Raw genomic sequence first — 71739 nt, forward strand, 5'->3', positions numbered from 1 at the left:
AATTCCTCTTTTTATTTTTATTTGCCAATATACTCATATGTCGATTTGTAAATCAAATCAACATTAAGGGAATCATTTCTGTATTTAATGTTGCTAATAGTTGACATGGAAACTTGTGGTAATTAGCTAGACTTTAGTTATGTGCCTCTCTGAATGTAAATTGGCATGTGATCCATTTGTATCTCACTCACTCTAATCTTCAAAAAGATGATGTTTTAGACATCTACACGGTCTTCATAACATATCTTTAGCTATAACTTGATAAAAATTGTTATGTTACTAAAGTATTTTTATAATAATCCATTAATATAATTGGCATAAATCCAATGAAAATAATTTAAAAAATGGTGGTCGAAGTTTTAAAAGTTTGACAAAAATATGTTCTAAATGTCATGCTTTTATGGACTGGGAGGGTGTTTATAATATATGCCAATGTTCCAACCTGATCCATATCTCTGTATATTTCTGCAACCATTATCAACGGCCAAAGCTCGAAAACTCTGACGTCATATCTATAATACTCAACTGTGGAATAGTACTCCCTCCGTTTTTGTATAAAAGTCAACTACGTATTTTGGGGCAAACTTTGACTAGTAATCTAGCCAACAAAACATGAGTTGTATGCCATCAAAAGCACAACTGATTTCATATTTGAAACATGTTTCCAACAATATGATTTTGGTTACATATAACTCATATTTTGTTGATCAAATTATTAGTCAAAGTTTGTCTTGAAACACGAAGTGGCCATACAGGAGTACCAAGAACTTGGACTTCTTGGAATATGTTGATTTTGGTTGCCCTCCCAGTCCGCAAAAACATATGTCCAAAATGTCATGCTTTTGATACACAAAGTCATAACCATTTTGGTTGTTGTGTTTAGTCATCTCCTTATATGTTGATCAACTACTCTTCCAAACTAGTTCTTTATGAATATAACTGCCTCTGAGGATTTTAATTTGTTCAACTGGGTTTACTTGTTTCTGTTTTGTAAGCTTGATGGTGGTGGGGTTGCAAGTGGAGGTTTACGAGAACTAATACCGTGCATCGCAAGGACTGCTGTTGCAGTTGGTGTTGATGGTATTTTCATGGAGGTAGATGAAGCTATCATGCTGCTTTTCTTTCCTTTTATCTTCTATCCACAAAGGTATACTAGTTTATGGTTTTCTTTTTTTGATTCATAATCATGTGACAGGTACATGATGATCCCTTGAATTCACCATGCGATGGGCCAACTCAATGGGTAAACTTTCCATCACCGTTACATTTTCAATTGCGATATGTGATGTTATGCTCACTTATTACCTTCCTGCATTGTTTCTAGCCATTGCACAATTTGGAGGAGCTATTGGAAGAACTCATTGCAATTGCTGTAAGTTTTTTTTTTTACATCCTTACCTTAGTATAGTGAATCCTAAATTCCTAATCTCTCTAATCTCACAATTTCTGTTTCTTTGTGTGAAGCGAGTCACCAAGGGAAAGAAGCCATTGAAGATCGATCTAACACCATTCAAGGAATGATTTGGCATGGTTGGTAGAAATAGCAGCGAATACATAATTTTGGCTATGTAGTTTGTGATTCTGTTGTGCAATTGGATCGTGATAAACATCTGAAACATGTGCCTGTGTTTGTATTTTATTACCCCTGTCATTAGAATTTGAAAATGAAATGATTTGATTTCTGTTTTTTTTTTATCCCTTGGCTGCATATAGACTTGAATTCACATCGATCCCCTGCGCCGGGTAACTTATGTTGTTTTTCTATAGCTGTGACAACCACTCGCGTAAGAGGTGTGCCCAGATTTAAACTGATAACCACTTGCGCTTTAATAGTGCTTTTGCAACAGCTAACATCATCCAAATTTACATACACGGTATGTTTCCTCACAATACTCCATGCACATGAGTACATGATCCATCATCCACGTACAAGACAGTTGCTCTCTAATCTAAATTATTAGTGACTCCGGTTCTGCTACAAGCAGCAAGTACAATCTCCACGTTTCATCCTGGCTTCTTGCTATGAACATGATGATCAGACTGGGATACAGCTCTCCCAGTGGCTGTACCTGGAGCCGAACGTTCCTCCGGTGAGCCGGTACACAAACTGCAGGACAGCCCTCCGCGCGACAGAGTCCCACGCCCTGGCCATGCCCTCGATCGACCTGGGCTCCGGGAGTAGGCCGAGGGCGCGTCGAAATGCCATGTCCACCACACCTGGAAGCCCACTCCTCTGTTCTCCGTCGCTGTGAATCACCGGAGAGCTCCGGGGGTAATCACCGGGGACGAGCAGCTTCGTTGATATCTCAGACGCGCCGATGGCTGCCCTGAGCTTGAGGTCTGGTCCAAGCGACACCCCGTTGTAGCAGAGCTCGATCACCGTGCCGTCTGTGTGGTCCTCGCTGATGATGATGATGTGGGTCTCGACTAGCATGCTGCACGTGGCTCTGATATCGTCCAGCAGAGAGACCTCCTGCGTTTTCCGCCTCTTGCAGCTGCTTTCCCCGCTGGGTTCATCGTCAAACCACACGCAGCTGCTGCCGTCCGTGGTGCCCGACGTCGTCGTGTGGGGGAAGGCGCGCTTCAAGTTCACCCCCATATCACTGGCTAGTCTGCGAAGCGCCAACATTGATAAAGGCGTTTTTGCCGCTTCGACGGCTACCGGTGTTTCAGCTTCAGCCTTCACCGAGTCATCCTCTGCTTTCTGAGCCGGTGAAGTTCCAGCAGGATCAACGTTCTGAGTCAACTGCGAAGTTGCTTCTTGCTCTGTTGGATGCTCTTGTATCTCCTGGCAACACGTTCCACCTGCGAATGGTGGCGTATCGCTGGTAACAGGCGTAAGGCTGATGGCCACCGGTGCTTCAGCTACACGGTGCACCTCACTGTTCTCCGCTTCACCTGCCAACTGGCCGCTATGGTTTTGGTGATGTGCCAATGGACTTTCAGCCGGAACATTTTGTGAAGAAGACTGCGACAAGGCCTCTGCTGCGGGTTGCTCTTCATGTTTCTGCAGGGTAACATCTGTGGCACCAGCATCAGTGATATTGACGACTCGAGGCAGCTCGTGACAGTTCTGCGACTGAAGCTCGGCGTTCCTCCTCGCATTGCGGGCATTGCTTTTCCTGTAGAATTGCAGCAAACCATACAGGGAAGCTTGGCACATGTCGAAATGATCCTTGGCGTGCTCGGGTATGCTGCTTTTCTGGAGCTGCAGGAAGCCCAACACACAACTGATCCTTGTCATGACACTTGCCGCATTCTTGTATTGGTCCGCTTGCTCTTTAGGTAGTGACTTGAGCTCTTCGTCTGTCTTGCTCCGAGCGACACTTGCTCGCAGTGCTCGCTCGAACTCCATGAGCTCCGACAAGTGGGCATCCTTAAGGGAAGTGATCTTCTGAAAAAAGTCCTCCCTCCAATCCACTTGTACCGCAGACTGCTGGTTGATCTGTACCTGAGGATGGCCAAACTGCTGCGTGTTATGTCCTTCAGGATGCCCCATCTGCATAGTAGCAGCACTGGACTGCTGTCCTCCGTGAGTATGGTAGCTCTGCCTCAAATCTTGCTGATGATCCATCCTCATCAACTGCGGCCGTGGCTGCTGCGTGGAGTTATGCCTGGCCGGGCACTGAGTCTGAACCTGAGTTACCGCTGTCCGATGGCGAGGATGGAGCTGCTGGACAACCGGTGTCACTGGAGTGGTGGACGTGGTATTTCGAGGCGCATGGTGCCACTGGGCCGCTGCCACGGGGGTGGCGAATGATGGCTGTGCTTGAATGTGTTGCACATGAGATGGCCTTACAGCGAGAGGAACTGCTGACGCACTCCGCGGCATCGCGGCAGCGGAAGGATTAGCTGGAACTGCATTGAGAGGCCGCATCTGGTGCCCCATGTGTGTCTGCTGCTGATGGCCTGAAGCTGGCCGCTCAACCGGTTGCCGTTTCTGCTGAAAACACGCCATCTTCTTGCTTATTGTCCTGACGTAATCTTCCACGCTGCCCGACTGGCTGAATACCATGGCCTCATATCGGGAAGCAATGCCATGGATGTCGTCCACCTGGGGCAGATTCCTCACTCTGAAGAAACACGAGACACAGACGAAGGAATTAGAAGGATATCAAAGCTAGAGAATATTACAGCAAACATGATCAGAAAAATCTTCGCGAGAATCTAGCTACCCCCGGCTCGGGAATAGGGAAACATTGATTAATCATTCATCCAAACGTATAATGCAGGAAGTCAATCGGTTAAGCAAAATTATCATGTAATTGATGTGGCTGGACTCTGAAGTACTGTACATGAATTTAGGTAGACCGTTTCATTCTTTCTTGGAATCAAGAAAAATACACCAACCCTAGGCTACAAACCCATCCTTTTCACCCAATCAATCCATCAATTGGTTGCACACATAATTCTGCTCTACAACAAACAAACAAATCAGGGAGCAAATTTTGGGGAAGGGCGCATGCTCTGCGGGTATGGGTGAAAAGTACGAGCATACGTACATGTTCTGGACCACGCGTTCACGGAGGTTAGGAGGTGCCGCCGCTAGCCAGTGTCCGCCGGCGGCAGGCTGGGCACCGTTCTCCATCGGACCGACGGACGGACGAAGGGAAGCGAGTCGCCGGCTGGTGCCGGACACGCGAGGGCGATCGGGGAAGACTCGATCTGGGCGTGTAGTTCGACTTGGATTGTGGGTCGCGAATCGCAGATGGAGAAGGAAGCGTGGGAATTTATTTAGGGAGGAAGTGCGCGCGGCGAACCCAAAACCGAATCCCAGGAGAACTCGGACGAACGCGCTTCTAAATTTTCGTTTATTCATGTGAGCCCAAGCCAACGATGGAATAGGGCCAAGGCCCAAGTAGCCAAGCCCACAATTGGTTGTTACCCCTAAAAAAAAGTACTCCCTCTCTCACAGTTTATTAGGGTGTGCATGTACCCCTAAGTCGCAAATTTCATCAAGTAAGCATTAGTTATATATTATAAAAATCATATCATTAGAAAGTTTAGATGTTCTATTTTCTAATTATATAATTTTTGTATTATATAATTTAAATTATATAGGTCAAATTAGCGACCTTGGGATACAGGGAAGCCTAGTAAACTAAGACGGAGGGAGCACTCTTAAATTGGTTGGGGCACGTTTGGTTGCCAGCATCGAAATCGTGGCTCCCGCGCCAGCGAGATGGGCTCACCTGTGCGTCGCGAACGAGCCATGGGCCATGAAAGCCGGGTCGTTTGGTGGCCTGTGAGGCCTTTTGCGTGCTGGAGAAGGAACCCATGCCCCATCGTTTGGTTGCCCATTTACAGTACTTTCTTCTCAGCTCGTGCAACCAACAGCCTGTTTGGTTGCAGCAGTGTTGTGGTAACCCCTTCATTTAGAGTGGTGAGGTTACCCAGTACTGAATAACACCACACATCAGATTCAGTTCATCAAAAGGTGGTGGTAATACACATCAACTACTTAGTGGGCTATGCATCAGGAACGAAGCAACTACTTCGTGATGCATCACAGGTTCATCACGAGGGTTTAGTATATACCACCTCGAACAAGTTCATCATTATAGATAGGAAATCAGATTGTACCAAGTCCTAGCTAATGGAGGGATACAAGCTCACCTCCCAAAATCAGCGGATCATGACGAAGGAAGCAGAAGCACTAAGCAGGAAACTGGTTGCGGAGTCAGGTCCTAAGCTAGCTCCTCCTCTCCGGTGGCTAGCTGCAGCTTACGTTAGACGGCATATTCTACTCCATTGTCTGCAATGAAGTCGATAGCCCTGACCAGCAAGTTAGGATGGAACAGCCGCGCCTTGCACACAAACCGGGGAGTGAAGATCATCTTCATCTAAGCGTAGTTCGTGATCGGGGTGCCGACGTACTGAGGGTGCTTCGGGTAGCGCTGCAATCCACAAGGAACAGCTGTTAGTGCGGACGACATTCACATATATATACTTTCAGATCTATGCAGGAACTCAATGAGGCTTCGTACCTGGATGTACTCGTCCGTCGTCCCTTCATCACCGCCATAGAAGCAGCAACCATCTTCGCTCCAATCCAGAATGCGATCGGATTTCATCTTCATAATGACGCTCCACTTCGTCCTCCAGTTTCTAATGTGGTTGTACAGCTGAAGAGTGGTGACATGTACATCGGCGAATGCAAGAACATCCGCGGCTACCTTCCTCATCTGCTGCTCCTTGAATCCCATGTTGAAGCAGATGCCGCTACAGACGAGCTGAACCAACCGGTTCAGCACACACTCTGATAGCTCAGGTTTTCAAACCATGGCTGGTTTGCTTGCAATCAGACATGGTTGAGCATTCACAGTAGGCGCGGACAGATCAGGGGAGCCCAAAGGTATGTTTGCCTACATGACAAACACTAGCAGATCAAAGAACAAGCACTACCACATGAACATCCTTAAGCACTAGCAGATCAATGAACTACCACTACCACATCAATGAACAACGAGATAAGTAAGAGCGGCCTTACGGTCAAAGGAGCCACACGCAGCACCAAGGTCGGGGAAGCAGGGGACCCTAGCGAAGATGCATGCAGGCAGCACCACTGTCCCAGTGGAAGAGTCAACGGCGAGAACGGTCCCCGCTGTAGAGTCAGATGGAACCTGGAAAACTGAAAGATCGAGATGTCGCCTAGAGGGGGGGAGGGGTGAATAGGCAATTACAAACTCTTGCGGATTTATCTTGTAAGAATGTGGAATTAAACTAATGTTTAGTTTACAAGCACAAACCCTAAATATGCTAAGCTCAACTAAGTGTAACAATGGCAACTAGAGCTAAGCAAGATAGGCACAAGATATATGTAGCACAAGTGATAGCAAGATATATGTACTTCAAGCACGATGGCTATCACAAGAAAAGAGAGCTCGGGTATAGAAATAACCGAGCCACGCGGAGGCGAGGATGTATTCCCGTGTTCCCTTGCTTTGCAACAAGGTACGTCACGTTTGGAGGAGTGGAGGTCCCACGAAGGATTCCCCGTCCCACACCCTATTCTCCGAACCACGCCCACGAAGGATAATGGCCCTTTCCTTATGGTTAGCTTTTCCTCCGCTCCGGAGACGGCAAGCTCCACAACCACTTCACAAGCTCCACGAAGGAGAAGCCCGGGCCTCTTCACAATCTTCTTGAAGAGATCACCGGAGCACCAACCGCCAAGCCAACTAGGAGGTTTCCCTCCAAGAGTAACAAGCTCACGGTCTCTCACTCGAACTAATCGTGGTGGAGAGCTCAACACTATGCAATGATGCAAAGCAAGAACACTAGAGGTGTTCAAATCCTTCACTCTCAAATCCCACCCAAACAACAAATGCTAGGATGAGATTGGAGAGGAAGAACAATGGGGAAAGTCAACAAAAGACTCCAAGATCTAGATCCCAAGAGTTTCCCTCACTTAGAGAAGAAATGGATTGGTGGAAGTGTAGATCTAGATCTCCTCTCTTAGATCCCTCAAGAATTAGCAAGAACTATGGGAGGAATCAAAGGGGAGAGCAAGTTCTTCCAAGGCAACAATGGAGGTGAGAGAATAGAAGAACTGACCCAGCCCAAGGTGGAAGAAGGGCTATTTATAGCCCAAGAGCAAATATAACCGTTGGGGAAAAGTTGGGCTGAGTCAACCATCGGGGAGGCCGGTCAACCGGGCCTGAGGCCGGGCCGTCCGGTCCAGGGTCGGCCGTATCGGCACAGACCGGACCAGCCGGTCCAAACCGGTCGGCAGGCCGGACCCCGACCAGGGTCACTTTGTGTCGTCCAGGAGGTCATCCGGTTGGCGACCGGTCGACCGGACTGCGCGCCGGACTGGCCGGTTGGGAGGCCGGTCAAACCGGGCGAGAAACCGGGCCAGCAGGAAAAACATGTTTTACTAAAACTGTGATAACTTTTATGTCCGGACCCCGATTGACATGAAACCAATTTTGTTGGAAAGATAACGACGAATAGAACCCCAATATGGAGACTCCTCACAGGATATTTTTAAATGTTTTTAGGGAGGGAGTCTCCCACCGTCAAGAAACGGTGAAGACGTCCAAACTCGAAAACGCAATAGAAGATGCATGCGGATTCCGTTTTCGATGAACTTGGGCTTGTTGTAAAGCTAGCAACAAGCTCAAGAACCTCACACAGAGAAACACCAAGAAGCAATAATGATATGCAAAGTATGCAAAGGGTTGAGCTCCCTAAGACGATGTGATCAAGTTACCCAACCGAAAGCCCCTCTTAATAGTGCGGCTATCTATCCTATAATCCGGTCTCCCATCAACCACCTTGAGACCGGTAAAAGGAAAACCTATCAAGGTCATACCTTTGCCTTGCGCATCCCGCTTGATCTTGATGATAACTCTTCAAGCTCCACACAAGCCGGAATGCCTCACTTGATCAATGTTGCTTTGTGAAGACTCACAAATGCTCCCCCATACACTATGATGGGAAAGCTCCATTGATACACATCTTCACATGTCCATTATCACCAAATGGACGGCAAGCTTCAAGCATGTGATCCACTCAAGATGCTCATCTTGAACTTGCCCAACTCAACCTTGTATCTTCTCATACTCACTTAAGATAGAGCATGGCTAATATTGAGTTCCACATAAGAACTCCATCTTCATTTCTTCTTCTTGATCATATCACATATTTATCTTCAAACCGATGATCTTGATGCCAATCCACAAGGTATATCTTTATCTTCATGGCATCCATACTTGAATCCAACACATGGAGTACAAGTAGTACCTATGGAATATTTCTTCATATAAACTTAATGAAAACATTAGTCCGTAGGGGTTGTCATTAATTACCAAAACCACACATAGGGGCAATATACCCTTACAAAAACATCCACAACCTCCATCGGCGACGAAGGAATGTCCTACAATGGATTCGTTCAGACCCTGCTTGTGTACCCAAAAGATCTAGATCTAAGGCTAGGGTTTGAAGAAGCTTACCACAACCGAAGTCATCGACGCAGAGGAAGAAGATGACCATCCGCGGCCAGTAGCCGCCGCCACAGCCGCCGTCGCCGCCGCAAGCCTCGCCGACCGTGCGGGTGAGGTAGAGCTGGCCATGTCGCTAGATCGGGAACGGTGGATGAGCTCGCAATGGGGGGAAATGGGGGGTTTGGATTTGCCGGTGAGAGAGCCGCCCCTAGATACGGTGGCGAAAATTCAAGCGCGGTGACCGAATTCATCCCGCCGAGATTTCGCCGTCCCGCGCGAGCTCCCGCCATCTCCCGCGGTGGCTTTGCGAGGACGCTGCGTTCTCCACTTCTGCGGAAACGGGAGTGGCTAGCTAGAAACGGCCGAACCGGACGTTCCTCTAGGGTCTAGCCCGAGGGTGTTTTGAGAAAGGTTCCTGCAAGAACGCGGCCTCGGCCAGGTAACCAAAGGGCCGAAAAAAGCTGGGCCGATGCGAGCCAAGGGGCATGCAGACTACCAAACACGTCCTGTTGCATTCATGTGCATTCAAGCAAACCATACACGCAACTTCTTCAACTCAACCTCACTCCACAATAACCTTGCTGTCAAGTAAGATTAAACATATAGCATCTACAGCTACCATGTTTTTTTGCAAATAGCGGAGCTAAAATGCTAATGGAAAGATCTTTCAGAAAATAAGACGCTAATGTAATTGCATCAGTTTATCTGCTTATGCCTAATTGATTTGTATGATGGTCCTATTCCAAGTGCAACTTTGAAAATTCCTTCAAGGTTCAGGGGTAGATACTGCTCGTCTATTTTGTACATCTATTTCATAATACTTCAAAAGTGGTACCAAATAGCAAAAATCAGAGCTCTTATGAGAACACACAAATAAAACAGAGGTGGTTCATGTACTCCATCACAGCCTCGTCCTTTACATTTCAATCTCCAAACTTGCCCTTTTCTAGTTATCATGAACTAACAGAAAAAGAACATCAGATATGATAGCTCAAAACTAATCCTGGGAGAATGTTTAAAAGATATTTCAAAAAAATAAAAAATAGAAATTACTTTTTGCATGTAGAGGGACATGTGTGCACATAAAGCTTCACACAAAACCGACAATTTTTATGCCGTGCGTAAAAAAGAAAAAAAAAATGTCTCAAGAAATAGACTATTTTAGCTCCAAAAAGTTATCTTTTTTTACACAGGGCACAAAACATGTTGGTTTTTGCTGAAACAACTTTGCGAGCATGTAACATGTCAAGATATACACAAACCATTTTGTTTTACATGTTTAAATATGTTCAAAGTGCATTTCAAATAAAGGGTGCATATGCACCCAGGTGCAGAAACACCCTGTCCAGAGTAGGAAGCCTTAATAACTCCATTTCAAGGCAAATAAACATGACATAGAAATGCAGGGAATAAGTCTTCAGAAGGAATGCTAGAATCTGAATGACATTACGACCAATGGTTTGCTAATGTGTTGAATCAGCAATCCAGGTCCATACAAAATAATTTTACAAGTTACGTTAACTAAGGCTTATGTTACTGCTTTTGCCGTCTACTCCTTTTCCTCGTGGGTATTTGGCTTTGCTCCAATAGCTTTTTCTCCTTAAAAGCCTTCACCATGTTGTAAACCTGAAAGGAAACATCCAACTTATTTGTCAGTTCTGACAAGAATCAGGGCTTTTTATATTCAAGAGATTTGAATTGCAATTACCTTCCGAATTCCAGATGTCAAGCCCATGGAATCGATTGAATTTTCATCGACAAGTTTCAGTTTCATGCTATCTTGTCCCTTGTTGCACACTTGACCTACATCACCTACAACAGAAGAATTAGGCTGCAACATAGAAAGTGACTATTATGAGCTAACTCTAGTGAGGACAGCACATGATTCACCTTGGATCTTGAGAACCATCAGCTCCACATGCATCTTCAAGCGAATGTGGGAGAAAATGTGAACATGCTGACCAACATCCTCCCTGAGGACCACATCATATTTACGTTTAACGTCTAAATCAAGCCACTGCTTTAAATACTTATCCATCTCTTTTCTCCTGTTTAGCGAATCGGTCTTACTTTCATCAACAAGAACCGATGGGAACTCCCAGAGCCCAGCAAGCAGGCCCTCTTCTGGCCTCTTTATCAAGAGAAAGAGATTACAATGGCTTGCTGCCATTTCTTGCTCTAAACCTTGTGCAATTTGAACAACACAAACAGCAGCGAAATCATGACGTGGTTTGGCTTTGGGGACCACCCGTGGGTAGTCTGTAACTCCAACCAATGGATTTTCCTGGGAAAGCGCAAGCGCTTGGCAGTGGCTAGAGACAGGGCACTCTGAGCAACCAGGCTTGGTCTTGCTGCATAATGTTGCTCCTAATTCCATCATTGCTTGGTTGAAGTCTCCTGGCCTTGATGGATCAACCAGTTGACCAGCAAGCTCCCTGTCATCCAGCAACAGTGCCCAAAAGTTATGTCTATAAGGCTTTCAAATAAAAAGTTAGGTATTTGGGGATAATGTTGCAGAAGGATCAGATTAATATGGAACCAAAAGTGGATATGGCTTGCACTTAAGCTAGGTGGAAGTGTGGATATTGGCAACTTCGAATTAGGCTTAAATTGGCAGAGTTAATTGATGGTATAGCTCAGTACAATGCAGTAGCTGTTTGGTGTGGACGATAAATTACCATAATTTGATGGTATTTTGCACTAAGTGTTGAAATTGTTATTATTGCATATATGGCCATCTACTCCCTAATTAGTGCCTCAATCAGCTCTTCCATTGCTCTCCAGGGAATCAAAGAGGGTTGTGCTACTTACCAGAATCTCTTTATTGTTGACGATTCCTTTGGGTTATCAGCAATAGCAAAAAGTCTGCTGATAACACGTACAACATTTCCATCGACAAGTGGGGTGACCTATAGCAAACAAAAACACAGCAAAATCATTTGAATATGCATGGAAAAAAAAGGCATGGAGCTAGTCAGTTAAAGATGATATATATGGTACACAACCTCATTGAAGGCTATAGACGCGATAGCTCCTGCTGTGTAGTCTCCGATGCCGCGAACCTGACGAAGTGTTGATGCTGTGCTAGGGAATTCCCCCTTTTCCGCAATCTGCTTTGCTCCCTACTTCCAACAAAAGGAAACACGTCATATGAGCTAAAGAGTAAAGACATGATATGCTTACTTAACTGCAGCCCCTGCATTCATGTAAAAAACACCAGCCCAGCACTTCTCACAACCACTACTAACCTCCCTATCAATCGGCATTCATTGTGCACAGAGCTAAAGATGATACACACACTCATGTTGCCATTTAGTCTTCTAAGGAAGAAAAAAAAGGAATACTGCTTTCCATCTAGAGATGCTCGTGCAAAATAGATTAAGCAGAAATGTGTGTTCCATAAACCAGCCACTAGGAATCCATTATCCTTAATTCATTATGCTGCAAGATTATATGACCAAGAAGTACTAAAGATAATTTTAACACCAAAATAAATCAGAAGAAAAGTTTCACTAACTGAATACCTATGTCAAGGATCTCTTTCCTCCCAAACTACCGAAAATGTTATCCGATGAGCTGATTGTAATGCAACGCCTATCATGAGCTAGCACTAGAATCTCCCTCATATGAAGGGGAGCCGAGTCAAACCTCCAAGCTCTCCCTGGCAAAACGTCAAACAGAACATGTGCGCTGTGAAAGTTTACTAAACTAGTGCACTACGGCTACTCCTTTTCCTAGGGTTTCAGGCAAATCTGTCCAAATCTCACCTCCAGAAGAAACCGTGCCCTCCGGTAGTACCCGAGACCAGCCCACATCTCATTCACCTCCTGGAAAAAAGAATAATGAATCAGGAATTCGATTTCCACCGGCAAACTATGCATCAAGATTGAATCTTTCGTGCACAAGAGTGTCTCTATCACCCGGTTTCACCTCCTGCGTGGCGGCGGCGAGGGTCTCCACGGTGGGCCACTGCTCCATCCAGCGGGAGTAGTAGTCGATGACGACGGGCACCCTCGTCTGCTGCAGCATCACCTCCGACACCCACACCGCGTACGCCCTCTTTTCCCTGCCCTCGCGCCCCGGCGCCGCGGAGAATCGCCACGGAAGGTCGCGCCGGTGCGCGTCATACCACCGGAGCAACCCGGAACGCAGCGCGGCCGGCGCCGAGGCGGGGCCCACCAGGGCCGCGGACGTCGCCAGGTCCTCGATGTCCGCGGAAGGGGGCGCGGCGGCGGAGCCGGCCTGCAGTTTTCTGGCGGGCCGCCGACTGGTGGTGACCTTGCCCTTAGGGCTCTTGGCCATGGAAGCGACGCGACGGAGCGGGATTTTGAAATGTCTCCAAGTCTTGGCGCTAGTAGAGATTTGGGAGACGGAGAGCGAAGGGGAAGAGTACTCCCTTCCATTCCAATAAATAAGTTCTTCTAGTTTTTATGTGTTTTTTATTTTGATTAAAAGTTACTTTACATATATAAAGATTTTCCATGTAAAATCAGCATCATTACAAATTGAATTTCAATACGAATTCAACGATATTAATTACGTACAATATAATTGATATTTTGTTGCTTAACTTTTTTTTGTCAAAGTTCGGCTTAAAATACGCGTACATCTTATTCATTAAATTGGAGGTAGTATTATATAAGTCAAAGTTTATTTAGCCATTTTTTTGAAACATAGTACAAACAAACAGTCACACATTTTTTTTTTTTTGAGAAACACAGTACAAACGCAGACGCTCACATACACGCGTATACACTCACCCCTATGAACGCACACACGCACACCCTACCCCTATGAGCACCTCCGGAAGACTGAGCCGGCGGATTGGATCTTGAAATTGACGAAGTCACCACAGGCGCCTCGCTGTCGACGGGAACGTCGCCTCCCACTGAATGAATATTCCGCCTTTATAAGACACACAGATGTCAAATCTGGGATTTGAACTCTGGTGGGCTGGGGGTACAACCACCCTTCTAACCACCCAACCTCAGGTTGGTTCTCAAACGGTCACACATTTTTATAAACACACATATCACGTTCTATCCTGCCCCAGATCGAAGAACTTGCACTTAAATACTAAGAGACGGAAAAAATATGCCGAAGCATATGTGGTGGAAATGTTTGAGTCTCTAATGACATTAGTCTAAATTACTTCTCAGTACGACCAGCCCAACAACCCATAGTAGGAGTAACATATAGATCTTCATTTTATCTCGGAAAACACTACTTTATGGTAACATAACTATAGTTCAACAAGTATTCGTCTCCTTAATTATTTATTTATTTGAAAAGGAAAAGTACATCGACATATGCAAACGAAGTGATGCATACAATCTCCATTCCATTGTTTTGTCCACAAAGAGCCTTACAACGAACATCCAACCCGTGAGGGCTGCCTACGTTGTTGTGCTATAAACAATGTGACAACGCATCATCTCCAGATAACACAACAATAGGGAGAAACGAGGCCCAGTTCCCTGGCCATAGCTTTCGTTGTCTCACCATCAAAACTAAAGATATTGTCTCATGCCCACGCTCTTGAAGGTACCTCCGCCGTCTGCCGCGAACCCATCCCCAGGGCGCAGGTCGAATCAAAGAACCTCGAGCCGCCAGATAGCATCACCGCCCTATGTGTGTACATCACTACCTATCCTCCCCCGAGACTCCATGACGCCATGCAGCCAAGACCCGCCATCGTTGATGGGGGTAGATGCCATGCTTATCCACATCTGGCCCCCTCCAACCAGCATCTGATACATAAACGATGCCCACTAGAGGGAGAGTGGTGCCAAAGCCATTATTGCCTGATTCAGGAACCTAGATCTGGGGTTTTCCCATGGAGCAAACGACCTTCCCGTCGATCCTAGCTACGCAGTGTCCCAACGTCGCCACACCTCCAAGATCACTCTGGCGGATATGAGCTCCAAAATCAGTGCCTCCAAGGAGGTAGGTGAAGCCACACGCCGCCGTTATCTGGTATGTGAGGCCAAACCTGAGGTTTTCCACGGAACTCGATGAAAGCGCCACCGTGACACAATGCGCTCTAAGAAGGTTGGCGACGCATGTAGACGTCGCCGCATCATTCACGACGGCAGAGCCAAGCAAATGATTTATCCCCAATGGTGATCCCACGAACCATGAGAGCTAGAGGTGTAAGACGCTTGTCGTAGGTGCACACCAACGCAGTCAGAAAGGCTATGCCAAACAAATCAGGGCACAAGACAATTTTGGCACGGGAAAGTATCTTGTGCACAGTGCACCTATAGCTCTTCTGCAGTTAGTATAACTAACGTGACAAATCTATGATATTAGTCCACAAAAATTTCTGTAAAAATGAGTACATAGACACCGTGTATATCTACCATGTCACAAAATTCTGGTTATGGATTCAGCTTAAAGCTCAAGAAACAAAAAAAAGAAAGACAAATCATTCTACAAACAATAGTTAATTCAAATTTGGTCTAATTGGGCACATTAACAATAGCATGAACTAACTTAGATATTTCTCTTTCATGGGCTGCGAAGTTTAATTTTTTAAATGCTATATGATATGTCTATGTACTCTTTAACATTCAGCATATATTTTTGGACATTGAGTGCACTGGTTGCACGCACATGATGTGTGTTCTCACAGTGATACAACCGACCCTGTCCTCTGCAACTTCTCTTGGCGGCTGAAATATTTGAACATCATGTTGACAGTTTGACACCAACCAATTGCGTGTCCAAAGTCTTCTCCCTCCGATCCTATTTAAACAACAAATATCAAAAGCTAGCAGCAAACACTACCTGCTTCAGGATGATCAGAGATGCCTTCTCATTTCTCAAAGCAAGCCTTACGATCTTTCTAAATGCAACAACAACATACTGCACCGACTACCACCAAGGGTTTCAAATTACCGAGAAAGCCATTACTCCACGAGTCCACATTCACCGGGCAGCCAAAAGCATATGGACAATGACCAATTCAAAGTCGCATTTCAGTTCAACATAGAAAGGATAACCAGCGATGGAGATCATATAATACTAGCATTGTTAAATACAGCTAATCCTTAACTTGAAAATTCGCAGCTTCCTGATATGAATCAACAGCCACTCCCTCCTCATATCCGTAGAAAGTGCCATCAGCGACCTGAACTTTCTATCCTTAGAAGAAAACATCTCATGAGCAGTTGACAACTCGTCTTGATCTATATCCAGGTCTCGTTCAAAAATATCTATGACTTCATCACATATCACATTCTCTGGACCTAGCTCACGATCGATCCGAGTTTTCAACACTTTCAAGCAATCTAAGGAAAACTCGAGGAGATCGGAATCAAGATGCACATCGTCATCATCTTCTTCTTTTTCTATGTCAGCACACACATTATCATTTTTTTCTTCTTCCTTGTCAGTAGGTATATCATCATTTTTCTCCTCTTCTTTGCCAGTAGTCACTTTATCACGTTTCTCTTCTTCCTCTTCGGTAGGCACACCTTCTCCTCTGCCCTCATAAGCAAACGCGTATATGGCCATACAAAAAATCGTAGTAAACATTAACGAGAACATGACCATTCGTGTCTTCAGAATTCTATCCTTTTCATATTCAAATGAAAAAACATCCAAGGTCCTTCTTCTCTTCCTCCAGGCCCTACCGTTGTGCTCATTCGTACACGAGCACGCGTCCGAAGGTTCATCCGCCACATACTGAAAAAAAAAATGACAGGAAGCATTAGCATTTACCTGATGATGCTAATTGCACTTTGTCCCTCTTATGCAAGATCATTGAAAACTTTGTACCTCTTATGCAGATATATACGAAATGTTCCAGAATACAGAAAAGCAATTCAAGAGAAGAACCTTGAAATAGAAAATCTAGGATTATGTACAAGATATACTATAACATATCAGCAGAAGTCACAGCTTATTTATTTTCGTAAGTAGCCCGTGTATTTATCCTGATTGAACAAGACACCCGGGATATTTTAGTGAAGAAGTAAACTGCAGGGAACACCAGATACTTGACACCAACACAAACTCACTAATTCACAAGGTTTTGTAATCTTTTTCACTAGCCCACATGTTAGTCCACCTACAAAATTCAGTTGTCTTTTATCGAGCTCGCAATCTACTTGCCGCAGAGCATCAATAAAATGCTCATATTTGACACTATGGCTTGGTTTATTTTTCGATAAGGATGGCTTGGTTTATATTATTTCACATCTGAGTTATGTAATCCAGTCTGCAGAGTTCATATATGAGTAGAACTCACAATGCCACTCTTAGCGTCCTCGCACAGATGGACATGACAAAGTGACTGTTCTGCAGGTCACAACAAGGCCATAAACTATTTTCGAGGCTTCGGAAGCCCTGTCTACGTTTATTCTGTATGCACGGCAGCACAAGCACAAACGCACACATTCCGTTCTCCTGCGACATGGCAATCTGCACGGCTGCGTCTGAAACTGAAAATCCCCATTTCACGGGTACAAACATAATCCCAAACCTTGTCTGCACAACCTTAGTTTCAAACATAATCGAAAGATTACTCTGAACCCTAACCCCCAAATCTTCCCAAACCAAACACTTAATTTTTTTTCCTCCAACACAAATCTTCCATCCCATGTTAGGTAGAGGTGCCGCGAGGCCTGGTTGTCGTAGAAGAACCGATGTAGGCGAGTCCATGTGGAGAGGACGCGGCCGTCGGTGCTTTGAACAAGCCGCTGGAGGTCATCGCTGAGGGTGGCCATGATCCAGAGGGAGAGATGGATATCAACGGCGAGCCAGTCGTCGGAGGGGTTGGCCGGAGCGGCCCCTTCGGTTACGTGATCAGCGACTTTGTACATGGTGATGAGGAGGGTGAAGATCTGACGCCACTTTGAGAAATTTGCACCGTTGGATTGAACTTGGAACTTGACATAGGTGGAGATGTGCATAGAGAGAATTGGGTGGGAGTGGATGGGAAAGGAGATTGGTGCGGGTAGGGTTGTGTTTGTGGCTGCCATGGTTTGGGTGATCATCGGCAGATCGGCGTTGAGAGAGCCGAGGTTGAGACTGTTGTGTTCAGAGGGAGTTGGGGGGGGCACGGGGTATAGAGGAGGTAGGAGGAGGAGTATGGGGATCTTCAGAAGGGGTGGGCAGCGGAATGGTGGTGGTGGTGGCCGGAGCGTGAGAGAGAGGGAGGTCGTCGGCCATGGGGAAGGCTCTGATACCAAGAAGACGAATAGAGTTGGAATTGTTGTGTTGGATTAACTGACCCAAAGGTCTTATACAGTACAGAGGGGATCGTGTGCCATGCGCAGAGGCCCACGCAGAGGCGTGCGAGGCGTGGGACTAGGTCCAAGCTAGAGAGAAGGAGGGGAAGTTACAACAGTAGCAGCAGTGCGTTCAACACCCCTGTAGCCACAAAGGGAGCACCTACCTCGTCCACAGTGAGGGTTCGGCGAGCTCCAGCCCTCGTCGTCGGCGGCGTCCCTGGGGTTCACTTCCGCCAAAATTTCTGGCGCGCGAGAGGCTGCGGGAGGCGCGGAAAATCTCTGGGTGAAATGCTGATTTTTTTAGACAGAGTGAAATGCAGATGACTTGTGAGAGAAACCGCGCTCACGGAACAGGCTCAGGGCTCATATAGCCCAGAAAGTTGGGCGTTATCTGGAATCACAGTCCCAAGCCCAGACTCGAGAAGCGGCCCATCTCACAGCGTGACGTGAGGTCCGGACTCGTCGTCAACGAGCAGCCACCAACTGACGACCAACCGCGGACCAAAACGAGCTGCAAGCTCTCTTGGTGTGCTCAGCTCAGCTGTGCTCTGCTCCCTCCAAGAATTCCTCCTTCTATCTCAGTCCAGCGTCGTCTTCTTCCAATTGTTATCCCTCACCACTCTCCCCCCCAGCCGGAACGGTGGTTGAAGAGAGCGCCGTCTATCCACTAATGGCGGAGGAGACCGAGACAAAGCAGCTCTTCTCTCCGTCAGATGTCTCGCTCCACACATCCAGGAAGGAATGCTGGGTCGTCATCCATGGAAAGGTTCGTCAGGGTCTCAGAGGCAGGGCAGAAAACTTTGTTCTCCTGTTTTAGCTTCAGGAGATCTGGTTTGGTTGCTTGATTTGCTTAATGGTCTGATCCTCTCTCCTTTTTTTCCTTTGACTTCGTTGCTTTTCAGGTGTACGATGTGACCAAGTTCTTGGAGGACCACCCCGGTGGAGAGGACGTGCTGCTCCATGTATCCGGTATAGTATCCATTCATTCAATGCTGATCTAAAAAAATCCATTATCTGCCTCTTCTGTTTGAATTCTGGATTTTAACTCTTAATGTTGCCTCCTGCAATCTATTGACACTACACTACACTACTATTGCAACTTCTTCTTCATTTCTAATCACTTGAAACATTTATCAATAGCTCCATGCAATATTTTTAGAAAAAAAAACTTAGTATTAGTAGTAATAGCACAATGCTGAGTTGCTGCATCAGAATCATGATGTAGCTGTTTTCTCCAGAGCAACCGTGCCACATGAAATGAATTTATCTGCAAGCTAAATATCCATTGACTGATTTTGAGTGGATTATATTTTGGAAACACATCATTTAGGAAAGCTTTTTTAAAATAATATCATTTAGGAAGGTTGGAGATGCAACGATGCACTAAAAGTGACCACTTATGCATTGTGTTATTACACCTATCACTTTGATCTAAAAATACTTAGCACACTCATGTTGCGTTAAATCTTACTTTTCTATTGAAGAAAGGGAGTGTTCCCCGATCTCATTAACAAAATCACGGTAGAAGTCTGTTAGAGGAAATAAAATGCAGGAAAATAAAAACCGAGTCACCTAGATCCTAGGTTTTTTTTTAATTATTTTAATAAAATATAAAAATATGCAGTGAGGAAACTCACTGTTCAGCTTCAAAAAAAAAAAGATCCTAGGTTTTTATTACAAGGACTCTACTTCCTGACTAAGGTTTTTGACAACTGAAATACAGGCACAAAATCTTTTTTTAACAGAATAGACGGAAACTTTATTTTCTGTCAGCGATAGAATGGGCTATACTTTTGTTCTAGCTCTGTTGCAGAATATTCATCGCCCCACCATTTTCATATTACTGATGTTTTTCTTAGGAACCAATATTGGTTCACTTCAGTAGTTGGAAATTCGAACCACGATATTTGGAAATATAGGGAGACCAACTTATGAAAGTTAGCACATTTTGTTTTCTTGTGGCAAATGATGTATTCCACTAAATTTTCAAGCCTCATTGGTCACACTAACATTTTATTCTTGTAATCGCCACACTGATTCCATGACAACTTATCGCCTTTCAACTGCACGTGTTATTAAAAAAAAAATAACTAATGGACAAACACAGTAATATTTACACTTCCAACATAGCTTTCAATGCGATCCATCTGAAAATGGACATACCAAAAGTTACTGATGAGTTGCTAAACTGTATTTCTTCTGTCTTTGATCAATTCTTGAAGCCTCTGGGGACGCCACAGAGGCATTTGAAGATGTCGGCCACAGTACATCAGCCATCAGCATGATGAGCAGTTACCTGATTGGAAGCATTGAGGGCTATATGCCTCCCAAAGCATCTGAGCATACGACAGTAGGTGGCAGTGATGAGCCGCCAAATTCGAGAACAACGCAAAGGAATAAAGGCTCTCCTGCTCCAAACACATTTCTGGACTTCGTGCTCCCTTTATTTATGCTTGGCCTGGCCATTGCAGCTTGGTACTACCTAACCTTCGTGGCCAAGAGTTAGTAAATTTGGTGAAGATTCATATAATTGCGCATTGTGTATGTTACTATTGTCGCTGCTGCAGCGATATGTTTCAAGGAGATAAACCTGGTCATATAATCATTTTGACCTGATGGAGGTTTCTTGATGTGGCTTGAAAGGACTAGGCAAATTTCTCCCGATATATTGTGTTGTTGTTGGGTCTGCTTGGAGGCTAGCCAACCTGTAGCACTGAAATGTATGAATGGGGGCATTTGCGTTTCGTTTCGCTTCCAATCGATTGTGCAAAGAGTTTACCGTAGTTATGTGCTAGATGTTCCAAGTGACCTAGTATTTGTTCACTTGACACATAAACAGAACACACAGATCCACTGAGCAATTATCTAGAACTCTATGAAATCATAGTGACGCGGTTTAGTACATAGAAGAATCTATTAATGTAAGCTACAGATAGTAATATGCTAGCCCTGCTCGCCTGTACATACTGAAACATAGAAGAACAAACCAGATACTTGTTTATGAGTGGACCATGCTTATATCAGCCATCTCTAGGCTAGAATCAAGCATGCTATGTTACAATGATGCCCTTAAGTGGCAACTGGCAACTAAAATCCTAAAAAAATGGTTCATAGTGTAAGTCGTGAGTTAATGAACCATTTAGTTTCAGATTTAAAACGTTTGTGTTCTCTAAACAGAGTTTGGTACCTTTACAAAGGTGGAACGTAGCCAGGTTAGGGTTAGCCACCATCTAGCGAATCCGCTAGGCTGGAACGCCGCTCTGAGACTTTGTTTAGTTCCGAGCCTGATGACCTTCTTCAGGTGCTCGAGCTCGATCGTTGTGTAACCCTGTCTGATTAATAAAGTTCCTATTTTACCAGCAAAAAAATGAACCATGATCCAGTGACAATTGCAGTTATGATGGAATTCAGACTGATTGTAACTTAATTTTTTCAGAAGTTCATATTTATCAACATTAGAAAAGAAACTATGAACATAGATAACCCCGAAGAAATCAAAGATGATGTGAAATCTAGTACTCCCTCCGATCCACAATAAGTGTCGGGTTCTAATTCAAATTCTAAAATCAATTAATGTTTCGAATTGTAAGTTATTAATTAATGGACCATGAATTCCAGTGACAACTGTCAATGTTATTTATGATGAAGTTCAGACTGATTGTAACTTAATTTATTCAGAAGTTCATATTAATCAACATTACAGATGAAAAGACTATAGGGAAACTATATGAGCATAGATTTGCTCGGATATCCCTGAAGAAATCAAAGATGCTATGAAATCTATTACTCCGTAGTCCGATTGGCCTTGACATGCGTTAAACCTTTCTTTGTCCTTTTACTTGACAAATGTTGCTGCTTATCCCTAATAGTATAATTAAATACTGCTTGCATTTCTTTTTCAAGAGCAGCTGGATCACAGGTAAGGATATTTGACAAACCTCGTTCTCTATAAATATTCTAATACCTTGAGCAATCAGTAGTCCGTCCGACCTTCCCTCTATGCCACTACCATGGCAGTATGGCACATGAGAAAAAACATTGACACCCCAAGAGAATATGACCTGGTACAGAGTTGGGGACATGCAAGATCTTTAGTTGAAAAAAGAGGAAATGTAACTGATAGAAAATAATACAACCATATAAACAGTTTGACACAGTTTTCCATGCAATTGCAGTTGTTTACGTTAGTTCGATAGGCTGTATGCGAGCTGTGATTGCCATTACATAATAGCGTGTTATCAGTAATATGAAAACTTGCAGGTATTTGGATAGTATTAAATCATGTGTAACAAAGCAATCGCTGACCTAATTTTGTCGGCAAGAACACCCAAAATTCTGAGGAACATTCTTTGACCGGTCGTAAGTCAAACTTTTTGATACATCATGCACGGCATACCTTGTTGTGGGTGCCTATGAAGAGCGACCGCTTCTCGGGCTTGCAATAGTTGCATCAGAATGGATGGCCTCATCCCCTTGGTCCTGAAGGTTCTCAAGAAGAAGAAGAAGGCCATGGTCTACTACAGGTCCGTCTCCTCAGGTTCGGCGCGCATCGACATCGCCATGCTCGCCGGGCAGGACCTCTTCATGACTCCTCAGGCTCAGCTGGGCCCCAGGTGGCAGCATGGAGGCGACCGTGCTGCTGCACCCATAGCCATGAACATTGCAGCACCACTCAGGGAGAGAGGCAACGCGCAGGCATGGCGAACCGCTGTCATGGAGCCAATGCCACGGGAGACATTCTCGCCGCGCAGGCACAAGGCGGCTGCCTTGTACCGGGGCACAGGTAGAAGCTGTCTTGGTGAGAAATGACGATGATTCTGTGCAATGTTTTGTTTGTTAATTTATACTTTGTAACGCGAGGTCCCCTAAGGTGGCGATCGTACTATTCATTCGTGATAATAAGGATTACTCCATATTAAAAAAAGGGAAACGCTTTCGATCCGGCGACCGATCGCTCGCCAGCGATCGGTCGTCTCGCTCGCCAGCAATCGGTCGTCTCGCTCGCTCCCATGCGGCCCCTATATGGGCCTGATTTTTCGGCCCAAAACTGAAGTGTTGCTTCTTTATAAAGAAATCTACAATATTGTTTCCAGATTGTAACAATTAGATAAAAAATTATTGTAAATTTACACTGACATAATTTGTAAGATATTTCTAAGTGATATGTTACGAAATGTGTGTTTCTTGATATGTTGTAAACACATGACTTTTTTGTTGGAATTATTTGTGATTTTTGGTGTAATTGTTTTAGTCATGGATACTTTTTTTTCGTAGAGATATTGTAAATGTTCGTTAGTTTTGTAACAATTGCGTATAAAAGTTATAGAGAAAGCATATCAGAGATGTTGTAATGTTTACCTGGACGTTTGCCATAAATTATTTTGTTGTAATCGCCAATATTTTTTGTAAAAATATGATGAGGACATGATTACCTCCGATTTGAAGGCATATCTTGGTGAAAAAGATGAGACTACGTCGAGGACGACTTCAATTCAAGTAGGGGAGGATGATGAGGACATCTCTATGATAGATACAACCAATACTCCTACAGCCACATTTCAGGTACAGTCGTTACGAGGAATCCTTCATGATATATATGAGAATATGATGCTGCCTAAATCAAATGTATTTATATTATTTAGGAATGGATCTAGCATGGACGCCAAGCATTGGATTAGGAACGTGCATGGAGATGGCAGCAGACCTGCAAGGATTCAGGATGGCGTTGCAAGCGAGGATTTCAGAACATTGAAGCCACCATAGTGAAGCAACGATGCTTGGATGAATTATACAAGTTACTCCATCATAAAATTCGTCCAAAGAGTTAGTTTTGGTGCTGCGTCACCTTATTTAATGGGCCAGGCCCATGTATTTTCGGATTAGGTATTTTAGGGGATTTTAAGAGGCCATATAAGTGGAGGAAGGCCCATTTAGGGGTGTTTTTGGCCAACCCTAGCTGGTTGGACGAAAATCCCTTCACTTCCCCCATATATATCCCTCCATAGCCGTCATTAGAACTTGGATTTTGATTAGATTAAAAGTTAGCCAATTGCTGCAACTACGTGTACTTCTTTTGAGGCCAACGCCCAGAACAAGACCGACTATTCAGAATCCCACCATTATCAATCAAGTTTTCATCTCTATTCGCAATATTCTGATTGCATCTTTAGTTCTTACTTGTTCTCGATTTCAGGTAGGAATTAAGACCCTCGCTGGTCAGGCTGATCGTGCTCCCGCAAGATCAGTAACTCCCGGAGATTGTCCTAGCGATTGCATTGGCGCACGAGCTTTGCACGTGTAGTCGGATCGTCAAGCACGAACTCCACCAACAAATCGAATTATCCTCGTCTCATCGAAAGATCGGACACCTTTGCCCTATCAAGTGGTATCAGATTTCAGGTTGCTCGGTGAGATTTTACTGTTTTCCTAGTGTAGATTTGTTTTACCTATAACCCAGAAAAAGCCCCACAAAAAGAAGCTAGATTAGATCATCCGTCCCATAGCCCCTGCCAAGCCATTGCATGATCTTTTCAGTTTTTGCTTTTTGAGTCTTCGTCTGCAATCGTCGTGTCGCGTGCTGGTCTTAGCGTCTAGAGTCGTTAGAGTTTCGAGTTCTGGTCATAGTAGTCACGTCGCCGCCGCACCATCTCCACTTGCAGTCCTCGCCATATCACCGCCACCATACACTTCCGCCACATCTGCCATCAACTCCTTGTTGTGCCCCTTTTCTTCCCATCATAGTAGGGTCTTTCTTGATCTTCGTTTCTGAGTTTTTTCGGGTTTTAGATCCGTTTTCTTGATCAATTTCGCGTTTTCCGTCGGAATCCTGATAGCAGTCTAGCTGAAAAAAAAAAAAAAAATTCTGGGCGCCCGACCATAGAGACCTCTATGGTCTAGCGCCAAGAGGTAGATTCTGAAAAAAAAAAAGAAAAAAAAAACGAAAAAAAAAAAAATTTCTGGTCGCCCGACCACAGAGGCCTCTATGGTCTAGCGCCAAGGGTAGATTCCGCAAAAAAAAAAAAAATCCGTAAAAAAAAAAAAAAATCTGGGCGCCCTACCATAGAGACCTCTAGGGTCAAGCGCCAAGATTGAGTCCAAAAAAAAAAAAAAAAAAAAAAAAAAACTGAGCGCCTTACCATAGGTGCCTCTATCCTCCAGTGCCAGTTTCGCTGCCTCTTGTATCTTGTACCGCGTCGTGATCTCGTTGGTGATTTAGGCTCGCGTCTCTACTACGATCTAGCCTAGGACCAGCACAGTACCGTCGTTGAGCGTTTACTCAATTTGCATCGCTGAGTTGATTACTGTGCCACCATATCACTATACTTTGCCTTCCCAGAGCTCCACAGATATCTCCACGTGCACTGTGTCGACCCCGGGTAATCGCTTTGGCAATCTTTGGAGAAGCTGATCTTTGCTGGTTGCCATATCGCCTTCCTCCTGTTTGGTAAGAACTTGTAAGAGCTTTGTATTTTGCTTGACGAATTGCGCGTGAACCACCATATTCCGTAGTTTGTAGGCATATACATTTGTGCTTTTTGGGTACTAACCATGACAGGAATTGAAGACCAAGCCATCGACCCGAGTACCATGACGACTACGGAGCCGCATGTGCAACCATTTACAGGAGATCATGATCAGGTTATATCTTTACCAGTTTATGAGGGTAGATATAATACGGATGCTTATTTTGATTGGGAGTTTGAGGTTGACAATATTTTTGGATGCCATGATTTTAATGAACATGAGAAAGTAAGAATGGCCGCCCAAACTTTTGTTGATCTTGCTTCCATTTGGTGGGACTGGAATTTTAAAGAAAATGTTGATAATAAACCTACTACTTGGATAGATTTAAAATCTGTTTTGAGACGTAGGTTTGTGCCTCTTTATCATCAACGTGAACTGCTCCGCAAACTTAAACGGTTAGAACAAGGTAGTAACACCGTGCATGTTTACTATCAGGAATTTAAATTTTACATGTACCGTTGTGATATAAAGAAAATTGAGGAAAGTACTACAGACATGTTTTTCAACGGCTTGAATCCTGATATTAAGGTTATGTTTAAGTATATTTCTGGTTCTACTATTGGTATATATGTTCGCGCTTGTGCTTTTGAGAAACACATACAGGAGAAAACTTTGGACCATTTCGACCCCTTCAGTTCATGCACACTAGCACCAGTTGTTTCTTCCAACGTTCCACGCATGAATATTGTTGTGCGAGTCTCCCAGCCACAGACTTGTGACACGTCGCTGCGGACATCTTCTAAGTTGGATTCACAAGGTAAAAATAAAGGTACTGATTTTGTCCTTCCACATGAGATTGGTGAATGCAACGTTTTCTTAAATATGCCATGTGATGAGGTAGCAAATAATTTGGTCACACCATCTATATTAGAGGATCATACTACTGAGTTGCACATACCATGTGATCATACCACTGAGATTGATGTTGCTGTGAGCGCAATTAGTCCTGTTTCCAATTCTTCTTTGACTATGTGTGCGTCCACTGAAATTGTTAATGATAAAATAGATTCTTCTATTGATTTAAGTACACCCTCTGAATTGCATGCTACAATACCAAATGTTTTGGGTGATTCTTTTGCGGACATTCATGCATCTATCAATTCGAGTGGCCCAAATGAGTTACATGCTAAGAGAGATTTTGGGTTGGGTGTACCAATTGATCACTTTAATATGTCTTGGAATATGAGTGCACCCACTGAAAATATCATTGATATGACTAGCAAGCTTTTGGTTGACTCTAGTTATGATAGATCTACAGATTTCTGTGTACCATGTGTTGTTTTTCGTTCCTCTATGGATATGAGTGTACCAATGGAGAATTTTGTTTCAAATGATGACCATGTGTTAGGAACTTGTGTAAATGATATACCGACTATGTTGAGTACACCTACAATACAAGTTAATTTTTACATATCTATGAGTACACAAACTGAAATTCTTGCTCCTGATAATGCACCTTGTGATTTGCAAGATGACTCTAGTATGGATCATATAAAACTGGTTATGAACAATGAAGTGTTGGCTAAGATTTCTCATGCTAATTCTTTGTTTTCTGTTGTGATGGATCCACCTATATCTTTGTCACATGCTAGACATCAAATTGATGGACTTCCTTGTTTAAAGAGTGTCTACGCCCCTGATGTTACTTTTCATTTGGTTGGGGAGTATGTCAGCACCAATATTTTTATGGTACATAGGATTTGCATCATGTGTGATGATTCTTTTAGTGGATGCTCCAACAAACCTGAATTTGTGAATATGCTTTCTCATTTTGATATGACCTCCAATGTTGGTCTTCATTCTATGCCAAATAACTTGCTGCAAAAGTGTTTAATTCAACATTGTGTGGCTAGTAAATTTGAGACCTTACATTTTGGTTTACCAACTTTGGGATGGTTTAATGATGAGCATTATAATTTGAAAGGAGTTAATATGTGCTTCACTTATATCTGCAAATTGAGTTGTGATAAATGTTTAATGGAGACTAATAAGCTTCTACGCTACTACAATACTGGAATATGTACGAAATTAAGTGGGAAACATGACAGAGCTGTTAAAACGGATGACATATACATATACCATGCATATACCTTGTCTCTTTTGTTAGCATGTTTACAGAATAAACATCGCCGAGGACGGCTTTTCTTTCAAGAAAGGGAGAATGATGAGGACATGATTACCTCCGATTTGAAGGCATATCTTGGTGAAAAAGATGAGACTACGTCGAGGACGACTTCAATTCAAGTAGGGGAGGATGATGAGGACATCTGATAGGGCAAAGGTGTCCGATCTTTCGATGAGACGAGGATAATTCGATTTGTTGGTGGAGTTCGTGCTTGACGATCCGACTACACGTGCAAAGCTCGTGCGCCAATGCAATCGCTAGGACAATCTCCGGGAGTTACTGATCTTGCGGGAGCACGATCAGCCTGACCAGCGAGGGTCTTAATTCCTACCTGAAATCGAGAACAAGTAAGAACTAAAGATGCAATCAGAATATTGCGAATAGAGATGAAAACTTGATTGATAATGGTGGGATTCTGAATAGTCGGTCTTGTTCTGGGCGTTGGCCTCAAAAGAAGTACACGTAGTTGCAGCAATTGGCTAACTTTTAATCTAATCAAAATCCAAGTTCTAATGACGGCTATGGAGGGATATATATGGGGGAAGTGAAGGGATTTTCGTCCAACCAGCTAGGGTTGGCCAAAAACACCCCTAAATGGGCCTTCCTCCACTTATATGGCCTCTTAAAATCCCCTAAAATACCTAATCCGAAAATACATGGGCCTGGCCCATTAAATAAGGTGACGCAGCACCAAAACTAACTCTTTGGACGAATTTTATGATGGAGTAACTTGTATAATTCATCCAAGCATCGTTGCTTCACTATGGTGGCTTCAATGTTCTGAAATCCTCGCTTGCAACGCCATCCTGAATCCTTGCAGGTCTGCTGCCATCTCCATGCACGTTCCTAATCCAATGCTTGGCTTCCATGCTAGATCCATTCCTAAATAATATAAATACATTTGATTTAGGCAGCATCATATTCTCATATATATCATGAAGGATTCCTAGTAACGACTGTACCTGAAATGTGGCTGTAGGAGTATTGGTTGTATCTATCATAGAGATGTTGATGAGGACATGATTACCTCCGATTTGAAGGCATATCTTGGTGAAAAAGATGAGACTACGTGGAGGACGACTTCAATTCAAGTAGGGGAGGATGATGAGGACATCTCTATGATAGATACAACCAATACTCCTACAGCCACATTTCAGGTACAGTCGTTACTAGGAATCCTTCATGATATATATGAGAATATGATGCTGCCTAAATCAAATGTATTTATATTATTTAGGAATGGATCTAGCATGGACGCCAAGCATTGGATTAGGAACGTGCATGGAGATGGCAGCAGACCTGCAAGGATTCAGGATGGCGTTGCAAGCGAGGATTTCAGAACATTGAAGCCACCATAGTGAAGCAACGATGCTTGGATGAATTATACAAGTTACTCCATCATAAAATTCGTCCAAAGAGTTAGTTTTGGTGCTGCGTCACCTTATTTAATGGGCCAGGCCCATGTATTTTCGGATTAGGTATTTTAGGGGATTTTAAGAGGCCATATAAGTGGAGGAAGGCCCATTTAGGGGTGTTTTTGGCCAACCCTAGCTGGTTGGACGAAAATCCCTTCACTTCCCCCATATATATCCCTCCATAGCCGTCATTAGAACTTGGATTTTGATTAGATTAAAAGTTAGCCAATTGCTGCAACTACGTGTACTTCTTTTGAGGCCAACGCCCAGAACAAGACCGACTATTCGGAATCCCACCTTTTCAATAAAGCTTTCATCTATATCCGCAATATTCTGATTGCAAATTTAGTTCTTACTTGTTCTCGATTTCAGGTAGGAATTAAGACCCTCGCTGGTCAGGCTGATCGTGCATCCGCAAGATCAGTAACTCCCGGAGATTGTCCTAGCGATTGCATTGGGGCACGAGCTTTGCACGTGTAGTCGGATCGTCAAGCACGAACTCCACCAACAAATCGACTTATCTTCATCTCATCGAAAGATCGGCCACCTTTGCCCTATCAAAATAGTTGGTGATTTTTGTTGTAATTGGATATATATAAAATGTGTTATTTTAACCAAATTTTCACAGCCACGAACACATGTTTTTTGTTGTTATAGCTTTTGATTTTTTATTGTAATTGCTGTCAATTTTTGTTGTAAACCAACCTATCGCAAAACAATTGTTGTTTAACCACTTTTTTATAATACTATTTGTTTACATTTTTTGTAATTTTTTTTTGTTGTAATAGTACATATATTTTGTAAGCGGAGTGAGATATTTTGTTGTAATACTATGTATGAGACTCGGATCAGTCGTCGAGTGGCAGTTTTGTCGTAAATATTGAGAAGGCCAGGCCCAAAGAAACATACCCTTTCGGGTTAACTGGAGAAGTCTAGTACTGCGGGTTAATTATCCAAAAACTGGGGGGCAAAATGCAAATGTTACAATGTGGCTGATTCCAACCGTTAGATGACGATCCGACGACGCGGAAGACACCGATTTTAGGGATCGCCATCAGGCGACCGACGCCCAGCGTTCGCCTTAAAAAAAAGGATTACTCATATTCGTGATAATAAGGATCACTTCTCTAAGTAATGTCATTCGCAAGTAATTTTGTCCGTGTTGGTATTCAGTGGTGAGCTGCTGCGAGCAATTTTGTTGGTTCCTGATGCACTGCTTTAGTTATTGTCAGTTTGCTGGTCGCAGAGATCATCGACCTACTAATGTATTGTTGTCTGTAGTGTATGTAATTCAATTGATACTGATTGGGCACTCGAGCCGAGATACTAGACAAATAGCAGTTCTGTTTTGAAGAAAAAAAATAGCGGGTCCATATTTGTGAGCGTTTGCACCCAAAAAAAAGTTCAGCTTCGAAAACAAGAAAAAATTAGACAGATAGCAGCGATAGTAAGAGATGATTGAAGCAATCATGAAACTTGATACGGAACAGAAAATTATGGTATGTTGTCTGTTGTGGCAGTTTTTTTCGATAAAAGGATTATATTAATATCAAAAGGTACAATTACATCCAACCTATGCAACAACGCAACACCCTAATGCCAGTACGGATGCACACAGCTAAAAAGAGAAAAGAAAACTAAGAAACAAAAGTCCCGCTACAGTATTCTAGTCTAGCAACATCAATACATCCACCACCAAGACAACACCTGAAATATAGACTCTCCAAAAGCGACCCCTCCAAGAAAGGAAACAGTGCACCAGCGCCGTCGTCGCCCGACCAAAGATATTAGGTTTTCACCCTGAAGATAGTCTCCGCTCTCAAAACAATGCCTCCAACAAGGTTATTGACAGGCACAACCAGTTAAGGCCAGACCTTGGGTTTCCACCCTGAAAGGTAGGACTCTGAACTTCACCTGTGTTGCCCCTCCCACTTTCATACCACTGCTGCGAAACCTGGAACACCAAGCAAGTCCCTCAACAGCGCGGAGACTTGAATCTCCATTAGCTAGACCTCCGATCCGGCCTTCATGATATTCTCTTGTTCTGACTTCACCATGGACTAAAATGTCACTTGATGTCAACACAGAACAGAGCTTCGCGCCGCTCCCTTCAAAACTAAACGGCTGGAATAAAAACATGGGTGCACACGACCGAATACCACCCGATCCAGCAAACTCCAAGCAAAAGATGCACTGTTTCATTCGCCGACAGCCTTCCGGAACTCAACACTCCGGCTAGATCAAGAAGGGCAGACCTCAGGAAGGTCCCCATCTTCGCGCAAGAGAAACCCTAAAACCACCACCTTCAAACTGCGAAACAGACGAACAGGCCTCCTTGCCGCCATCTGCTAGCCAGCGAAAACGAAGGAGGAATCGGTGGACGCACCATCCGAGACCCACGCGACCCAGATCTCAGATCGGGCCTGCCACACCACGCGGTCTTGGATGCCGGTACCACACCATCCACACCTCGCAAGGTCGCTGCCCCCTCCTCGCGCCGTCAACTGAACCGACGACGTGTTTATGTGGGAACTAGACCCGCAGCCACCACCACCACCCATCGCCGGAAGGCCATGGAGGGAGCAGCCGCCGCCGCACATCAAGGGATGTCCGCCCCGGACGTCGTGCGTGCCTCCCCGTAGCAGCCGCCACAACAGATCGTCGCCACCACCACCCCCCGACCACCTTTGGCGTCGGGGCCCACCGCCATCGTGGCCGGCGTCGCCGGCAGCGGCGGAGGGAAGGATGCGAAGGGGGGGGGGGGGGGGGGCGGCGGCTGGCGGCGCTAGGGTTCGCCCTGGCGTCGCCCTGGGGGACGACGCGAGGACCTGTTGAGGACGCGTTCATCTGCTATTTGTCAACACAGAACATAGCTTGGTACTATAAATATTGATGGCAGCTTTTCTGTGGCTGATAAAACCGGAGGATGGGGATTCGTCGTAGGTGCAGGAGCTGGCAGGTTGCAGTGTGTGGCTAGTGCAGCAAGCGCAGAGACGCAGGCGTGCGATGCAGCTCTACACCAGGCAGCGGCGTGGGGTATGACGAAGATTATCGTTGAAAGTGATGCCTACAACCTCGTTCGTGCTGTCCAATTGACAAGCTTCGATCTGGCGGCCGAGGGAGTGATCTATAGATGTATCAAGTCCTTTGTTAATCTGAACTTTTCTTCAGTTTCCTTTGTTTACTGTCCAATAGTTTGTAATAATGTAGCACACGCACAAGCTGCGTTGGGTGCTAGTAGTGAGGCGCCGATCCGTCCGTGGACGGATGACCTGCCAAACAATGTTATGTTGCTGGTGCTGGTGGCCAGCGATCTTGCTGAGCCTACTAATTAATAGAATGAGGGTCCTTCCATCTCAAAAAGAAAAATGCCGTGTCTTCGCTGCGACGTCAAGCTGAAGCATTTCATCGGTCATAGACATTGCAAGCACCACAGTCCACGACGCCCCCAACAGCCCGAGAGGCAGAATTGCTGCGCGTCACAGGCGTTCCGCGCTAACACATGCGAGGCAGACATGCCATCGTCATGACATATTACTGTACATGATTTCCAATAGTTGTTTTGTCTGGAAAAGGACAGCACAATTCAGCTGGAATGTTTAGCATGAACAGGGATTGCAGTTGCAGACATGACTATACAGGAAGAACAATACCAGCAAGATTATGGACATAAGTTTCTTGAACACCACACCCCAAAATTTCAGTCACTATCCGGAGTACAAAAATCCACAATGCTTGTGAGTTGTGACATGTTACCACGATTAAACTTACAGGTTACAGCTATATACCTTTCCTAAAAGGCATTGACACTCTGTAGTTACAAGAGCCCTATTTGCAGTTCCAATGCCTCACTGAGACCTATGTGCAATTACAGTTGCTCTAAGCTCTACAAAACTCTCTGCCAGGACTGGTATCCTTCTCTCACCTTGATAGTCACTACAACTGACACCTTAGATGAGCCCAGCCAACAAAGAAGCAACCAACCTATCCAAATTCTGGAGTACAATCGACCATAAACGCAGCAAACCTTCTATTCATACATCAACATCTACCGTATGCCTTTCTCATCTGTGCGAAGGGACTTCTCGACACAAAAAAGGTTTGGTATCAACAGAACATATGGTGTTAGGTTTCTGAGGGGAGGGGAGTGTCAGGAGGACAAACGGAGGGCTATCTCGTGGAGGAGCAATCTCTTCTGAGCGGCGTCAATGACACCATTGCACTCTGCGTTCACGAGAACATCACTCATGATTGCCGCAGCATGCCCCGTGGGCTCTTCAGATGTCCTCCTCAACATGAACATCTGCTTGACAGCAAGGAAACATCAGTTAAGTGGTTTCACACCGATTTGCAGTTAATAATGAATGTCTATCTGAATAACAGATGCAGTTTGCTAAAATAGAAATTAAGTTGGTCAGTCAGTTGTGTGACTCTATTTTATTAACACATTTCAGTAACGGGCATAAGATGATTTATGAACCCATGGCAAAACTGGAGGTCAAACACACTAACTGAACTCAGAACTACTACAAATCCATATATCAAACAAAGCTTGCATTATTTCACAAACCACAATTAGATTAAACTTCATGTGAAAAATGGTTATTATATGTAAATTCTATCATGCATATCTAGTGTACATAACAAGGTAAAGTACCTGTCCACGATGCGATATCTCAAGGCACCCAGGTGGCTGGATCCATGGTTCACCATCAACCTGAACAGGGAATGAACTGTGCAGGTGAAATCTTATAACTTTCCCTTGGGCTAGCCGATGTGCTCTTGACAGTCCTACCTATGAACCACAGAAAACAATTGTATATGTGAGTTGACCCTGAGATCATTGAAAGGCTTATAGCAGTATAAAGCAGCAATAACAAGAGCGCTGCTCTGAAAATGAAAAGACAGAATAAGTTAACAATGTGTTCCGCATGCAGATTATCTTTACCTGCAGTTTGCCTAGATGCCATGTCCCAGATATACATACCACCTCAAGCATTTTGTCATGCATTGATTGTGAACTGAAATCATCATCATGATCATTGTCGTTTTGCCAAAGATCAACACCACCCATGTAGCTAGCGATATTCAGAACAATCACACCTTCTGTATCCTGATAAGCACAGGGCATAAGAAGATCCGCCAAAAATATATCAAATAGTGGAGAAACATGAAAGATATAAAGGAGGCTACCTCGGGAATTTCAATATCCTTTCCATCAACTTCAAGGCTAACATGCCATGGTAAATCAGAACATGACCTATCCATCATATCCTTAGCGCCTTCTCTAGCATACATCAGTTTGTTCACAAACTGCACCGCACAAAATAATTGCATTAAGATTTTTTTTTCCTGGCATAAAGGACAAGACTAGAAGGTAGCAGATCAAATGTTGAGTTTTGTCTGAAATGGAGAACTGATTCAGGAAATTCACAACAAACTGCTTCTCTCGTGTGGGAATATGACAGAACTCTGTTCCAAATGTGTGTGCGGGGGGTGGGGGCATTATGCAGTAATACAGATGCAAACTGCAGAAGGAAATGTATCTACCTGACTGCTAAATTTATCTGGCTTCTCTTCCCTGCTAGTGTGGAAGTCATATGCAACCTTGGCATCGCATCCAATACCTACAAGTCAATAGAAAACAAATCAATTCAGCAACTACTGGCAGAACAGGGATATGTAATACATCAATTGTTGACTAACATGGTGGAAGTTGAAGGATGGCATACCTAGATAATTTGTCATAAATTTTACTTGCTTGGTGCATTGACCTTCGGCTCCGTTCTTCTCTTTGATGGCTACATTCCAGCGATCGAGCACTGTAACGGCTGCGTGATCAACGTCATTCAGAAGCGCACATATGCCCCCTTGTCCTTCAACAGAAGACAAACCTCCACCCCAGCGTGTAACACGGGATAGGTCATTTCCTGTTCCTAACGGAAGAATGGCAACAGGGGGAGGAGATTCGTAGTTCTGTTTTTCTATGGCATCAAGAACCCATGCTACAGTTCCATCCCCACCACAAACAAGAATTCTGAAGTGTTTTACATTGTGGAACATTTGCAATCCAACTTCAGGTCCCTGAGAAGCACTTAGCTCAAATATCTGAATTGAGAATTCAACTGTCAGATCAAGAATAGGGTATCAACTATGTCACAATAAAAATATTCGTGAGAAAACTAGTTGTAACTATGGATTAACATAAATAGAACAGAGGTTGTCAGGTTGCAGTACCTATTTGGTAGGAAAAATACATCATGCTTAAATGTAATAGATTCAATACAGGAGGTACATCACTCAAGATAATTGGACTCTATACTAAAACTAGAGAATTAATTAAGGTCTGCTGACTAGAGTATTTCAAAAGGTCGAGTGCATAAGCTAGAAAAACTTGCAAACAAGTTCATTTGAGTCTGCTTCCAAGCTGCGAATGAAAGGTCAAGGCCAATTTACCTGTATTGGATTGAGCAGCATGTTGAGTCTTCTCCTAAGAGAAGGCCCGTTTCGGCCCCCACTCTTGCTGTTGATGAAAACAAGCAGTGGCCTTGAATCTTGGGGCAAATCTACAAGCTCGTACTTCTTTTCATCTCCATTAGGAATGTCAGATCCATGTATTTGCTTGGGAGGCTTTCCAGTTGACTTTGCAAGCGTATACTTTCCATTCAGGTTCTGCAGTCTAGCAAATCCTTCAAGAACCGTGTCAAGGATTGAACTGTCTGTGGAAACCGGATTTGTCTTGGCACCAGGCTGATTGTTGATGCGTTTCTTGTTGCGTGGCCTTCTAATCCGACCCCTAACCGTGGAGGTGACAAGGCCTTGTTTGATTGAGTTGAACACTCCACTGATGGCCGGGGCTTGACCAACTTCCTTGACCGAGAGAGGTGGTACGATAAGCCTCCTGAGCAAGCCAAGATCGCAAGCGTTCCCCGTCTCCTTGAATAGCTTGGCATGACAATCGACATGGATCTGCCTCTGGCACCAGAGACAGCGCCATATAGGAGATACGCCGAGGAACGGCACGCCACAGGGCTCGTCGCAGTAGTAACAGAAGGTGGATATCTGCGGGTTATCGTCCATCTCCACCCACCTCTCGGACCAGTGGTGCAGCAGAGCGGAAGCGCCAGCCTGCGCGACACATTTGCAGTCCCTGTCGGCGGCGCGCGAGCAGTAGCAGTGAGCCGCCACCCCGCACACGGAGCAGCGGTGAACGACGTCAGCGTCCTGAGCGGAGCCGAGCGAGGAGAGGCAGACGCAGCACGTGGAAGGCTGGCCACCGCGGAAGCAGTCCTCCTTCCATGTGTGCGTCGAGCAGGGGCAGCGCAGCGCCTTGGACGCGGCCTCCTTCTCCCTCGCGGCCGCCTTGAGCCAGTAGAGCGACGCCTCCTTCTGCAGCCTGAGGAGGCCGTAGATGAGCGCGGCGAGGCCGACGGAGCCGGCGGTAATGAGCCACCCGAAGAACTCGATGCCGGACGGGTCAACCCAGCGAGCCATGCTGAGCAGCAGCGATCCCACCAGGTCCATCCCAGTTGGCCAGGGCTGATGGGTGTCAACAGGCAGAATCTGGTAGCAGAATGTGGTAGCAGAACCTGTAGCAGAAAGAGGCAGAATCATCATCAGCAAAATCTCCTCTCTTAACGCAAGAATCATCATCATACTGGTTAAACTTACTAAAAGATGACCGTCTTATTAGAGCTAGTGTATCTTACACAATAATTTAGGGAAATCAGTAGTATCTGATACACAAGATATTTTGAACGAAAAACGAGAAGGCTGGGCGCTCCCCCTTTGAAAATCGGAGATAAATCACAGCATGTAAGTAGTAAGAAAATTGTCGCCCCCACTTGGGGTCTCCTCCCTCTCGCGCTCACTAATTGACAAACCTTGGATACCAATTTTGTCGGGCTTACGGGTTACCAACGTGTTGGGCATAAGGAACCTAAATCGGGGCTAGGCAGAAGGCAGGCCGGATCAACACGAGGCAAGGAAACCGGGGACCATGAGGAACCAAAATCGGAACCCACGCCGGGCGGGCGCGAGATCCCGCATTCCCCGTGCCGTGCCGGAATTCCAGAGGCGCGGAAACCGTAACCCTACCCCAACAGTAACCAGGAAGATGAACTGGGGCGGCAGGATCGCGGGTAGCAGCACGCACCTCGGGGTTTGGATGGAGCAAACCCTAGCTCTGGCTTCTTCGCTTGGGTCGCTGCACCCCAGGTGTCTTGGCCGTGTCGCCCGCGCTGGTGGTGGCTGGCCGAGAGGAGGAGGGGGAAGGGGAGAGGAGGAAGACTCGGACGGGGTGGCGTGCGGTGCGGCTGCTTTAAAAAGGGGGCCGGCCCGGGCGAATCGGCGGAACCGCGTGCCAAACGCGAATGTGATTGGCGGTGGACCGCCTCCCCTCGAGCTGGACCTCACGCTTTACACCAGCTTACTGCTAGTTCAAGTACTACCAGTATCTTGTTCCGTTAGGCATCTCCAACGCGTTAGACCGTCCGTTTTGGGTTGTTTGGGTGGCTGCGCGCGAGGCTCGCCGTCGCCGAGGTGAAACACGTGCGCCGGCGCGCATCGTACTCCACCTCGAACCACAAGTCACAGTTGGTACTTGTGTCGCCGTAGGCGGGGTGCTTCCGGAGGTCTGCCGGCAGCTGCGCGCGGCGCCTCCGGATCTCCGGGATCGGCGGCACCGGATTCCTTGTCCTCATTATCACTGTCATAATCATCATCTTCTGGAGCATCTACACCATCACTGTCATAATCATCATCTTCTGGAGCATTTCGGATCCACATCATCTCCAGTCTCATACTCATTGTCTTCATTAATAATCATCACCTTACGGTTAGGAAAATCTCTCTTGAAGTGACCATTGCCACCACATGTATGGCAATTCATATCGCGGTTGCGCGTTGTAGACATGCTAGAATCACTCGTACTTGCAGCCGGTTCGGGCTTCTTTGTGTTGGTCACATTGGAGACCGGCTTGCTAGATGTAGTAGAGTAAGGTGCGGAACGCGATGATGGCGTCAGCGCCGTAGATGGAGGCGCCCTAGGCGTGTAGCGCCCAGCTCCCGTAGCACGACCTTTAAATTGTGCTTCTTCAGCCAACTGTGATTCAGCTTCTCTTGCATGATGTAGCAACTCATTCATAGTGGTGTACCTGTGATGACGAACAATGCCTTTGATATCAAACTTCAAACCATGTAGAAATCGATGCATTGTCATCTCAAGTGACTCACAGACACGGCCACGCTGCATAAGCATCTCCATCTCCATGAAATAAACATCAACAGTCTTCACACATTGTCTCAATAGGGTCAACTTGTCATATATTGTACGCAAATAATAAGTGGGGACAAAACGAGCTTGCAGAATAGCCTTCATCTCGCGCCATGTAAGAACTGGCAACTCGCCGTCGCCGAGGTGAAGCACGTGCGCCGGCACGCATCGTGCTCCACCTCGAACCACAAGTTCCAGTTGGGACTTGTGTTGTCGTAGGCGGGGTGCTCCGGAGGTCCGCCGGCAGCTGTGCGCGGCGCCTCCGGATCTCCGCGATGCGGGTGCGACCGGAGCCCGGGATCGGCGGCACCGGAACCCGATCTGGGCTCAGGTGCCAGCCGTGGGGGAGGTGCACGTCGCCCCACGGCATTGGGACGCTGGCATCCCAGAACATTTGCGCCACCGCTACGGTGACGTAGATCCGGTCGCGGATGGGAGCCATCGGCCCCATCTCGAACACCGCCGGCGCGGTTCGCCGGCTGCTGCCGGCCTCGTGGTCGTTGGCGGACGGCTCGAACTCCCTCTTCGGGGCCATGGCGGCGGCCGAGTGGAGAGTGGGGACTGGATAGGGACAGTCCGCCTCCCCAGTCCACATTTAATAGAACTGGGGCACCGACAGGTGGGCCAGCCATGCGGACCAGACACACGAGGACGCCACGTGCCATCCGCAGCCACGCAAACCTGGCCCAGATTTGGGCCGGGTTTTGGTCGTCCCGGACACCCGCGGCCATCTGCATTTGCGATGCGTGGCCTTGTTGGCCGCGGATTTGTTCGGTTGAACCCATCCGGATGCGCGGGCACGGGATGGGTCGTCGCGTTGGAGATGCCCTTACACAAAGCACCGTGTCCACAGAAACTCATCGAAGCTGCAACAATGTTTAGTTTTTTTTTTTTTTTTTGCTTCAAAATTGACATCTAAATTATAAATTTAGTAGTATTGTGAGAATTGTTCTTGAATGTACTTTTATATCATATGGATTTATTGTTATGAATGTTGATATTTTTCCTACAACGTTGATCAAACCTCAAAAGTTTAAATTCGACTAAACTCAAACCGTAGAGTAAATAAAAACGAAGGGAGTACTTGACTTCCAACATCCCTAAACGTAGAGCACCTCTACAACTATGGGTCAAATCCCTTACTGCAAAATCGTTTCCGAGTATACAAAAAACTAATTTTAAGGTATAAAATCCATGCAGGCCACATACTTTTAGCGTAATTTAGATGATCAAAAGAGATTATTACGATTCCTAGAGAATCCTCAATAGTCTGTTTACTTCTCCTAGTTTGGGCGGGATAACCTCCAGACATCCCTGCGAATTTCCTTATATTTTTCCTAGATTAAATACTATCCCTCACACTAGTGCATTTTTTGAAAAGAGTATTTGAGGTGAAAATACGAGAGAAGTAAACAAGGCCTAAGTGTTATACGTAGGCTAATTCTTAAACAAAATAACCTATGTGTACTAGTATATAGGTGAAATAATTCCACACCGTGGTTCATGGCTTGCGTTTGCCTGAGGTATAGATCAGCCATGTGGACAAGATCCCACTTGCCATGGTCTACTTCACGAAATCAGATGGAAACAGACGGAATGAGTAGGTATCGGGGTGGCTCACCGAAAATTGGTAGGGATTTTGCCGGAATCAAAGCGCCATGGCAGAATTTCGCCGGATTATGAGGACCCTAAAACCGGTCCGGTGACGGTTGAGCTGAAATTTCCCTCCCACCAACTGTTTCCGCACAGTGGGGAACTGAAGAGCCAAAACATGGGCATCTAGGGTACAAGGGTTTTATTTGTGGGGTATCTAGGGTACAAGGGTTTTTCTCAGCTATCGATAGTTTTGTGGGATCTATTTGGTGAAACGTTTTTCTTTATTTGACTAAAACTGTAAAAGACGGTTATTTTGCCGGATGTGCTACAGATGCTCTCGTGGATATGCACTAGACCAGCCACCCGTGAAAACTCTATTGTCAGGTTACGCTAGGTTGCAGGCCTGCAACATCAGTTTCCAGTGTTGTATGAAAAAGGGTTTTCTCGGATGTGGTTTTTGATGCAGCAAAAGGGGAAACACCCTGAACGCAAGCAAACAACTTGAAAGTCGATTGACAACCATCAACTTGTTTCAAGATCAGCGGGCGTCCGAGATTCCACCGAGGGAACTGCCCGCCACTTGCGACCTCTTGGCTCAGTGCATGCCTCCGCATAACTTTTCTTTCTTTCTTTCTGTAGTGGAGAACTAAATTTTCTCTTCTCATTTTCCATATTTCTTTTTCTTGCCTTGTCACTTTTACCATTTTGACTATTCATGTCGGTTTATTGGCCTCGATGCGTTCCTCAGCTAAGATCTGCGCTCTGGCTTCTGTGTGATGAGCGTGTCCGTGTCGACGGGAACTATGCATCGTTTTCGTGCTACCTATGTATTTGATTGTTTGATGCGATTCGATTAGCACAGACAGGTGTGCGGTTAGTAGTTAAACGACTGTGATGTTTGTGGTTGCGGTGCAAGCGGAAGGAAATCTTTGCCGACAATTTAATTTATCTGGCTCCTGGTTGGACTTTAATTCTTGTGGGTATAACTAAGCTCGTTTTAAAAGCATGAGGGATTTTGGTGATTTTTTTAAATATTCATATCGATATAAGTTATGTATTTTGATTTAGTCAAAAGGAAATGGCCCAGTTAATGAGAGAGCTGGCCAAAAACCGATGTCTCTTGTGCGCACACATGCGTACGCACACAAGTCATAGTGGAGAGTAACATAGAGTAGTAACATACACATATTACTAATCTATGTTACTACCTTAATAGTGAGAAATCACAAATGTGTGGTATCATGCAAATTCATATTTATTATATTGTAGACTCATCTTGCCTTGGGGTTTGTGAATTGTGATGTTATGGTAACATAGCTAGTTACCACCTCACTCTTTTTTCTTCATTTATTATCATGTTATGTCACCAAAATGTGTTGGGTTGTGTGATGTTACTACCTATGTTACCCACTATGAGTTGATGCAGCCCCGCCTATCGTCGACGCTACACCATGGCCAAGGAGTCCCCCAAGTGGACCAACAACACAAACCTCCGCCATATATGTCAAGGTGAACTTCTTCCTCTCGACACTCGACCTCGTCAATACCTTGGATGGAATGCTACCTCATGTCGGTGTGTTACATGTCATTAGGTACAAGAGTCATCGAGGAACCGGAGAGAAGGAACTCCCATGGTGCAAGGAAGAGAGAAGGAGAAGAAGGAAAGAAGAGAAGAAGGAAGAGAAAGAAGAGGCGGGAGGAAGAGGCCCAGCCGGCCCAGAGGCCGGCCAACCGGGCCCAGAGGCCGGCCAGGCCGGTCCCAGGGCCGGTCAGACCGGACCCCAGACCGGATCTACCCCGGCGATGACCGGGCGTCGTACCGACGCCAACCAGAGGGACTTTTGCGAACTTCCCGGTCTGGCGCCCGGTTGACCGGCCCTGGCGCCGGCCTTCCCGGTCTGCAGCCCGGTTGGCGCCCGGTTGACCGGATTTCACGGGTTCGACTCGATCGGAAACTGCCCGAGTCGGTCCACCGCATACCTATTCGACCCAAGTCGCCTTGTACCTCTATATAAGCACCTAGGTCATCCCCTTTACTCCTTAGACAAGATTTAGGCTTAAACATGACTTTGAGCTTTGTCTCCCTAGGGTTTCATCCCCTTTGTATCAAGGCACCCCATGTTGGATGATTGGATCTATGTGAGTGAGATTCTAGTGTGCTCCACTCTCTCTCCCTCACCGGTCTCCGTCCCCAACACCGATCTCTCACTCCGGGATTCTACTTCGCGTCTCTCCCGGGTTGATTCAATTGGCGTGGTCCATCGAGCCACGAGGGTAAGTATCAATTGTATCGGGTTGGTGTGCGTGTGTTCTTCGCGTTCTTCGTGTTCTTCAGCCTCTCCCTCTCTTTCCCCCTTTGGATCTTGGGTCATTCGCGAGATCGGGCCACACACGGGGTCTTAAACCTCATCATATGGTATCAGCAGCCTTTGGTTTCCGCGAATTTAACCCCCCACCCACCCAATTTCGTCTCTAAAAATTTTCCAAAAAATTCCCCAAAAATAGCCCTAAATTGCCTTTTGATGGATCTGCGATTTGGTTGCGTTTTGAGTGGTTTTGGTCCATGGATTCGATGTTATGGTGCTTGATCTACTATTTCCCCAACTTCTAGCCCCCAATTCCATCGTTTCCCTTCGATTTGGGTCGATTTGGACGAGTTTGGCTCAAAAACACGACATGCCGGTTGAGAAATCCGGTCGACCGGGCGGCAGACCGGCCAGGCCGGCCCAGAACCCGGTCAACTGGGCGCCAACCGGGCAGGTCGGTCCAGGAGCCGGTCAACCGGGCGCCACCACTTCCACCACCACCGCCGACCACCACCACCCCTCTCATCCGCCGGCAAGCTCCGTCACCCCCGCAGACCACCGGTAAACACCACCGTGGCCCCATAAACACCGCTGCAACCGAAAGAGCATCGACACCGCCCACCACCGGCATACCACCACCACCGCCGCCAAGCTATTTTGACCCATCTTATCCGCTAACTTGTGTTTGTTTGTTCCGGTTTGAGTGCCTTGTTTGTGAAACTAACCCGCAGCTCCAAAGCAAGCGACGACATCCTCGGCACCCCGAACTTGCAAACGCACTCTTGACACCACCGCCATCATTGCAAGTTGTGTGTTCATCACCGCCTACACCTCTTAGGTATAACTTGCATAACCCTTGTAACCCCTCTTCTTTTGCGATCTATCCTATCGAGCATTGCTTATCTAGTGTTGCGAGACATTGCACGTGGCCCCGATTGTGAGGTGTGTGTGTAGTGTGGAGTCAAGCTTCTACGCAAAACTCGTGTGGCAAATAGCAAAAGTAAGGCTAACGCTAACATAGTGCGAGAAAAAGGCCGCCAAAACACAAAAAGAGTGCAAGTGCCACCATAGAGCAAAAGTGTGCGAGTGCCATCATACATACAAATACACAAAGGAGTGTAAGTGCCACCAAATACAAGAAGAGGAAAAAGCTTTTAAGCAAAAGAGAGAAAAGAGAAGAGAGGCCGCGTGTGAATCTTGTTGTCTCATCGTTAACAACCAAAGATTTGCCTCTCCTTGTGTTAGTGTGACACCGAGCAACCCTTGCTTACGGGTACATACACTTTTCCGCTCATTCCTTGGTTGCCCTAATGACAAAGGATTAACTTGTCAATGCCTACAGATTGTAGACTAGGGTTTTGCTAGAAGTAGAGGGCAAGTAGATCTCGAAGGTTTAGGCGAAAAGTACTCGACGATTATGAAAACGAGGGTTATGTTGACAGTAGATTCGATCCTTTCTTTGTCCCTCGACTCCCCCTTATATAGGAGGTGGAGCCGAGGGTTTTCGTTTTGTACAAGTTACAGAGTCCTGGACGGTTTCTAACTCATCCCGCCAGATTACAAATAACACTTCCTATTACAACTCTAGCCTTCTTTAATATATCTTGGGCTCCCGAATCTTCTTATTCTTCGGATAGTGGGCCTTCAGTAAACTACGGGTACTATCTTTGGCAGGCCCATTTGGGATGCCTATGTCAGTAGCCCCCGAGATTTTGCTTGAATCGTAGAGTCAAGGGAAATCTCGACTGTTTATATTTATTCGAGAGCTTTTATTTATGCTTCTTCACATAAAATTCTATATTGTACAGGGATAATGGTAGTTGGGGCTAGTTAATCTGACGGATCAGGTACTAGTTAACTGCTCTAGTGGCAATCCGCAAAAACCTACTTCAAGATCACGTCCCTGGACATGATCTCGGGATACTGGTGTAAACTTCGACAGGTGCCGCTTAAGGTCTTACCATTCTGTCGAGTCCCAGTCAAATTTATCGGGTACCTAACGCGTCCGTTAGGATTTTTCTTCGTATCTGTTGATACGGATAAAAGTAGCAGAGCGCAGTCTTTGGCGATGCCACGCCCAGCAGAACGGATCTGGGGTCTTACCTTCGCAAATTTGCGGCATTCAGAAATTGATCGCAGCTTTGGCGTTCTGAGAATATATTGTCGAGTGCTTTTCGCCTTTGGAATAGCACATTTTATCGAGTCATATTTGATGACTTATTTTGTCTTCCCGATGGGAGTATATGTAGAGTTATCTGTGTAACTCGAAATATACTCACTTCTGTTTATTTTGATAAAATTCATCGGGCACGCGAACAGCGTTCCCGATGGGAGTAGCCCAGGAACTTGTGCTTGGGTGTAGGCTCCACAGATTAGTATCCGTTGCCGCTCTATTTATAATCTTTCTCGACAGTTTTATATTTATCGGGTGCGCGACCAGCGCTCCCGATGGGAGTAGCCCCCGAGGCTATGAACAAATGCTTGCATTTGGTCATAGGCTCTCGCCTTTTTTATCTTGTCATACTCGAAATTTTCTATTTTTCCAAAGTAGCCCCCGAGCATTTGGGCAAAAACTTGTATTTGATCAAAGGCTCCCGATATAACCTTGCATTGTCGATAAACTTTTGAAAACTCGCAGTCGAATTTTCCTTTTATCTTGACGACGTCATTGGTGATGATAGCCACGATCTCATATTTGGAAACTGACCACTACCACTTGTTTCGCTGCCTTGTGGGTCCCAATTCCTGATCTGTCGGACACGTCGTGCAAGTGGGGGACACATGTTCTCCCCTTTTTCTGGCACGTTCTGTAACCTCGTCGATGTAAAAATACTTTTTTACCCTCATCTCCACGTGGCTATCATCTGCTGCACTCTTTTCTCATCCAACGGTTCCGTCGGTTCACCGCACCTGTATATAAGGTCTTCTTCTTCTTCCTCGAACACTTCCGCTCGCGCCGTCCCCCTGCTTTCCTCTGCAAAATTTCCTTCCGCACTCCTCATCTCTCAAAGCTCTTCTCTTTGTAGCTACAGCTCTCCACCATTGTTGATGCCACCGCGTCGATTGACCAGGCATAGCACACCTGATTCCTCGATGGCCGCCGCGGATCTGGGAGCTGCGGAGTGGGAGAGGTCCAAGATCACGAACCAGGACCTCAATCTCCTGAAGAAGCTGGGGATCACCAAGAAACCCAAAGCGGTTTGCTTCCCCAGTGAAGAAAGCTACCCAACCCCTCCAATGGGGTATCGGGTAAGCTTTGTTGATCATCTCATTCGCGGTCTTGCCGCCCCCATTCACCCTTTTCTTCGCGGTTTACTCTATGTTTATGGTCTCCAACTTCACCATCTCACGCCCAATTCTATCCTTCACATTTCTATTTTTATCACCCTCCGTGAAGCCTTCCTTGGTGTCCAGCCTAACTGGGCATTATGGAAGCGCATTTTCTTTTGTCGCCGCAATGGCTCTGCCAATGTCGCCTATAATATAGGCGGTGTTGTTATTTCTGTTCGCTCCTCTGTCAACTACTTCGACGTCAAACTCCCTGACTCCGTTCAAGGGTGGCGCAAGAAGTGGTTGTACATTCGTGAAGAAAACCACGGATGCGCCGAAGACAACATTCCTCCTTTTGACGGTGCCGAGAAAATCCTTCGCCGCCGTTCTTGGGACGCAGAAGCTTCCGAGGAAGAAAGGACTTCGACAGAGGCCCTGATGACTCGTATCCATGAGTTGCAAAATACTCGTGGAAAAGAATTATCAGGTATCCAAATTACGGCGTACTTCCTTAGTACTAGGGTGCAGCCTCTTCAGGCTCGCAAAAACCCTTTCTGGAATTACACTGGCGATGAAGACGCGGATCGCCTGTCGACGAATTTGGAAGCTAAGGATTTGGATAGACTTATCCGTAGGATTTCATCTCTCAAGAAGAAAGACTCCATCCCTTCCACTTGTCGCGTAAAACCATACAGCGCCGCCCATGCACTTCCCAAGGTAAACATTGTCGCGTAATCTGTCGATTGCCTTGCTTTTTGTGTTGTTATTCATTTCTAACATCCTTCCCTCTTTATATACAGGACCACCCAAATCTTGTCTCACTTCCCCCTCTTCCTGAGGGTGGAGATGTCGAAGAAAGGGCCGTTATCTCCGATGATAATCCAGATGCCCCCTTATTTGCAAATGAACCTGCAGAATCTCGAAAATCTACGGGATCCGATGAAAAGGAGGATGTCTCTGAAGCTACTGCATCGGCACAATCTCCTCCTCCTGCTGTTTCTCCAAGGAACAAAAGGAAAAGGGATGATGCCGAAAATTCCGGCACCTCAAAAGTCGATGAAGCTGTTCCTTCGCACCAGAAGGCAGGCTATGATCCATACCTCGAGTCTATCATCAGTTCGTAAGTACCCTTTTTCTTGTTTACTTGTACTCAAAAATTCTTGTCTATCTTGCTTTTTTACATTGTCGACGCTTTCTTTTAGTGATGATGAAGAAGAAATACCCACTGCTGATGTGGCTGCTCGAACGAGCACGTCACATACATTAGTCGCTTCGGAAACGCCATTCGAAGGAGAAGAAACGTCGCCTCCTCGACAAAATGTCGGCGCTGCTACTCCTCCGGCAAGCCCCCTTGTCCCTTCACCAAAAAGGGCAAGGGTTGAAATAAATCCAGAGCTTACTCTTCAATCGAGTAGCTCTTCTAACCCTCTCTTGGATGATGTAAGTTGCTAACACTCTTGTCGTTGTTTATATTTTCTCTGGTTGCTCTATATGTCGCCATTTTTCTCATGCCAACATTTTCTTTCTTTGTCTCTCTTTAACAGCCTATGATCAAAGAACTTCTTCGTATCGGTGCCCAATTCATTGGGTACCGTGATTACGCCAGCAAGACTGAAGGTAATGCTCGACTATTTTTTGCTTCCTTTCTGCATGACTTGTCGACGTTTATAGCTAATCTTGTCTTCCTTTTTTCAGAGAAATTGATAGAAGCCAACGAACGTGCTGACATGCTTGCTCTAAAGTTAGAGCAATGTGAAGAGGCTCGTAAGAAGGCCGAATCAGATGCAGTTGAAGCTAGGCAAGAAGCCGACAAGGCGAAGGCTGATGCTGCTGGTGTCGAAGATCTTCGGAAACGTCTGCATGACGCCGAGACTTCACTAAGCGATCACATAACTGCGCAATCTGCTCGCGAAGCGGCGATCACCAAACGCATTAAAACACAAAGTCGTCGCTTTGTTGGTAAGCATTTGCGCCATTGCATACCCTTTGGATTTTCCTTTTTTGCACTTTTTTGTTGACACAAATTTCTATTTTTGTTTTGTTAGATAGGACATCGCAAGAATTTGAGCTTGAGGATCCTGACAACGATGCTCTTCTGGACGCCGTTTCATTCCTTGAGTTTCATGGGTCGGAAGCGCGTGAAGGCATGGATGAAGCCAGGGCGGGGTTGTCGAAGCTTTTCCCCTACTTCTTCCCAAAGAAAGAGGAGCCTGCAACTTTCCTTGGCCTTGCCAAGTGCTTCAATCCTCCCGAAGATCTTGGGCTGAAGTTGCGCCATGAGAACATGAAGATTGCCGTGGAAAGCACTGTTGCCCTAGTTGCTGACAGTCAACAAACTATTGACTGGGCAAAAGTTGGCGACACGGAGCAAATAGAGCAAGCAAAATGGCGATCCTTGATTAAGGCGGCAAAGCTTAACACGAAGAAGATCCTGGCCTATCTCGGGATTAAGCCATCTTCGACTCCTAGCTCTTCAAGGCCGGAGGTCTAGTTTTTGCTTTCTTTCTTTCCTTTGCTTTTGTCGCCATTCTGGTCTTGACGACAAGTTCCCAGCCAGTCCCTTAGGAGAACTTCTTTTGTAATGGCCATGTAAATTTTCTACAATCAATGAAATTCCTTTTGGCGCTATCATTGATTTGGGGTTTTTCTTTTCCAGTTGATATTTGATAATTACTCAACGAATCCTTCTTCTCCCGATGCTGCTCCCGCTTCTTCCTTGTCGAAGAAAATAAGAACCGATGACAATTTCCTTGAAGGTTCCTCCAGCACACCTTTGTCGGAAGATTTACAAGAACTTCGACAACAACTTCAGTCCATGAAGAAACAAACTCTAGCAATGATGGAGCAGTCCCGGAGAGCATCTGAACAAGAACAACTTGCTCGTCGACAAGCCGAAGAAGCTCTGGCTGCTAAGGATGCTGCTATATTGGAAGCGAAAGGAGCTAGTACCCGGGAAAATAATATGCTCGAGCTGATGTTGGAAGCTAGCACGGATATGCTAGGTATGTATCCCAAGCATCTCTAATGCCTTTTCTTTATTTTGCTGTGCCTTCTTCCAAATTTCTTCCCTTGTTTTCCAATAGGCTCAGTTCTTGATGCTGCTGCCGAAGATCTAAGAGTAAATGAAAGAACAAATCTTCTTGTCAACCTTTCTCTGAACCATGGCTCTTTATTTTGGGCCACTCCTGACCGAACCCAGCAGATTGTCAGGTTCCAAGATCGTGCTTGCCAAGTGCGCGAATTTCTAACTTTTTGCACGACGACGTTGACCCTTGTTTTCAAGACTTTGTTTCCTCGGAATGAGGTTCCTGCGACTCTTCCTGAATTGCTAGAGACCTTCAGAGATGCTCCTCGTATTCATAATTTCGTACGAGCCCAACTGACTGCTGGAGCAAGATTTGCCATGATTATGATAAATATTTGCCATCCAAAGTTGGACTTGTCGACGATTGTAGTTAATTGCATGGCAAAGAAGACTCGTCGCAAGAATAATATTGATGCAATCAACGAGATGGTGACTCCTGTGGCCGAATCAATGATAGACGAGCTTCTTCGGATGGATGCAGAATTCTTCGTCAAAGGGTCTTATGCCGAGCATAGAACGACCAGAGGCTTGTCAATAGATACTATTTTGGGTTCTGATTGATTTGTAAAACTTTGTCGAAAATATTTGTTGTATTCCGCAGAATGCTCTATATTGTCGGAGCCCCCGAGCCTTTTTGTTTGGATTTTGTACTATTTTTCTCTTCCCAAGGTTTTTTTCTGAGCCGTAATAAAACACTTTGATAGGCTGCATGATCTTGGCGTCGAAGTTCTATATTTTGTTTGTCGGATTTTTTGGATCAGAGTAATGAGATATTCTGACGTGTGCACTATATTTGATCATGACCAACTCCCGATTTATGTATTTGGCGAGGTATTATTGTACCAAGGCTAAATATTTTCAATAAATCGAGTTTGTCTGTTTTGATATTTGAGGGTGGAGAGCCCCCGAGTATGTCGACGAATAAGAAGTATATCTTTACTATTTTTATTATATTGCAGCACCGCGAGCCCGCCTCATTAAAAACCTTCTCCGGCCCCACTCGGTGCCCCGAAAAAGGAAAAGAGTGCGTCTGAAAACTCGCGGGCGTTTCAGTACATTGTATGTTTACAGAGGAGACTATATGTCGGCATCTAAGCGTAAAAACGCCTGAGCTGTGCCACATTCCAGGGATTTGGCTCGGCAATCCCTGTCTTCTTGTCTTTGATTCTGTATGCTCCTCCTTCGATTACCTCTGTGACGATGTAGGGTCCCAGCCATGGTGATTCGAGTTTTTCGTGACTTTTTTGATTGAGTCGCAAAACTAGATCACCGACTTGAAAAGATCTTGGTCGCAATCGTCGACTGTGGTAATTTTTCAGGTCCTGTTGATATTTGGCGACTCGTGACAGGACTTCATCTCGAGCTTCGTCAAGTGCATCGACATCGTCCTCCAAGGCTTCTCTCGAGGTTTCTTCATTATATTCTGTAACTCTTGGAGAATCGTGCTCTATTTCTATCGGCAAGACTGCTTCGGCGCCATGGACCAGAAAAAACGGCGTTTCCTGCGTCGCCGTATTTGGTGTTGTTCGGATACTCCACAATACACTTGGCAGCTCCTCCGGCCAAGTATGCCGAGCTTTTTCCAGTGGTCCTAACAGGCGTTTCTTAATGCCATTGCAGATAATGCCATTGGCTTTCTCGACTTGACCGTTGGTCTGCGGATGTGCGACAGACGCAAAGCTCAATTTGATGCCCACTTCTGCGCAGTATGCTTTGAACTCCTTGGACGTGAAGTTGCTGCCGTTATCTGTGACAATGCTATGAGGAACTCCAAATCTGAAGACAATGCTTTTTACGAACTTAATCGCCGATGCGCCGTCTGGTGAATTTATCGGCTTTGCTTCTATCCACTTTGTAAATTTGTCGACAGCAACCAGCATATACTCGTATCCTCCTGGCGAGGCTTTGTGTAATTTACCCACCATGTCAAGACCCCATTGAGCAAAGGGCCAAGACAGTGGGATTGGCATAAGTTCCGCGGCAGGAGAGTGGGGTTTGGCGGCAAATATTTGGCACGCGTCGCAAGTTCGCACTATTTCCTTCGCATCCTCGATTGCTGTTAGCCAATAAAATCCTGCTCTGAAGACTTTGGCCGCAATGGCTCGGCTACTCGCGTGATGCCCGCATATTCCTTCATGCACATCCTTTAGGATGATCCTTCCTTCTTCGGGTGTAACACACCGTTGTAACACACCCGAGATACTGCGTTTGTACAGCTCCCCTTTTACCACAGTAAAAGCTTTTGATCGCCTAATTATTCGCCTTGCTTCGACTGGATCGTCGGGTATAGTTTTCCTTAGGATATATGATATGTAAGCCTGCATCCATGGAATTTGCACCATCATGACTAGCTCTTGCTCTTCTTCGTCTTCTGCTGTGTCTTTGGCGATACTCGAGGGTTTCTCTTTCTTCTCCTTCTTTGTTTTTGCTGGCTTTGTTGATCTCTCGCTAATTTCTTCCCAAAACACGCCTGGAGGAATCGCGAGACACTGTGACCCGATGTTTGCGAGAACGTCGGCTTCATCGTTGCTCATCCTGCTGATGTGGTTTACCTCACAACCATCGAATAGTTTCTCCAGCTCATTGTATACCTCCTTATATGCTATCATACTTTCATTGACTGCATCGCATTGGTTCATGACTTGCTGTGCCACCAATTGTGAGTCGCCGAAAATTTTCAGTCGGGTTGCACCGCAAGCTTTTGCCATCTTCATCCCGTGTATGAGAGCTTCATATTCGGCTTCATTATTAGACGCATTTGGGAACGTCATCTGTAAAACGTACCTCAGCTTGTCGCCTTCAGGTGATACCAATATCACGCCTGCTCCAGCACCTTCTAGTCTTTTGGACCCGTCGAAGTTCATGGTCCAAGTTCTCGATAAATCTGGGGGTCCCGTGTTTTGTAGCTCCATCCACTCTGCAATGAAATCTGGTAAGACCTGCGATTTTATTGCTTTTCTTTTTTCGTACGTGATGTCCCGAGGGGAAAGTTCTATTCCCCAAAGGGAGACACGACCCGTAGCTTCTGGGTTGTTCAGTATATTTGACAAGGGAGCCTCGTTGGCCACTATTATCGGGTGTGCCGAAAAATAGTGTCGCAATTTTCTTGCTGTCGTGAATACTCCATATGCTAGTTTCTGATATTGCGGGTACCGCTGTTTTGAAGGCGACAGTACTTCGCTGATGAAATATACTGGCCTTTGAACTCCATGAAGCTTGCCTTCTTCTTCTCTCTCGACCACTAGGGCCGTGCTGACCACCTGAGGTGTAGCTGCAATATACAAGAGGAGAGGTTCTTTCTCTTTTGGCGCCACCAGTATCGGTGGTGTCGAAATTGCTCGCTTGAGGTTCTCGAAGGCTCTGTCCGCTTCCTCGTTCCATTGAAATTTTTCCCCCTGTTTGATCAATGCATAGAACGGCAGCGCCTTTTCTCCTAGCCTGGCGACGAATCTGCTTAAAGCTGCGACTCGCCCCGTTAACTGTTGTATTTCTTTCAGCTTTGTTGGTTTTCTCATAGTGACGATGGCCTGTATTTTTTCGGGATTAGCTTCAATCCCCCTTGCTGATACTAAGAACCCGAGAAGTTCTCCCGCGGGAACTCCAAAAGAGCACTTTGTCGGGTTCAGCTTGAGGCAGAATTTGTCGAGGTTGTCGAAGGTTTCCTTCAAATCTTCGATCAGACTCGACCCTTTCTTTGATGTTATTACGACATCGTCGATGTAGACTTGTACATTTTTTCCAATCTGTGTTGCTAAGCACTTCTGCATCATCCGCTGATATGTTGCTCCCGCATTTTTCAGACCAAAGGGCATTGTTTTGTAGCAAAACACGCCATAGGGTGTGATGAACGCTGTCTTGGCTTCATCTTCTTCTTTTAGTCTGATCTGGTTATAACCAGAATATGCGTCCAAGAAGGAAAGACGTTCGCATCCTGCCGTGGAGTCGATGATTTGATCGATCCTTGGGAGGGGAAAGTGATCCTTGGGACAATGTTTATTGAGACACGTGAAGTCGACGCACATGCGAAGGACTATTGTGTGTTTCTTCGGCACCATCACTGGGTTAGCTACCCATGTGGCTTCTGTAGATATTTCTCTGATGAAACCGGCGTCTTTGAGTCGATCTATCTCTGATAACATGGCTTTGCGGCTAGGTTCCGAAAAACGCCGCAAAGGCTGCTTGACTGGTCGTGCGAGAGGATCCAAATTGAGGTGGTGCTCGGCAAGTTCCCTGGGTACTCCTGGCATGTCAGCTGGACACCATGCGAAGATTTTCCAGTGCTCACGGAGGAACTCGACGAGCGCGCTTTCCTATGCGACATCCATGTTTGCGGCAATGGACGTCGTTTTCTTAGGATCTGTCGGGTGGATCTGTACCACTTTTGAATCCTTGGTTGTATTGAAAGTTGGCTCTTTAGAAGATCTCCCTACCTCTGGCAGCACATCATAATCAGTGAGCCTTGGCGCCGCATATTCTGCTTGCATCCCGAAGGTTTCTGACAGTCGATGAAAATCCTTGTCGCATTTATCAGATAACGCGAAACTTCCTTTGATTGTGATAGGTCCCTTGGGCCCAGGCAACCTCCACAACAGATATGTATAATGCGGCACTGCCATGAACCTGGCATACGCTGGTCGTCCCAACAAAGCGTGATATTGCGACGGGAAATCCACCACTTCGAACTCCAGATTCTATATCCTGTAATTTTCTCGGGTTCCAAACTGAACGTCGAGGTTGATCTTGCCCAATGGGTAACTTGGCTTCTCTGGTGTAATCCCGTGGAAACGTGTATCAGTTGGTTTCAAGTTTGCTAGGGATATGTTCATCTTCCTCAATGTATCTACATACATGAGGTTTAAGCTGCTGCCGCCATCTATGAAGACTCTCGACACATCAAAACCAGCGATTACTGCGGGTAAGATGAGTGCTGATTGTCCTGGTCGAGGAACTTGCTGCGGATGATCTGCAATTGTGAAGCCGATGTCTTGCCCCGACCAATTTAGGTACTCGACTGTTGGTGGAGGCATCTTCTCTGCCATGAACACTTGTCGCGAGATTACCTTCTGCGCCCTGTTGGACGGCCTAGCTTTCTGAATCCGCACCGTTAGAGTTGGGGTCAACATATGGAGGTGGATGTGGTGCTGCCGCAATTCTAAGCTGGTGTCGATTTTCGTCGGTAATTGCGGGAGGAGGTGGAAGGTGAATCTCGCTCCTTGGCTCCCGAGGGTTTCTGTTATTTGCTTGGGCATTTGCAATTCCTGCGGCTCGCAACATTGCCTAGAAATTTCTGCAATCTTTCTGGAGATGTCCTGACTGCCTCTTTCCATTGTTGTCGAGGTAAAAGTGCATTTGACACGGACCGTTCATCATCTCCTCGGGAGACACATAAGGTCTTTGAATCCTTGGTCCACTATTTTGCCTGTTGCCACGAAAATCACCTCTATTCTCGCCTTGTTGCTCGTTGCTCCTTTGATAATCGTCTCGACTATTTCCTCCAGGATTTCCTCGAAAACCAGCCGATATATGGCCGGGAGCATCGTTGTTGTAGAACTGGCGAGAAAATCGCCTTCTATTTTGATAATTTCGACCACGATCTTCCTCTGGCGACCTGTGTCGCTTGTTGTATATTGCGTCTTCTCCATCTGCCCACTGTTAGCAATTTCCATCAGTGCTGAAATTGTCTTTGGATTAGTTCTCCCCAAGTCCTCGACGAAATCTGCTCGTCGGATTCCTGCCACGAACGCATCTATGGCTCTTTCGTCAGATATGTCCTCTGCCGAGTTTTTAATAATGTTCCACCGCTGTATATATTTCCTCATCGACTCGTCGTGTTTTTGTCGACACGCCCTCAACTCTTCCAACGACGCAGGTTTCTTGCATGTGGATCGGAAGTTTTTCACGAAGATGTCCTCAAAGTTATCCCAGCTGTCGATGGAATTTAAGGGGAGTTTCTTTATCCAAGATCTCGCGGCGCCACTCAGGTGAACTTGGATACTTTGCATAGCTGTTGCTCTGGTTCCTCCTACCAGCTTTACCATCTCGAGATAATCCACGAGCCAATCCTCGGGATCTTGCAGGCCGTCGAACTTCTTGAAATTCTCGGGTAACTTGAACCCTTTCGGTACTCGAGTTTTTCGAACTCTTCTCGTAAAGCACGGGAGCCCACACATATCCTCATCGGCAAGCTCTGGCGAGTGCTGACGCTCCCTTCTTTCTTGTCGCGCTCTGTCCACCCTTACTTGGACTGCTGTGTCTCTTGCCCCACTTGTTCTTGGTGGGTCTTGAACTGCTGCGGTGTGTCGTGGACTATTTTGCCTAGGATTTTCTTCGGGAGGCGTTGTTGCGAACGCTGTTCCCATAACTCCTACTCCAGCCATTGCCATATTGAACAATGGTTCTCTCGGGTCTCCAGGAGGTGGTCTGGATGCGAGGATGTAAGCTTGTGTTGCCATGTAACCTGCCTCTGGCGTTTTTGGGATGATATTTCCCCGTTCGTCGATCGACATAAAGGACATGTCGAGATTTTGGATTATATTTCCTCTTTCTGCTTCGGGTATGTTTTGCAGCCGAGACATTGCTCTCCTCCGAGCTTCTCTGTGACTATCTCCCGTAGTTCCTGAAAGGCGACTTAACTCTGCTCGGCGTACGCTGATGCGTAAGCTCGCTTCTTTCCTCCTATTCAGGGATGCCTGTCTGCTTTTCTAATTCTCTCGCTTACTCGAGCAAGTCTATATTGATATGCTTGAAGTTCTTGTACAAAGATGGCATGGTGGTCATAGGTTCTGAACCATCCATGGCTTTCGCAGCCCTATCCCACGCTTCTTGCGGGAGCTGTACTCTTGCGCGAGTTGAGGATCCAAGATATTTAGTGCCTAAGCCATGTCTGAGATCGGCGGGATCGACGTATGGATTTCCCAATTCGTCGAAAGCCTCTGACGTTTGCGGTTCTGATGTGCCTGCCCCTTCTACCACATAGATCTGATGATATTTTGCGCATTGATTTTTATCAGGATTGGTGACACCATCATATAGAGTGGTGAAGACCTTTCCGATGGCAGCAGACTTGTCGATGAAGTTGAAGCTGTCGACGCTGTCGGAGTCGCTGCTTATAAAGGAGTCCGCAGACGACTCGAAGGATGTGTTGCTGAAGATCTTGGCGAGCTTTCCGCTTGCCTTGTTGTCGACGAAGTATGGCGACGAAAACTCCTCGTCACTCGACGAAAAGTTAGAATCGACCGCTGAAAATTCCGGCGAGATCGAAACTTCGAGACGGTAGGATCCTTCCTTGTTGACGCCAAATCGGAATTCTCCGAACGTCATGATGATGGGCTCCTCCAGATAGGCACATACATCTATACGGGAGGGCGGGTGAGGAATAAAATTGAATAGATCAGTTTTTCCCTTGTTACCTCGATCCATCGCGTTGCTTGTTGTTGACGATGTCGAAGATCTTGAACGTGCCATCGAGATCAGCTCCTTGCAACCTCTAATTCCCACAGACGGCGCCAATTGACAAAGGATTAACTTGTCAATGCCTACAGATTGTAGACTAGGGTTTTGCTAGAAGTAGAGGGCAAGTAGATCTCGAAGGTTTAGGCGAAAAGTACTCGATGATTATGAAAACGAGGGTTATGTTGACAGTAGATTCGATCCTTTCTTTGTCCCTCGACTCCCCCTTATATAGGAGGTGGAGCCGAGGGTTTTCGTTTTGTACAAGTTACAGAGTCCTGGACGGTTTCTAACTCATCCCGCCAGATTACAAATAACACTTCCTATTACAACTCTAGCCTTCTTTAATATATCTTGGGCTCCCGAATCTTCTTATTCTTCGGATAGTGGGCCTTCAGTAAACTCCGGGTACTATCTTTGGCAGGCCCATTTGGGATGCCTATGTCACCTAACCCCGCTTATCCCGTGTGTGAGTTCCATACCTTTTCCGTGTTTATAGTGATCATCGCTTTGACATTTGAGTTTTTGGATTTCACCCACCCTTAACAACAAACTTGATTTTGGATTTCATCTTTTGGCTTTCCACCATACTCACCTAACACCATATTTCCTAGCTTTTGCGTGTGTCTTTGTGTGAGTGCCCGATACAATTGTTTTTTGCTTTCGGCTTGTTGGATCACCCCGATCTTATCACACCACGGTGAGATTGCGAGGTAGTGTTCTTCCACTAACATCCACCATATAGATCTTGTCGTGCTAACATGGATAGCGAAGAAGAGGATACGGAGGACTACATGGAGAACTTCGAGGAGGATACCTCTTCAAGCACCGCGGATGTGGAGGAACATGTGGAGCTCTACACCAACTATGGCTCCGCGAGCATCGCCAACATGACCGACATCGAGGAGCTCTACACCGACTATGGCTCCGCGAGCATCGCCAATATGGACGACATCGACGAGCTCTACATCGACACTTGCTCAACAAGCATGGACGACATGGTGGAGCACCACCACGAGGACGACATCGACCCCACCATGTACACCGCCGATGCTCCCACATACCCCTACTTGGCCAATGGAGCTACATATGAAGATCGAGGACTGATGTCTACGGGTGCTTCTATTCTTGTAGACAGTGTTGGGCCTCCAAGAGCAGAGGTTTGTAGAACAGCAGCAAGTTTCCCTTAAGTGGATTACCCAAGGTTTATCGAACTCAGGGAGGAAGAGGTCAAAGATATCCCTCTCATGCAATGCTGCAACCACAAAGCAAGAAGTCTCTTGTGTCCCCAACACACCTAATAGGTGTACTAGTTCGGCGAAGAGATAGTGAAATACAAGTGGTATGAATGAATATGAGCAGTAGTATGGCGCCAGAAAAGTGCTTGCTGGCGTGCAGTTGATGGTAGTAATATTGCGGGAAGTAAACATGCAGTAGTAACGCAGCAGTAGTAACGCTAAACAAGAATAACAAGCAGCGATAGCAGTATTTAGGAACAAGGCCTAGGGATTAGACTTTCACTAGTGGACACTCTCAACATTGATCACATAACAGAATAGATAAATGCATACTCTACACTCTCTTGTTGGATGATGAACACATTGCGTAGGATTACACGAACCCTCAATGCCGGAGTTAACAAGCTCCACAATTCAATGTTCATATTTAAATAACCTTAGAGTGCAAGAAAGATCGAAACGACTAAACCAAGTACTAACATAGCATGCACACTGTCACCTTCGCGCTTATGTAGGAGGAATAATACACATCAATACTATCATAGCAATAGTTAACTTCGCAATCTACAAGAGATCATGATCATAGCATAAACCAAGTACTAACACGAGTGCACACACTGTCACCATTACACCGTGTAGGAGGAATAAAACTACTTTAATAACATTACTAGAGTAGCACATAGATAAATTGTGATACAAAACACATTGCAATCATAAAGAGATATAAATAAGCACTTCACTACGCCATTCATAACAGTGAATAAGTATTCTGTGAAATATAGCCTAAAAGACCCACACGGTGCACACACTGTCACCTTTACACACGTGGGACAAGGAGTCTCCGGGGATCACATAAGTAAAACTCACTTGACTAGCATAATGACATCTAGATTACAAGCATCATCATATGAATCTCAATCATGTAAAGCAGCTCATGAGATTATTGTATTGAAGTACATAGGAGAGAGATGAACCACATAGCTACCGGTACAGCCCCGAGCCTCAATGGAGAACTACTCCCTCCTCATGGGAGCGGCAGCGGTGATGAAGATGGCGGTGGAGATGGCAGCGGTGTCGATGGAGAAGCCTTCCGGGGGCACTTCCCCGTCCGGCAGGGTGCCGGAACAGAGACTTCTGTCCCCCGAATTGGAGTTTCGCGATGGCGGCGGCACCCCAGTAGTCTTTCTGGAGTTTCGTCAAGTGGTACGGTGTTTTTAGGTCACGAGGGGTTAAGTAGGCGAAGAGGCGGCGTCAGAGGGGCACCAGGGCGCCCTCCCCATAGGCCGGCGCGGCCAGGGGCCTGCCCGCGCCGCGCCCTGTGGGGAGGGCGCCCTGGGCCTCCTCTCCGTCTCCCCTTCGGTGCTCTGGTCCGTCTCGGTGAATTAAGATGTTTGGTCTTTGTTTCGTCGAATTCCGAGAATATTGCCCGAACAGCCTTTCTGGAACCAAAAACAGCAGAAAACAGGAACTGGCACTGTGGCATCTTGTCAATAGGTTAGTTCCGGAAAACGCATAATAATGACACATAATGTGTATAAAACATGTAGGTATCATCAATAAAGTGGCATGGAACATAAGAAATTATAGATACGTTTGAGACGTATCAAGCATCCCCAAGCTTAGTTCCTACTCGCCCTCGAGTAGGTAAACGATAACAATGATAATTTCTTAAGTGACATGCCATCATAACCTTGATCATACTATTGTAAAGCACATGAGATGAATGCAGAGATTCGAAGCAATGATGAAGATAATGAGTAAACAAATGAATCATATAACAAAGACTTTTCATGAATAATACTTTCAAGACAAGCATCAATAAGTCTTGCATAAGAGTTAACTCATAAGCAATAAATTCTTAGTAGAAAGCTTTGAAACAACACAAAGGAAGATATAAGTTTCAGCGGTTGCTTTCAACTTTAACATGTATATCTCATGGATAATTGTCAACACAAAGTAATATAACAAGTGCAATAGGTAAACATGTAAGAATCAATGCACACAATTTACACAAGTGTTTGCTTCTAAGATAGAAAGAATAGGTAAACTGACTCAACAATAAAGTAAAAGAATGGCCCTTCAAAGAGGAAAGCATCGATTGCTATATTTGTGCTAGAGCTTTGATTTTGAAAACATATAGAGAGCATAAAAGTAAAGTTTTGAGAGGTGTTTGTTGTTGTCAACGAATGGTAGTGGGCACTCTAACCCCCTTGCAGACAAACCTTCAAAGAGCGGCTCCCATTTTATTTTATTTTTGGGTGGCACTCCTTCCAACCTTTCTTTCACAAACCATGGCTAACCGAATCCTCGGGTGCCTGCCAACAATCTCATACCATGAAGGAGTGCCTTTTTATTTTAGTTTTATTATGATGACACTCCTCCCCACCTTTGCTTTCTCAAGCCATGGCTAACCGAATCCTTCGGGTGCCGTCCAACAATCACATACCATGGAGGAGTGTCTATTTTTGTTAATTAATTTGGGACTGGGAATCCCATTGCCAGCTCTTTTTGCAAAATTATTGGATAAGCGGATGAAGCCACTAGTCCATTGGTGAAAGTTGCCCAACAAGATTGAAAGATAAACACCACATACTTCCTCATGAGCTATAAAACATTGACACAAATCAGAGGTGATAACTTTTGAATTGTTTAAAGGTAGCACTCAAGCAATTTACTTTGGAATGGCGGAGAAATACCATGTAGTAGGTAGGTATGGTGGACACAAATGGCATAGTGGTTGGCTCAAGGATTTTGGATGCATGAGAAGTATTCCCTCTCGATACAAGGCTTAGGCTAGCAAGGTTTATTTGAAACAAACACAAGTATAAACGGTACAGCAAGACTCACATAAAAGACATATTGTGAACATTATAAGACTCTACACCGTCTTCCTTGTTGTTCAAACTCAATACTAGAAATTATCTAGACCTTAGAGAGACCAATTATGCAAACCAAATTTTAGCAAGCTCTATGTATTTCTTCATTAATGGGTGCAAAGTATATGATGCAAGATCTTAAACATGAGCACAACAATTGCCAAGTATCACATTATCCAAGACATTTTACCAATTACTACATGTAGCATTTTCCAATTCCAACCATATAACAATTTAACGAAGAGGAAACTTCGCCATTGAACATTAAAAGCTAAGAACACATGTGTTCATATGAACCAGCGGAGCATGTCTCTCTCCCACACAAGGATGAACTTATTCAGAGAACTAAGATAACAAAAACAAAAGCACACACAGACGCTCCAAGTAAAGTACATAAGATGTGACTGAATAAAAATATAGTTTCACTAGAAGAAACCTGATAAGTTGTCGATGAAGAAGGGGATGCCTTGGGCATCCCCAAGCTTAGATGCTTGAGTCTTCTTAAAATATGCAGGGATGAACCACCGGGGCATCCCCAAGCTTAGACCTTTCACTCTTCTCGATCACATTATATCACCCTCTTCTATTGACCCTTGAAAACTTCCTTCACACCAAACTTCAAGCAAACTCATTAGAGGGTTAGTGCACAATTAATAATTCACACATTCAGAGGTGACACAATCATTCTTTACACTTCTGGACATTGCACATAACTTCTGAAAGTTAATGGAACAAAGAAACTCATTCAACTTAACAAAAGCGGCAATGCGAAATAAAAGGCAGAATCTGTCAAAAACAGAACAGTCCGTAAAGACGAATTTTAAAATGGCACCAGACTTGCTCAAACGGAAAAACTCAAAACTAATGAAAGTTTCGTACATATCTGAGGGTCACGCTCGTAAATTGGCAGATTTTTTCGAATTTTCTACAGAGACTTGTGACAGAATTCGTGACAGACAGCAATGCTGTTTCTGCGCAGCGATCCCAAATATAACATCAACTTTAACATAGAAACTTTACTTGGCACAAAAACATGATAATGAGAGGTTGCTACAGTAGTAAACAAGTTCCAAGACACAAATATAAAACAAAGTACTGTAGTAAAAAAAACACATGGGTTATCTCCCAAGAAGTTCTTTCTTTATAGCCATTAAGATGGGCTCAGCAGTTTTAATGATGCACTCGCAAGAAATAGAAGTTGAAGCAAAAGAGAGCATCAAGAGGCAAATTCAAAACACATTTAAGTCTAACATGCTTCCTATGCATAGGAATCTTGTAAATAAACAAGTTCATGAAGAGCAAAGTAACAAGCATAGGAAGATAAAACAAGTGTAGCTTCAAAAATTTCAGCACATAGAGAGGTGTTTTAGTAACATGAAAATTTCTACAACCATATTTTCCTCTCTCATAATAACTTTCAGTAGCATCATGAGCAAACTCAACAATATAACTATCACATAAAGCATTCTTATCATGAGTCTCATGCATAAAATTATTACTCTCCACATAAGCATAATCAATTTTATTAGTTGTAGTGGGAGCAAATTCAACAAAGTAGCTATCATTATTATTCTCATCATCAAATATAGGAGGCATAGTATCATCAAAGTAAATTTTCTCCTCAATGCTTGGGGTACTAAAAATATCATGCTCATCAAAGCCAGCTTCCCCAAGCTTAGAATTTTCCATAGCATTAGCAACAATAGTGTTCAAAGCATTCATATTAATATGTTCCATGGGTTTTTTAATTTTCGCATCAAACCATCCATGTCTTAAATCAGGAAATAGAATAAAAAGGTCATTGTTGTCCATTATGCCTAACTAGTGTAAACAAGAAACCAAATGTCACAATTGCAGAGTCTAAAGGAAATAGCTTCGAGCACACACACAATGGCGCCAGAAAAGTACTGTTACCTGGAACCGGAGTATGAGTGCCTTTTACCTTTCCTCCCCGGCAACGGCGCCAGAAAAGTGCTTGATGTCTACGGGTGCTTCTATTCTTGTAGACAGTGTTGGGCCTCCAAGAGCAGAGGTTTGTAGAACAGCAGCAAGTTTCCCTTAAGTGGATTACCCAAGGTTTATCGAACTCAGGGAGGAAGAGGTCAAAGATATCCCTCTCATGCAACGCTGCAACCACAAAGCAAGAAGTCTCTTGTGTCCCCAACACACCTAATAGGTGTACTAGTTCGGCGAAGAGATAGTGAAATACAAGTGGTATGAATGAATATGAGCAGTAGTATGGCGCCAGAAAAGTGCTTGCTGGCGTGCAGTTGATGGTAGTAATATTGCGGGAAGTAAACATGCAGTAGTAACGCAGCAGTAGTAACGCAGTAAAACAGTAACAAGCAGCGATAGCAGTATTTAGGAACAAGGCCTAGGGATTAGACTTTCACTAGTGGACACTCTCAACATTGATCACATAACAGAATAGATAAATGCATACTCTACACTCTCTTGTTGGATGATGAACACATTGCGTAGGATTACACGAACCCTCAATGCCGGAGTTAACAAGCTCCACAATTCAATGTTCATATTTAAATAACCTTAGAGTGCAAGAAAGATCGAAACGACTAAACCAAGTACTAACATAGCATGCACACTGTCACCTTCGCGCTTATGTAGGAGGAATAATACACATCAATACTATCATAGCAATAGTTAACTTCGCAATCTACAAGAGATCATGATCATAGCATAAACCAAGTACTAACACGAGTGCACACACTGTCACCATTACACCGTGTAGGAGGAATAAAACTACTTTAATAACATTACTAGAGTAGCACATAGATAAATTGTGATACAAAACACATTGCAATCATAAAGAGATATAAATAAGCACTTCACTACGCCATTCATAACAGTGAATAAGTATTCTGTGAAATATAGCCTAAAAGACCCACACGGTGCACACACTGTCACCTTTACACACGTGGGACAAGGAGTCTCCGGGGATCACATAAGTAAAACTCACTTGACTAGCATAATGACATCTAGATTACAAGCATCATCATATGAATCTCAATCATGTAAAGCAGCTCATGAGATTATTGTATTGAAGTACATAGGAGAGAGATGAACCACATAGCTACCGGTACAGCCCCGAGCCTCAATGGAGAACTACTCCCTCCTCATGGGAGCAGCAGCGGTGATGAAGATGGCGGTGGAGATGGCAGCGGTGTCGATGGAGAAGCCTTCCGGGGGCACTTCCCCGTCCGGCAGGGTGCCGGAACAGAGACTTCTGTCCCCCGAATTGGAGTTTCGCGATGGCGGCGGCGCCCCAGTAGTCTTTCTGGAGTTTCGTCAAGTGGTACGGTGTTTTTAGGTCACGAGGGGTTAAGTAGGCGAAGAGGCGGCGTCAGAGGGGCACCAGGGCGCCCTCCCCATAGGCCGGCGCGGCCAGGGGCCTGCCCGCGCCGCGCCCTGTGGGGAGGGCGCCCTGGGCCTCCTCTCCGTCTCCCCTTCGGTGCTCTGGTCCGTCTCGGTGAATTAAGATGTTTGGTCTTTGTTTCGTCGAATTCCGAGAATATTGCCCGAACAGCCTTTCTGGAACCAAAAACAGCAGAAAACAGGAACTGGCACTGTGGCATCTTGTCAATAGGTTAGTTCCGGAAAATGCATAATAATGACACATAATGTGTATAAAACATGTAGGTATCATCAATAAAGTGGCATGGAACATAAGAAATTATAGATACGTTTGAGACGTATCAAGGACCTCCCCGATGGCACCATCATATGGATCATCAAGAGCGTCCCCAACATGTTCGGCATCGACACACTTCTCCGAGCTCCACAAGGCGCCATCATGAGAGTGCCTATGCACAAGATCATCGACATCACGGACAACATATGGAGCATGAAGAGCGCCCCCAACATGAGCCATCATCTAGGCATGGCAAGACCGTCATCGACTCACACCATCTCATGATCGTCGTCGGCCACCACCACCTCATGATCTACATCGACATCCATCCACACATGATCTTCGACGGCACCACTCAAGACATGGTGATGAGGCAAGAAGACGAGAGCCTCGACATGAAGACCTTCCTCATAAGGCGACTTCTACCTCTTGTGCCACCACCACAATGGCCCCTACCTCGTCATATGCCTATGGACTCCGATGCTACAAGTGCAAGCAACAAGGCCACCTTCCACGGGAATGTCCCAATCTCCTATGTGAGGTGTGCAAGGCCAAGGGTCACGTGGCATGGCAATGCACAACGCCAACCGCCAAGAAGCCCTATGATACGTCTCAAACGTATCTATAATTTCTTATGTTCCATGCTACTTTTATGACAATACTTGAATTTTTTATACATACTTTACGGCATTATTATAAATTTTCTGGCACTAACCTATTAACAAGATGCCGAAGCGCCAGTTGCTGTTTTCTGCTGTTTTTGGTTTCAGAAATCCTAGTACGGAAATATTCTCGGAATTGGACGAAATCAACGCCCAGGGTCCTATTTTTACACGAAGCTTCCAGAAGACCGAGGGGGAAAGGAAGTGGGGCCACGAGGCGCCGACACACTAGGGCGGCGCGGCCCAGGCCCTGGCCGCGCGGCCCTAGCGTGTGGGGCCCTCGTGTGGCCCCCTGCGTTGCCCTTCCGCCTACTTAAAGCCTTCGTCGCGAATACCCCTGTACCGAGAGCCACGATACGGAAAACCTTCCAGAGACGCCGCCGCCGCAAATCCCATCTCGGGGGATTCAGGAGATCGCCTTCGGCACCCTGCCAGAGAGGGGAATCATCACCGGAGGGGCTCTACATCATCATGCCCGCCTCCGGATTGATGCGTGAGTAGTTCATCCTTGGACTATGGGTCCATAGCAGTAGCTAGATGGTTGTCTTCTCCGCTTGTGCTATCATTGTTTAGATCTTGTGAGCTGCCTAACATGATCAAGATCATCTATTTGTAATGCTACATGTTGTGTTTGGTGGGATCCGATGAATCTAGAATACTATGTTAAGTTGATTATCAATCTATCATATATGTGTTGTTTATGTTCTTGCATGCTCTCCGTTGCTAGTAGAGGCTCTGGCCAAGTTGATACTTGTAACTCCAAGAGGGGGTAATTATGCTCGATAGTGGGTTCATGCCTCCATTGAATCTGGGACAGTGACAGAAAGTTCTAAGGTTGTGGATGTGCTATTGCTACTAGGGATAAAACATTGATGCTTTGTCTAAGGATATTTGTGTTGATTACATTACGCACCATACTTAATGCAATTATCTGTTGTTTACAACTTAATACTGGAGGGGGTGCGGACGCTAACCCGAAGGTGGATTATTTAGGCATAGATGCATGCTGGATAGCGGTCTATGTACTTTGTCGTAATGCCCTGATTAAATCACATAGTAATCATCGTTGATATGTATTGAATCTTTATTTGTCAATTGCCCACCTGTAATTTGTTCACCCAGCATGTTAGTTATCTTATTGGAGAGACACCACTAGTGAACTGTGGACCCCGGTCCATTCTTTTACATCTGAATACATTCTACTGCAATCATTGTTCTTACTGTTCTTTGCAAACAAACACCATCTTCCACTCGATACGCTTAATCCTTTGTTTTCAGCAAGCCGGTGAGATTGACAACCTCACTGTTACGTTGGGGCAAAGTATCTTGATTGTGTTGTGCAGGTTCCACGTTGGCGCCGGTTTCACTGGTGTTGCGCCGCACTACACTCCTCCGCCAACAACCTTCACGTGCTTCTTGGCTCCTACTGGTTCGATAACCTTGGTTTCATACTGAGGGAAACTTGCTTCTATACGCATCATACCTTCCACTTGGGGTTCCCAACGGACGTGTGCTTCACGCGTATCAAGCTAAATTTCTGGCGCCGTTGCCGGGGAGATCAAGACACGCTGCAAGGGGAGTCTCCATATCCAATCTCTTTACTTTGTTTTTGTCTTGCTTTACTTTATTTTTATTTACTGTCTTGTTTGCTTCATATTAAAAACACAAAAAAATTAGTTGCTTTACTTTCTGTATTGTTTACTAGCTATATATAAAAAACACAAAAAAATTAGTTACTTGTCTTTATTCTATTTGCCTAGTTTACTTTTATTACTGTTATAATGAGTAATCCTGAAGTTGAAGTTCGTTCTTTTAAGCAACAAGGTGGAGAAAGTTTTAAAGATGCTTGGTACAGAATTAGTAATGCTCATCATAGGTGCATTAAGAAACACTCCACTATTATCCTTCTTAGGAATTTTTATGTTGGCTTATCTAGTTGGAATAGGTATGTTCTTGATACACTTTCGGGAGGTAATTTCCTAGGTACTCCCGCTTTAGAAGCTAGTTGCATCATTGAGAGTCTAGTTGGAATACCACCTGTTAATGAAGTTAGAATTGAAATCTCTCTTGAGGATGTTATGAAAAAATTGGAAACCACAGAGAAAAAATTTCCAAGTGTTGAAACCAAATTGGAAATGTTACTTGATAAAACTGATGAACTTGATAAATCCTTAGGAGGAATTGATGAAAGAATTAGTGTCCTAGGAACTTGTGTTGTCCATGATAATCAAATCAATAGGATTGGTGAACTTGAAAAGGCTATGGGAACCTTGGGTTCAACTTTTTCTTCTCTTAAGTTTAAGGAGAAAGCTTATGTGGGTAAAGAGCAAAAATTCATGTATGCCTCTAAGGTGCCTAAACCAAAGAATTATTATAGGCCTAAAATTGATAAAACCCCTAGCACCACCATAGAAAATTTAGATAATGGAGTATCTAAGGTACCCTCTGCAACAAGTTGTGTTTGTAAGAAAAATAATAATGTTAATGCTCCATCTCTTGAAAATACTTGATCTGCACTTTCTGCGCCTAGCTGAAAGGCGTTAAAGAAAAGCATTTCTTGGGAGATAACCCAAGTTACATTTTATTTACTGTATTGTTGAGTCTTGGAAGTTGTTTACTACTGTAGCAACCTCTTCTTATCATGTTTTTGTGCCAAGTAAAGTTTTTGTGTTAAAGTTGATGCTAGATTTGGATCGCTGCGCAGAAATAGAATTGCTGTCTGTCACGAATTCGTACACATTGCTGTCTGTCACGAATTCGTACAGATCTCCCTGTAGAAAAATCAAAAAAATCTGCAAATTTACGAGCGTGATCCTCATATATGTACGCAACTTTCATCAGTTTTGAGTTTTTCCATTTGAGCAAGTTAAGTGCCCCTGCCAAATTCGTCTTTACGGACTGTTCTGTTTTTGACAGATTCTGCCTTTTATTTCGCATTGCCGCTTTTGCTATGTTGAATGAGTTTCTTTGTTCCATTAACTTTCAGAAGCTTTGTGCAATGTCCAGAAGTGTTAAGAATGATTGTGTCACCTCTGAATATGTGAATTTTTGATTATGCACTAACCCTCTAATGAGTTTGCTTGAAGTTTGGTGTGGAGGAAGTTTTCAAGGGTCAAGAGAAGAGGATGATATACTATGATCAAGAAGAGTGAAAGGTCTAAGCTTGGGGATGCCCCGGTGGTTCATCCCTGCATATTTTAAGAAGACTCAAGCATCTAAGCTTGGGGATGCCCAAGGTATCCCCTTCTTCATCGACAACATTATCAGGTCACTTCTAGTGAAACTATATTTTTATTCCATCACATCTTATGTTCTTTACTTGGAGCGTCGGTTTGCTTTTATTTTTGTTTTGGTTTGAATAAAGTTGGATCCCATCATCCTTATACTGGAGATATTACGCTCTGCTTTTTCATATGGAACACTTGTGTTCTTAATTGTGCTTTAATGTTCATGGCGAAGGCTAAGATTGCTTCGTTAAATTGCTATTTAGTTGGAATCAGAAAATGCTGCATATGGTTTTGAATAACTTGGCAATTGTTTGAGCTCTCATAGATCATGTTTAAGCTCTTGCATCATGTAGTTTAATCCATTAATGAAGAACTACCGTAGAGCTTATTTAATTTGGTTTGCATGATTGGTCTCTCTAAGTCTAGATATTTTCGGGTAAAGTGTTTGAACAACAAGGAAGACAGTGTAGAGCCTTATAATGCTTGCAATATGTTCTTGTGTAAGTTTTGCTGTACTTGTTCATACTTGTGTTTGCTTCAAACAACCTTGCTAGCCCAAACCTTGTACTGAGAGGAAATGCTTCTCGTGCATCCAAACACCTTGAGCCAAAACCCATGCCATTTGTGTCCACCATATCTACCTACTATGTGGTATTTTTCTGCCATTCCAAAGTAAATTACTTGAGTGCTACCTTTAAAATTTCATGCCTTTATCTTTGCAATATATAGCTCACGGGACAAATAGCTTAAAAACTATTGTGGTGATGAATATGTAGTTATGTGTCTTAATTCTTATAAGTTGCTTGTTGAGCGGTAACCATGTTTCTGGGGACGCCATCAACTTTTTACCTTTGTTGGATATCATGTGAGATGCTATGCATGTTCGTCTTGTCTGAAGTAAGTGCGATTTCATGATCAAATGGTTTGAGTATGCATATGTTAGAGAAGAACATTGGGCAGCCAACTAAAGCCATGTATCATGGTGGAAGTTTCAGTTTGGACATACAACCTCAATCTCTTATGAGAATATTATTTGTTGTTGAATGCTTAAGCATTAAAAGAGGAGTCCATTATCTGTTGTCTATGTTGTCCCAGTATGGATGTCTAAGTTGAGAATAATCAAAAGCGAGAAATCCAATGCGTGCTTTCTCCTTAGACCTTTGTACATGCGGCATAGAGGTACCCCTTTGAGACACTTGGTTGAAACATATGTCATGTGATGATAATCCGTGTTATCCGAGCTGATTAGGACAAGGTGCGAGCACTATTAGTACTCTATGCATGAGACTTGCAACTTGTAGGAAGTATTATGCATAGCACATATGAATTATTACTACCGTTGACAAAATTGTTTATATGTTTTCAAAACAAAAGCTCTAGCACAAAAATAGTAATCCATGCTTCCCTCTGTGAAGGGCCATTCGTTTACTTTTGTTGAGTCAGTTTACCCACTCCTTTCTATCTTAGAAGCAAACACTTGTGTTAACTGTGCGCATTGATTCTTACATGTTTACTTATTGCACTTGTTATATTACTCTATGTTGACAAATATCCATGAGATATACATGTTACAAGTTGAAAGCAACCGCTGAAACTTCATCATCCTTTGTGTTGCTTCAATGCATTCTACTTTGAATTTATTGCTTATGAGTTAGCTCTTATGCAAGTCTTGTTGATACTTGTCTTGAAAGTACTATTCATGAAAAGTTTTGCTATATGATTCATTTGTTTAGTCATTATCTTTGTTAGCAATCTTTTGTTCAGATCACTCCATTCATCTCATATGCTTTAGAATAATGTTGATCAAGATTATGTTGGTAGCATGTCACTTCAGAAATTATTTGTGTTATCGTTTACCTACTCGAGGACGAGTAGGAACTAAGCTTGGGGATGCTTGATACGTCTCAAACGTATCTATAATTTCTTATGTTCCATGCTACTTTTATGACAATACTTGAATGTTTTATACATACTTTTACAGCATTATTATACATTTTCCGGCACTAACCTATTAACAAGATGCCGAAGCGTCAGTTGCTGTTTTCTGCTGTTTTTGGTTTCAGAAATCCTAGTAAGGAAATATTCTCGGAATTGGACGAAATCAACGCCCAGGGTCCTACTTTTACACGAAGCTTCCAGAAGACCGAGGGGGAAAGGAAGTGGGGCCACGAGGCGCCGACACACTAGGGCGGCGCGGCCCAGGCCCTGGCCGCGCGGCCCTAGCGTGTGGGGCCCTCGTGTGGCCCCCTGCGTTGCCCTTCCGCCTACTTAAAGCCTTCGTCGCGAATACCCCTGTACCGAGAGCCACGATACGGAAAACCTTCCAGAGCCGCCACCGCCGCGAATCCCATTTCGGGGGATTCAGGAGATCGTTTCCGGCACCCTGCCGGAGAGGGGAATCATCACCGGAGGGGCTCTACATCATCATGCCCACCTCCGGATTGATGCGTGAGTAGTTCATCCTTGGACTATGGGTCCATAGCGGTAGCTAGATGGTTGTCTTCTCCGCTTGTGCTATCATTGTTTAGATCTTGTGAGCTGCCTAACATGATCAAGATCATCTATTTGTAATGCTACATGTTGTGTTTGGTGGGATCCGATGAATCTAGAATACTATGTTAAGTTGATTATCAATCTATCATATATGTGTTGTTTATGTTCTTGCATGCTCTCCGTTGCTAGTAGAGGCTCTGGCCAAGTTGATACTTGTAACTCCAAGAGGGGGTAATTATGCTCGATAGTGGGTTCATGCCTCCATTGAATCTGGGACAGTGACAGAAAGTTCTAAGGTTGTGGATGTGCTGTTGCTACTAGGGATAAAACATTGATGCTTTGTCTAAGGATATTTGTGTTGATTACATTACGCACCATACTTAATGCAATTATCTGTTGTTTACAACTTAATACTGGAGGGGGTGCGGACGCTAACCCGAAGGTGGATTATTTAGGCATAGATGCATGCTGGATAGCGGTCTATGTACTTTGTCGTAATGCCCTGATTAAATCACATAATAATCATCGTTGATATGTATTGAATCTTTATTTGTCAATTGCCCACCTGTAATTTGTTCACCCAGCATGTTAGTTATCTTATTGGAGAGACACCACTAGTGAACTGTGGACCCCGGTCCATTCTTTTACATCTGAATACATTCTACTGCAATCATTGTTCTTACTGTTCTTTGCATACAAACACCATCTTCCACTCGATACGCTTAATCCTTTGTTTTCAGCAAGCCGGTGAGATTGACAACCTCACTGTTACGTTGGGGCAAAGTATCTTGATTGTGTTGTGCAGGTTCCACGTTGGCGCCGGTTTCACTAGTGTTGCGCCGCACTACACTCCTCCGCCAACAACCTTCACATGCTTCTTGGCTCCTACTGGTTCGATAACCTTGGTTTCATACTGAGGGAAACTTGCTTCTATACGCGTCATACCTTCCACTTGGGGTTCCCAACGGACGTGTGCTTCACGCGTATCACCCTACTTCGACGAGCTCAATGCACAAGTCTCCAAAATGCCACCACTTGAGGACGACTTAGGAGGCGAGGGAGTTGATCATGGTGAGCATGGGATTCTCCCTTCACCTACGGAGGCGCATGGAGTTGAGCATGGGGAGCATGGGATTCTCCCTTCACCTATGGAGGCGCATGGAGTCAAGATGGTTGAGCATGGGAAGTTTCCTTCAACCAAGGAGGCGCATGGAGATGAGAAAGTCGAACCTCCTCATATATGCTTGATTGATGAGTTGGTACCAATCCCATGTGAGCATGAGAGCCACTTAGCCCACTTGAGTGCGAGTGATAGTGATTTGAGTGACTTCCACCCCATATGTGAGTTTGAGTGCTTCCA

At 45.0% G+C, this 71739-nt stretch overlaps 4 protein-coding genes across 4 annotated transcripts in view; 2 read left to right on the plus strand and 2 right to left on the minus strand.

The window, feature by feature from the left end:
* Positions 1-1560, plus strand: part of LOC127300745 (2-dehydro-3-deoxyphosphooctonate aldolase 1) — a 5674-nt gene extending 4114 nt beyond the window's left edge. The window contains exons 10-13 of the mRNA XM_051330906.2: positions 996-1094; positions 1196-1243; positions 1325-1372; positions 1465-1560. Of these exons, the coding sequence (XP_051186866.1) occupies positions 996-1094; positions 1196-1243; positions 1325-1372; positions 1465-1521 (252 nt within the window). The 3' untranslated portion in view covers positions 1522-1560. The remainder of the gene's footprint in view (positions 1-995; positions 1095-1195; positions 1244-1324; positions 1373-1464) is intronic.
* Positions 1561-10378: 8818 nt separating this feature from the next.
* LOC127300746 (adenine DNA glycosylase) lies at positions 10379-13268 on the minus strand. The gene is made up of 7 exons (XM_051330907.1): positions 12882-13268; positions 12719-12778; positions 11957-12073; positions 11763-11860; positions 10842-11386; positions 10660-10763; positions 10379-10577 (listed from the first exon to the last, which is right to left on the minus strand). The coding sequence occupies exons 1-7, from the start codon at positions 13251-13253 to the stop codon at positions 10485-10487; spliced, it is 1389 nt and encodes a 462-aa protein (XP_051186867.1). The 5' UTR covers positions 13254-13268; the 3' UTR covers positions 10379-10484.
* Positions 13269-18796: 5528 nt separating this feature from the next.
* Positions 18797-20856, plus strand: LOC127300748 (uncharacterized). Its single transcript, XM_051330909.2, has 3 exons — positions 18797-18956; positions 19093-19159; positions 20413-20856. Exons 1-3 carry the CDS (start codon positions 18861-18863, stop codon positions 20694-20696), a joined length of 447 nt encoding a protein of 148 aa, XP_051186869.1. The 5' UTR covers positions 18797-18860; the 3' UTR covers positions 20697-20856.
* A 12076-nt stretch (positions 20857-32932) lies between these two features.
* On the minus strand, positions 32933-36834 carry LOC127300749 (diacylglycerol kinase 2). Its single transcript, XM_051330910.2, has 7 exons — positions 35711-36834; positions 34987-35362; positions 34805-34881; positions 34448-34567; positions 34203-34367; positions 33912-34049; positions 32933-33557 (listed from the first exon to the last, which is right to left on the minus strand). The coding sequence occupies exons 1-7, from the start codon at positions 36776-36778 to the stop codon at positions 33405-33407; spliced, it is 2097 nt and encodes a 698-aa protein (XP_051186870.1). The 5' UTR covers positions 36779-36834; the 3' UTR covers positions 32933-33404.
* Between the last annotated feature and the right edge of the window lie 34905 nt (positions 36835-71739).

This window comes from Lolium perenne, chromosome 5 (assembly GCF_019359855.2).
Source record: "Lolium perenne isolate Kyuss_39 chromosome 5, Kyuss_2.0, whole genome shotgun sequence".
NCBI classification, from domain to species: domain Eukaryota; kingdom Viridiplantae; phylum Streptophyta; class Magnoliopsida; order Poales; family Poaceae; genus Lolium; species Lolium perenne.

Excerpts from the sequence above, each read along its gene's own strand:
- LOC127300748 (XM_051330909.2), top strand. The coding sequence starts at position 18,861 with ATGGCGGAGGAGACCGAGACAAAGCAGCTCTTCTCTCCGTCAGATGTC. Across the intron at positions 18,957-19,092 it reads GGGTCGTCATCCATGGAAAG|GTGTACGATGTGACCAAGTT; the intron begins GTTCGTCAGGGT and ends GTTGCTTTTCAG. Across the intron at positions 19,160-20,412 it reads CGTGCTGCTCCATGTATCCG|CCTCTGGGGACGCCACAGAG; the intron begins GTATAGTATCCA and ends CAATTCTTGAAG.
- LOC127300746 (XM_051330907.1), bottom strand. The coding sequence starts at position 13,253 with ATGGCCAAGAGCCCTAAGGGCAAGGTCACCACCAGTCGGCGGCCCGCC. Across the intron at positions 12,779-12,881 it reads TCGCCGCCGCCACGCAGGAG|GAGGTGAATGAGATGTGGGC; the intron begins GTGAAACCGGGT and ends TCTTTTTTCCAG. Across the intron at positions 10,578-10,659 it reads TGACATCTGGAATTCGGAAG|GTTTACAACATGGTGAAGGC; the intron begins GTAATTGCAATT and ends GTTTCCTTTCAG.
- LOC127300749 (XM_051330910.2), bottom strand. The coding sequence starts at position 36,778 with ATGGACCTGGTGGGATCGCTGCTGCTCAGCATGGCTCGCTGGGTTGAC. Across the intron at positions 34,568-34,804 it reads CAGATAAATTTAGCAGTCAG|TTTGTGAACAAACTGATGTA; the intron begins GTAGATACATTT and ends TGTGCGGTGCAG. Across the intron at positions 33,558-33,911 it reads AGATATCGCATCGTGGACAG|ATGTTCATGTTGAGGAGGAC; the intron begins GTACTTTACCTT and ends GCTGTCAAGCAG.